This window comes from Heterodontus francisci, chromosome 3 (assembly GCF_036365525.1).
Source record: "Heterodontus francisci isolate sHetFra1 chromosome 3, sHetFra1.hap1, whole genome shotgun sequence".
NCBI lineage: Eukaryota > Metazoa > Chordata > Chondrichthyes > Heterodontiformes > Heterodontidae > Heterodontus > Heterodontus francisci.
Genome location: NC_090373.1, coordinates 75,478,917 through 75,551,005, shown reverse-complemented (window position 1 = coordinate 75,551,005; position 72,089 = coordinate 75,478,917). Strand labels below are relative to the sequence as shown.

The following is a 72,089-nucleotide window of genomic DNA, read 5'->3' as shown; positions in this document are numbered from 1 at the left end:
AGGAACTATAGGCTGAGCTAATTGCCTAAGGAGAAAAATAGCCTTTATTTTTGAAGAGACCATTTGTATCGCTGAAGGTAGCCAAACTCCTTTTCTTTACTTCCAAGCCAGGAAGTATTTGCTTCAAGATTGAATCTCTCTTGACTGACTGTATTTTCTGGAATTCGCCGGTGGTCTTGATACCTGCTGCAGCCGAAGTGATTTGAATGCTTATCTATTGAAGGACTATTTCATCAAATCCACGTGGAGACTTCAAGTAGCATTTGGTTATTTTCGCACTAGGATACCTCACCCATCAGGAACGTAACCCACAAAGACTTACTTATTTATTTATTGTTAAGAAACAGCTAATTTTTAAAAACATCATTTTTTTTTAAAGAAACCGGTTAACTGTGATTTTTGAGTGTATGTGTGTGTATGGGGGAGTTAGGTTAAAATAAGAAGTTATAAAGTCTTTAGATGTAGGTTTATCTTAATAGTGTTTAAGATTTAGTTTTAAATAAATAGTTAATTTGTTGTTGTCTAAAGATATCTGGTTTGATTATTGACTGTTTTTTTCCCGGTTAGGTGGGAAACTTTAATAATATGCTGCGACCTGTGGAGTGATGGGTCTGAATTGACAGTGCGTTGCTCCCGCCTTGGTCGTAACATATGGTACTCATTTTTCATTTCCCTAAGCCCTCAAATAGTTTGGTGAATTCCACTCTAAAATCACTGAGCTGTCTCTCCTGTCCCTTGATCTCTTCTACCCTGCATAACGGCTTTAAGGCTCGGCACGCTTTTTTGCTAAGGAGTGAAAAGGCTTGGTTCCTAATGATATATAGGGTTTCTGGGATCATGTTGTTTCTCTGTGTTAAGGTTGTCTGTATTTCTCCCAGAACCTTCAACTGGATCCCTCCTGGTCTGTATAATTTTTTGTTGGTTTCCCTAAGCCTTTCTTTCCTCAGTCAAAGTGTTTGATCAGACAGGATAGAAACTGCTGATCCTGTACCTCCCACTAGAATTTCTGCTTCCGAGAAATCTTCATTTTTCCCCTGTATTTTTCCTAGGAAGGGAATATTAAGTATTTGACCCTCCTTTATTTCCTCCATTTTTTTCTAGTCTGTAGCATTTGTTTTCTGCTGCAACAGAGTTGCTGAAAGTGCCCCTTTCTCTTGCACCAGAAACATTTAGCTTCCCGGGCTGGGCAATATTCCCGCCGGTGCCAATCCCAGCCACACCTACTGCAATTCAGTGTTGCTGCCTGTCGGTGTCTTTCCCACCTTTCAGGCTTTCTGGCGCCATTATTCTCTGTTTTCTCAACAGACCTGACTGATTCCAGAATATTCAAGGCTGGACTCCCCCGATTCCCTGAATTAGTAGTTGATTACTCTTCCATACTTCTGCCTGCCTGCTCAATAAAATGGTTTTTTTCAAAGTCAAACCTTTTTCCGATTGAAGCTCGTCTGACAGTGCTTCATCTATAATCTCGACTACTATTCTGTCCTGAATCAGTTCCTCTCGCAGACTCCTGTAGTCGCAATCCTCTGCAACTTTATACAGATCACTAATAAACAAATCAATACTTTCACCGACTTTTTGAATGTGCCTGTTGAACTTAGATCGCTCCACAATTACATTTTTCCTGATCTGTAAGTAACCTTCTAATGCTTTGATCACTTCACCATATGGGGCTTCTTTTTCGTCAAACCACAGGATAGTCAGAATATTGTCCACACTGTCTCCCATGGCATAAAGCAAAACACTGATCTGTTCTTTGTCCAATCATGCTGTTAAACCTGATGCGGAATGGTATCTGTTGAATCTTCAAATCCATCTCGGCCTGCTTGGGCCTGACCACTCACTTTGGTAATGGAATCGATTTTCCCATGTTTTTTGAAGTCTCCGATCTCTTCTGATTTCCTATGTTGGAAAAGTCATTTTTACCACTGCTAACAATGTGCTATTAGTATTGAATGCGGCACAGTGGCGCAGTGGTTAGCACCGCAGCCTCACAGCTTCAGCGACCCGGGTTCAACTCTGGGTACTGCCTGTGTGGAGTTTGCAAGTTCTCCCTGTGTCTGCGTGGGTTTTCCCCGGGTGCTCTGGTTTCCTCCCACATGCCAAAGACTTGCAGGTTGATAGGTAAATTGGCCATTATAAATTGCCCCTAGTATAGGTAGGTGGTAGGGAAATATAGCAACAGGTGGGGATATGGTAGGAATATGGAATTAGCGTAGGATTAGTATAAATGGGCGGTTGATGGTCGGCACAGACTTGGTGGGCCGAAGGGCCTGTTTCAGTGCTGTATCTCTAAAAAAAAAGTAGACTCTGGGTCAAAGTAACAGGAATTTATTTACAGGGGACTTCTTATTAGGGTATCTACATGAACACTGTGAACAGCACGAGGTACAGACTAATGTTATCACACCCTGTGATGATGCTTAAAGTCTATTTACATATTCCACCCAGCAACGGCTTATGTACATTATACTACAGAAATAAGCCATGTTGGTGCTATATCCTCAGAAGTATCTGCTCTGTTGGAAAAATAGTTTGAAGAATTTTCTCGACAATACTGTTCTGAATGAAGCAAATAACAGTGCTTACTATAAATACAAGTTATAAGTTGCCTTGTCAGTTTCATAAATGGACAGTAATGAATTGGCCAGAAGGAAAATTGGGCCATTTCCCGAGTGCCACCATGAATGGCATGTACCTTTACACTGTATTATCATAGAACCATAGAAAGATTATGGCACAGAAGGAGGCCATTCAGCCAGTCATGTCTGTGCCGGCTGACAAAAAAACTAGCTGCCCAATCTAATCCCACCTTCCAGCGCCTGGTCCATAGCTTTGCAGGTTACAACACTTCAGTGCATATCCAGGTATCTTTTAAAAGAATTGAGGGTTTCTGCCTCCACCACCATTCCTGGCAGTGAATTCCAGACACCCACCATCCTCTGGGTGAAAAACCTTTTCCTCATGTCCCCTCTAATGCTTCTACCAATCACCTTACATCTATGCCACCTGGTAATTGACCTCTCCGCTAGGGCAAACAGGCCCTTCCTGTCTACTCTAACTAGGCCCCTCATAATTTTGTACAGCTCAATTAAGTCACCCCTCAGCCTCCTCTGTTCTAAGGAAAACAACCATAGCCTATCCAATCTTTCCTCATAGCTGCAACTTTCAAGCCCTGGCAACAGGGTCCTTTTCCTTCTGTGAGAATCCCAATGATTCCCACACTCTTCTGGAGGAGCGTGCCTGCCCCAGTGAATGGATGTATTGACAATATGGATACTCTTGTCATTCTTAAAGAGAGGTATCCATCAGTATTTACATGCATCACATTAGTTTTACAGATTGATCTCACATTTTCAATGTTTTATATAATCAAATATTATGTGATGTACATGAGGTGTTAAAGGACCATTTAAAGAATCAGGTTCACAACCTATTAATGGCAGCTGATGTGATCACACTGCTCATTTTTTACACGACAGGCACTTTTCAGACTCCAATCAAAACAACTGCAGGCATCGGCTTACAATATTTCAAGTAGTTACTTTGTATGTTACAGCTACTTTGTCAAGGGGATTGCATCACCATGTTGACTTCCCAGTGTCTGAAAAACAGTAATAGTTGACCAAGGGACAGTCTTTACCATTGCGGATTTTTCCAATATCTTGGCTTTCATTTATAACATCTACCCATTAATTCAGCACCTGAGATTGCACTAAAAGTAAAATCTGACATTCAATCAATATGGCCGATGGTATGTAATGTCAAGAATATCATCACAGATGTGTGTACAATTATTCTAGTAGCATTCATGACGCTTTTTACCCTAGTCAGTATAAAAGTAAACAGATTGAGAATTCAACAACAACAACTTATATTTATATAGCACCTTTAACATAATAATCCATCCCAAGGTGCTTCACAGGAGCATTATAAAGCAAAATATGACACCGAGCCATATAGGGAGATATTAGGTCAGATGACCAAAGGCTTGATCAAAGAGGTAGGTTTTAAGGAGTGTCTTAAAGGAGGAAAGCAGGGTAATGAGGCAGAAAGTTGTAGGGATGGAATCCCAAAGCTCAGGTCCTAGGCAACTGAAGACGCAGCCACAAATGGCAGTGACTAAAATCGGGATGCTCAACAGGCCATATTTAAATGAGCACAGATATCTCGGAGGGTTGTGAGATTGGAGTAGATTACAGATGTAGAGAGGGGTGAGGCCATGGATGGATTTGAAAACAAGGATGCAAATTTTAAAATCAAGATGTTGCTTGACTGGGAGCCAATGTAGGTCAGCGAACACAGAGGCGATAGGTGAAGAGGACTTGGTGCAAGATAAGACACAGGCAGCAGAGTTTTGGATAACCTGAATTTATGGAGGGTTGAATGTGGGAAACCAGTCAGGAGTGCATTGGAATAGTCAAGTCTAGAGGTAACAAAGGTATGATTGAGGATTTCAGCAGCAGATGTGTAGAGTCACAAGCAAAGTCAGCTGATGTCACGGAGGTAGAAATAGGCAGTCCTAGTGATGGTGCGAGTATGTGGTTAGAAGCTCATCTCAGGGTCAAATATGACACCAAGGTTGTGAACAGACTAGTTTAGACTCAGACTATTGTCAGGGAGAGGTTTGGAGTCGGTAGCGAGGGATCGAAGTTTGGAGCAGGGACCTTAAAAATGGCTTCAGTCTTCCCGATATTTAATTGGAGGAAATTTCTGCTCATCCAGTACTGGATGTTGGATAAGAGGCAGGATTTCCATTCCTGGGTCAGAACCCTGACATTGTGGTCACTTCTGGGTCCCACCCCCGCACTATGTTGGCAATACACACAGGTTTCAATTTCAATATGGAAAACAGGTAATTGACCTAGAGTTATGTTCACCACCCAATTAGCGGCGGCAGGCACAGGAAGAAGGAGGTATATAGGCAACAATTTAAAGGTCCAATTTAAAGGGTGTGCAGCAGCCATTGCTGAGGTTGCCATTTGTCCAAAGAATGGAAGAAGGAACAGAGCAGAGGTAAGTGAAAAGGGAGGCAACCCACCCCCATGCCAGGGCAGACACCTGCTTTTCTGACACCTCACTGGAGGTGCTGCTGGAGGCAGTGACAGAGAAGAAATATCCTGTTCCCTGCAAGTGGTAAAAGAAAGCCTGCAAGACTAACCAAGAAGGCATGGTTGAAGATGGCACACTAGGTCATCAGCAGAGGAGTGATGAGGAGGAACTGGGTGCAGTGTCAGAAACATTTCAATGACCTTCGCAGGTTTCGAAAAGTGAGTCCACAGATAGACGCAGATGGCATGCCTCCTGGTCAGCAGTCACCAGAGTGCAACATCAAGGGGCATCCTGAGGGTGCATCGTGTTCTCCTGACCATGGGAGAGATGTGTGCTCAGCAGCATTGATGACCCATAGCATAGGTCAGAATCCTAGTGCTGTTGGTCACAAGGCTGGAGTGCAGACTGCAATATCTTCTGCAACTGAAAAGCTCCAAGTGGAGAGGGAGAGATGCATTGTCCTAACTGCATCTTTATTCACCCTGCAGGACAAGCAGCAGTTGAATACCAGGAAGAACGAGAGGGCACTGTAGAGTGCCACAACTCGCATCACTGATGCACTTTGAGGAGCTGTCCCTTGACGTGGCCAGAGTGTTAAGCCACAGGGGCACTGGGGACAGAGAAACAGGGGTCCACAGTAGACAAGGTGAAAATATCTCAACATCTCCATGTTCAGGGGATGTATGGCAATGCTTTCTGTGTAATAAGCTATCAAAGCATAAGCTGTCATCTCATTATTTCAAGTAGAAAAGATATTTGTTGACTGTCCCAATCTCTCATCACCATCTCCTCTAATGTCTCCCACAGGGATGCTGCAGAGGAGCAGGAGCCTACTCAGTGCTAACAAGTTCCTGAGAAACCAGAGGAGGTACTCACCTCAGAGTCTGCACCATCACATCTTTCCTGTGCATCCTCCACCAGCGAAAACACTCGCACCTCATTGGGACCTTGCGTGGTTTTAGAAATGGCAGCACAGGGTGAAGCACATGTTACGTCAGAGCAGGAGCATAGAGGGGAGGCAGAGTCATCTGTGGACAGTCCTCCTTGGAGCATGGAGGACAGGGGCAGCCCTGCTCACCAGGGCAGAGATGCAGATCCTAGGGAGTCACAAAACAAGTGACTCAACCTGGAGGACCAGCATGAGATGTCTGCCCACATATTAGAGTTACCTGAGGCTCTGCGGAGTTATGGGATGAGAATGGAGGAGTCCATTCATCTCAAGTGCTCCACAATATCTCAGTGCTTTGAATGCATGAGCTCCTCCATTGACAGAGTGACCAACCTCATGGAGAGCTGTGTGTGACATCACTCAGAGTGGATGAGGGAATAGAGCACTGGCATGTATGGAATGAATGCCGCAGTCTGTAGCATTGCATGGTCAGTGGCACAAATGGCGTAATGAAGTGTGGAATGGGTGCCAGCTGCACCCCAGTTGGAGGTTCCCTCTAGCAAACAAGGCAAGAAAGGACTGAGGTGGTGACAGATGATGAGGGGGCCACCTTTTACAGGGCTCCGTCATCATCATCCATGTCGATGGCCCCTCTGATGGGTAAAGCAGCCACAGAGTCACTCCTTTGAGCAGAGGCTGGTGCAGCAACCTTTGGAGATGCCCCTGGTATCTTCCCACCGAGGTTCACTGCCATAGGCACCTCAGTCCCAGATAGGCACTAGTGAGCAGTCTGCCTCCAACTCATCCTCAGTCATGGGAGGAGTAACTTGTAGGAGTGGCTGTGAGCGTGGGCCATTGCATCAGTAATGTCACTTAGTGGGTGACTAGGGTGTGTCTCTTGTAAATAATATCACACTGTATTTTGATGAAGTACTGACCATGTTGTTGCATTAAGGCAGACTTGTGTATTTTTATTTCATGACGGCGATGGTGCCGTGAACACTCTGATGACCTTCAACAAGGGCATACGTGTCGTCAGGGACCATCTGCCTGGACAGACACAGCTTTCTGCGGCACTGAAACCCTGACATGTCCAGGTAGCTTCTCCTTTGGTGGAGGGTCTCTGCTGAGGGTCTTACCTTTGTTGCCTTCCTGCCCATTGTATCTGACTCCTGTGTCCCTCTTGCCTCTGCTGTTGGAGATGCAGCTCTTCATCACTAGTTGACCCCATCTCAGAGTAGCTTAATCACATTTCTTTTTATGTACTTCCTTCCTTCCTTTTTATTGGAATGTGCAGTCTTCCTGAGCCCCCCTCTCATGAACCCAAGGCTGATAATCAGAGGGACCCATCCAACACCCATCCCCCCACCAAAGCCACCATCCCCAAATGCTCTTGTCAAGAGTGAGGAGATATGGCAGATAATTCTCCTGATTCTGTATGACTGGTTGCCTGTGACTGAAAGCCTTTTCTGAGCTGTCTCTTCTTGTAGGAGCCTCTTGCTGCTCTCCCGCTGTTCTGACCGGCTCCTCACTTTGTTTGCGCCTCCTCCTCCCTGTCGTGGTTCGGACACTGTGAGGCTTCTGTGCCTCCAAAAGAAAATTCAAAAGTAGCCCTTAACAAGCTGACAATAAGCTCGTTAAGTGGCTTAACTGGCCATTTAGTGATGTTGGGCGGGTTGGCTCTTCCGGCTTTCGGCAGAACCTTTTAAACTTGGAGGTGCTGGTTTTGCGTCGGGAAACTTGCACTCCGACTGGAGGAGTGGGTTTAAGCGACAACCTGCCCCCGATCCCGCTCTCTCAAACAAACAGAAATCTGAGTCTCTGCCATGAGCACTCTCTGGATTTATGTTTTGTCTTTTACTACAGCTATTTAGCACTCCATTTACATTCTGTTCCATGATATCTCTGTCATTTAATCTCTCCTGCCCTCATCCAATTACAGACTTTTTGTTCTTCTTCTCCCCCACCCCCTTTTCACTCGTTCAAAGACTATTACATTTCTAACCTTTGCTAGTTATGATGAAAAGTCACAAATCTTTACAGGAGAAGCTATTTGTGCAAATAACTGCATTTTGTATTCAGCACGCTTTCCAGCTCCATTGACTTCTGTTTTTCCAGGTCAGTATAATCTCGACTGGATCACTGAACCCAGGGATTTAATGTTTCCTTGCAGAGCATTTTAATTTGTTAAATATTGACTATGTTCACTATAGTATTTTCTCTAAAGGGAAAATGCTGTTAATACTTGACAGGCAATCACAGGAAGATATAATTTGCTTTTTGACAATTCTGTAACTGTCCTTTCAAATATTTTTGTTCTATTTAGGATTATGTTTGAAGAAAATAGCAACTGATGATTTATACACCAAATGTCTTTATTTAAGAGTTTGTCTTTTGATTTATGAGATGATGGAGTTGGTGTTACTGAATAGCACATATTCAAACTATAGATTAAAAATATCGCAGGAAGGCTCAATTATAACACTGAGAATCTTTTTTTTCATTTCCAAAATATACTTTATTCATAAAAATCTGTAAAAATTACATTACCGGTTTCCAACAGCACCAAGTCAAAAAATACAAACAGTGCAAAGGAGGTCCGTTTCCTTCAATACAATTATGAGTTGCCTCACAACCCTTCCATTTCATTTGTCATGCCATTAACATTTTTACATTTTACAGCAAATGAAAATTTTCCCGATTCAGTTCGAGGGGTTTCCCATGGATCCAGCCCCTCCGTTCAGCTTGGTGGGGGGAACCTTACACTGTGGTCTTTCCCCATTGAGCCTTTGCTGCGGCTGCGCCAAGCTTTAGTGCGTCCCTCAGCACGTAGTCCTTCCTGGACCTTGGAATGTGCCAGACTGCAACATTCGGTGGTGGACAACTCTTTGCGCTGGAAGACCAGCAAGTTTCGGGCAGACCAAAGGGCGTCTTTCACTGAGTTGATAGTCCTCCAGCAGCAGTTGATGTTTGTCTCGGTGTGTGTCCCTGGGAACAGCCCATAGAGCACAGACTCCTGTGTTACAGAGCTGCTTGGGATGAACCTTGACAAAAACCATTTTAATAATCTCTTTCCACACTTGCTTTGCAAAGACACATTCCAGGAGGAGGTGGGCAACCGTCTCTTCCCCACCACAGCCACCGCGGGGGCATTGTGCGGAGGGGGCGAGACTTCGGGCGTGCAGGAAGGATCTGACAGGGAGGGCTCTTCTCACCACCAGCCAAGCTACATCTTGGTGCTTGTTTGAAAGTTCTGGTATTGAGGCATTCCGCCAAATGACTTTGGCGGTCTGCTCGGGGAACCATCCGACAGGATCCACCGTCTCCTTTTCCCGTAGGGCCTTGAGGACATTCCGTGCAGACCACTGCCTGATGGATCGGTGGTCAAGGGTGTTTTCCCGCAGAAACTGCTCCACGAAGGATAGTTGGTATGGCACGGTCCAACTGCATGGAGCGTTCCACGGCAATGTGACCAGGCCCATCCTTCGCAACACCGGGGACAGATAGAACCTCAGCACGTAGTGACACTTGGAGTTTGCGTACTGGGGGTCTACACACTGAGAATCAGAAAGCTTACAGTCACTATTTTAAAAATGAGGAGCTGAATTCTATTTTTGCTGTGAGCATGGGTTCTGACACAATGTGCTTTACAGTAACTCAAGGCACAGTTTTTGCCTTTCTAATTAGTACCAGTGAATGAATACTAATAAGATAATTTAAATCCCATTTACTGACTGTAGAACAAACAGTAGCAAACTCACCATTTTAAGGCTAATTTCTTTACAAACATTTTGAGACAGGAGACTCCACTATTTATTGAACTAATGACTTGATAGACAGCGGTTCTTAAATGATGGGCTGGATTCTCATCCATGATCCCTCCTAAATTTGGATAGAGTAGCAAAAGAGAATGATAGACAATTTGGACCATACCACTTCTCCATGTGACCTGCAATTCTCTCCCCCACATCGAAGATGAGATCGTCATTGGTCATTACTTCACCACCTGCTGCATGCAAATGGTGGGTGGGGTGGTGGTGGTGCCTGGATTTCCCTCCTGTCCATTTCCAGGAATCGCATATGGAATGTGGTGGTAGGCCTTAGGAATCAGGGACTTCTGAGGTCTTCCCCATTGAACGAGTGGGCTTTGTAATAGCCTTCTCTTCCTCCATTAGTGACTTTACTTCGTAAGAGCCTAACCTATGCTGAAGACTGCAAAGCAACCACTATGCAGATCTTTGGGGCATTTCTGCCTCTTTAACCTCCTGACTGCCTCTTCTGGTGCTGCAGCTGCTGAGGTTTTGTGGCCCAAGTAACAGTGTACTAGTAGCAGCCATACCACTCCTCTGAGGAGAATCCAGCCCTAATTCTTTGGCTTTGCAGCATTGCAATTACATTCACGTTTACTTCTCATCTGTTCTGAGTCCTCAGATAGGAGTACAGTCCAATTTGAGCAAGGCATTCCCGGTTGCAATGGGGAGCATCGTAGCTCATCATTCACTGATGCAGGGGCTAGTGCTGATTGCTCCTTCCTGCAATGGTGCTTTTCCGTGACAAGCTGAAGATGTAACTCTTCATATTACTGTGCTCCAGTGTGGAGACGTCGGTGCCAAATGCTTTGGTCATTTTCAGACTGTTCCCAGCTATTCACCTCAATCTGGTATGAAATTATGGGCTGGATTTTATGGGCCCCCCTGAGGTGGGGTTGGAGGTAGGGAGGCCTATAGAATTGTGATGTGGAATGGCGAGCCCATCGCCAAGCAATTTTGCCAGGGGTGGGATCTAACTAGCAGCAGGGATGCCTCTGCCACGTGGAGAGGGTACCTTGTAAAATGAGGCACCCTCCCTGTTGGCTTGGGGAGGTGTGGGGGTTCCCTCCTTTGTTGGAAATCTGTAGCCCATGGAAAACCCTGCTGGCAAAACCCCCACCACTATGGACCCGTCCTCCCCTTGGACTTCACACCCACCATCTCATGCTCCCTTGCTGGGGCCTGCTGGCCTGGCCCCGGTGACGCTGCCTGGCTTACCTGAGGTCCAGGGTTCCAGCGCTGGGCCTGGGTCCGAGGCCTCTGCAGTACTGGCAGTGGCCACCGCTAGTGGTGGCGCTGCCAATACTGCTGAGCTGCCGGCCCTGTGATTGGCCAACAGGTCTCGGAGGTGGGATCCCCGTCTTTAAAGGGACGGAGATCTTGGTGCCGGAAACAACACGTGTGGTGTTCGCTACTAACAGGATGCTGCCGTCAAGCCAAAAAGACGTCCTGCTTATCACACAAATGAGTAATGTGTTATATGAATTTCAATGCCAGCTAGGTATATAGACCATACATCCCAAAGACTGGCGGATCGTATCAAACAACATGTTCCTTCTTCTGTTTGCATCGGGCAAGGTACAGTCGGAACCCAACCAGCCTGTGCTTGCAAAACTCAAAATACATTGCCCAACATTAGATATGATTACACGATTGGACAAATATTCTGCAGTGTGCTAAGAATTATGCTGACAACTAATTTAAGATTGTCAGTAGGGCTCGCAGTGTGGCACATTTGTGCGTACTGGAAGCTACATATATTAATACACAGGGCCCTGTTCTTTGCAGACAGAAAGAACATGTACAAACATTGCGCCTGTTTCAGCTAAACAAAATAAGTGACACCCATTGGCTGGTTCATTCCTCAGGGCAATGCCTTGACCAATCAGAGTCAAGCTGCCTGATTTAAATTTCATACAAAGCCTGGCTGCTAACTGTCAGTCACTGTAAACTTGTGCATTCTCCATAGCAACGTCTCTACCAATCAGAGTTCACTTGCCAACCAATCAGCACTCTCTTCTCATACAGTATAAAGTTGTTGTTTTCCCTTACATTGATATTCGTGTCTCCAACCAAGCAGACATGGATGGAAGTGGTTGAAAAAGTCAGCAGCAGGACTGTGCTCCCTTCAACCTAGAGACACTGCACCAAAAGGATCCAGGACCTCAGGAGGACAGGAAAAGTGAATGACATCACATTTTTAGGTGGCAAGCCCCACTCTGACTTGCCCAGCATTCTCTTGCAATGCATGCCTCAGGACAACACACCTTGCAGCTCCATTCATTCCTCTTCTCTCTGCAGGTATCTCACATCCCCATCTGAACAGTCAATACTCACACTCACCTTCATCCTATTGCCTTCTCTCACTCATACTTCACAGTCACCCTCCACAAATGGTGTCCTTCCCTCCTCTCCGCACAAACCATTACGAACACTCACACCTCTCTGCTTTCTCTCCTTGCAGGGAAAGAGAGTACACAACTTGGCAAGAAGCAGAGATCCGATTGGGGGGGATGGGGGGCAGGGGGTGGTTGTTATTCAAGTGACGGGCACCTTGTCAGTCAATGCTAATGCCTGTCCACATGCTGCACTGGGAAGAAGATCTTGTTCCAGGACGCTGCAGATATCAGCAACCTCCGCAAGATGTCTACCATGAAAAGTTGAGCCTCCTGAGGCACATGTGCTCAGACATGTGGAGAGAGCTGATCCTCTGCCTGTAGACCCTGTGTTAGGGGTCTCGCCTTTTGCGAGCTGGATCTGTGTCCATCCCCTCTGCCATGTGGCTGAGGAGAAGGCAGCTGGTGCTGCTGCCAGTGTTGCTCCTGCTGCTGGTGTTGCAAATGGCTTTTGCTTTTCGTCTTGCCCCTTATCAGAGGTACAAGCTGCAGCTGCATAAGCTGCTCCCATGCCATGTTGAAGGCTGGCAACAGGAAACTGCAGCTGGAGGTGAGTGAAGTCCAAGACAGGTGAAGCACCTTCCAAGAAGTTGCCAATCACCTGTCAAGCAGTAAAAGCACTCTCTGAGAAGGAGTGCTGTGAGTAGCAGCCTCTCACCTAGCCATGGCTTGAGCTCTTTAGTTTCATTGAGCAAAGCCTTCCCAGCTTATCAGTTTCACTGAAGAAGCTCTCCCTACTGTTCACTTACCTCGTTCAACCTGGCAAGCTGCTGACAGGTTGGGAAACACATGCCCTGGCTGCTAAGACACAACTGAGGGTTAAAACAGTACTTAATGACATATTATAGTATTTAAATACCTTACCTGACAGCTGCATGGGAGTTCCCCACTCGCCTTCAAACCCACCCAGGTGAAAATGATTACTTTGTGTCTGTCTTCACAGAGGAAGATCAAGAAATCTACCAGAATTAGAGATCTAAGGGATTAGGAAGAATGAGGAATTGAAGGAAATTAGTATTAGTAAGAAGGTTGCAGTGGAGAAATTAATGGGGCTGAGAAGTCCCCAGGACCTGTTTCTACATCCCAGAGTGTTGAAAGAGGTAACTATGGAGATAATGGTTGCATTAGTGATAATCTTCCAAAATTCTATAGATTCTGGAAAGGTTCCTGCAGATTGGAAGGTAGCAAATCTCACCCCACTATTTAAGAAGGGAGAGAGAATGAAAACAGGGAATTACAGACCTGTTAGCCTTACATCAGTAGTAGGGAAGATGTTAGAATCTATTCTAAAGATGTGATAAATGGGCACTTGGATAAAAATGATCTGATTGGACATAGTCAACATGGATTTATGAATGGGAAATCATGTTTGACAAACCTGTTGAGTTTTTTGTGGATGTTACTAACAGAATTGATAAAGGAGTCGGTGGATGTGGTATACTTGGATTTTCAGAAGACTTTTGATAAAGTCCCCCACAGGAGACTGGTCAGCAAAATTAAAACACATGGGATAGGAGGTAATATACTGGCACGGATTAAGGATTGGTTAACAGGCAGAAAGCAGAGAGTAGGAATAAATGGGTAATTCTTGCATTGGCAGGCTGTGACCAGTGGGGTACTGCACGGATCAGTACTTGGGCTGCAGCTGTTCACAATATATATCAATGATTTGGATGTGGGGACCAAATGTAATATTTCCAAGTTCGCAGATGACACAAAACTAGGTGGGAATGTGTGTCGTGTGGAAGATGCAAAGCGACTTCAATGGGATTTGGACAGACTTAGTGAGTGGGCAAGAACGTGGCAGATGGAATATAATGTGGAAAAATGTGAGGTTATCCATTTTGGTAGGAGGAATCGATGCGCAGAGTATTTCTTAAATGGTAAGAGATTAGAAAGTATAGATGTACAAAGGGACAAAAACAAGAAATGCTGGATTCACTCAGCAGGTCTGGCAGCATCTGTGGAAAGAGAAGCAGAGTTAACGTTTCGGGTCAGTGACCCTTCTTTGGTACAAAGGGACCTGGGTGTCCTCGTCAATAATTCACTGCAAGCTAACAAGCAGGTGCAGCAAGCAATTAAGAAGGCTAATTGTATGTTAGCCTTTATCGCAAGAGGATTTGAGTACAGGAGTAGTGAAGTCTTGCTTCAATTGTATAGAACCTTGGTTAGACCGCTCTTGGAGTACTGTGTGCAATTTTGGTCCCTTTACCTTAGGAAGGATATTATTGCCATAGAGGAAGTGCAAAGAAGTTCCCCAGACTTATTCCCAGGATGGCAGGATTGTCCTATGAAGAGAGAGTGGGGAAACTGGGCCTGTATTCTCTAGAGTTTTGAAGAATGAGAGGTGATCTCATTGAAACCTACAAAATACTTAAAGGGATAAACAAAGTCGATGAAGGTAAGATGTTTCCCCTGGTTGGGGAGTCTAGAACCAGGACACACAATTTCAAAGTAAGGGGGAAGCCACTTAGGAGAGAAATGAGGAGAAATTTCTGAACTCAGAGGGTTGTGAGTCTTTGGAATTCTCTCCCCCAGAGGGCTGTGGAAGCTCAGTCATTGAATATGTTTAAAGTAGAGATTGACAGATTTCTAAATACCAATGACATAAAGGGATATGGGGATAGTGTGGGAGAAAGGTATTGAAGTGGATGATCAGCCATGATCCTATTGAATGACAGAGCAGGCTTGATGGGCTGAATGGCCTACTTCTACTCCTGTTCCTATATCCCTAAACCCGGAAGAGGGCGGGATAATGTTGGAATGTTGATGGTTGGGGATTCAGCGATGGTAATTCCGTTGAATGTCAAAGGGTGATAGTTAGATTTTCTCTTGTTGGAGATGGTCAGAGCCTGGCACATATGGCACAAATGGTACTTGCCACTTATCAGCCCAAGCCTGGATGTTGTCCAGGTCTCCCTGCATTTCTACACAGACTGCTTCAGTATCTGACGAGTCGCGAATGGTGCAGAACATTGTGCAATCATCAGCGAACATCCCCACTTCTGACATTATGATGAAGGGAAGGTCATTAATGAAGCAGCTAAAGATGTTTGAGCCTAGGACACAGCTCTTAGGAACTCCTGCAGTGATGTCCTGGGGCTAAGATGATTGGCCTTCAACAACAACAACCATCTTCCTTTGTGCTAGATGTGACTCCAACCAGTGGAGAGTTTTCCCCTGATTCCCATTGACTCCAGTTTTTCTAGGGCTCCTTGATACAACATTCGGTCAAATGCTGCCTTGATGTCAAAGGCAGTCACTCTCACCTCACCTCTTTAATTCAGCTCTTTTGTCCATGTTTGGACCAAGGCTGTAATGGGGTCTGGAGCAGAGTGGCCCTGGTGGAAACCAAACTGACCATTGGTGAGTAGTTTACCGCTGTGTGCTTGATAGCACTGTTGACAACACTTTCCATCACTTTGCTGATAATCAAGAGTAGACTTATGGGCTGGTAATCGGCTGGATTGGATTTGACCTGCTATTTGTGGACAGGACATACCTGGACAATTTTCCATTTTGCCGGGTGAATGCCAGTATTGTAGCTGTACTGGAACACCTTGGTTAGAGACATGACTAGTTCTAGAGCACAAGTCGTCAGTACTCTGCTGGGATGTTGTCAGGGCCCGTAGCCTTTGATGTATCAAGTGCCTTCAGCTGTTGTTTGATATCAGGTGGAGTAAATCAAATTGTTTGAAAGCTGGCATCTGTAATGCTGGCGACCGCAGGAGGAGGTCTGTAATGATTTGGTATAACTGACAGGCTTGCTAGGCCATTTCAGAGGGTAGTTAGAGTCGACCACATTGCTGTCGGTCTGGAGTCACATATAGGCCAGACCAGGTAAGGATGGCAGATTTCCTTCCCTAAAGGACATTAGCGAACCAGATGTTTTTTTTTATGACAATCTGACGGTTTCATGGTCACCAGCTTTTAATTCCAAATTTATTAATCAATTGAATTAAAATTCCATGAGCTGCTAAGGTGAGATTTCAACTCATGTCGCCAGTTTCTGGGTTACTAGCCCACTAACATTACCATTAAGCCACCCTCCCCAGATGTATATATTGACGGAGTTAGATGAAGAGGGGTGGGAGGAGGCTTGTATGGTGCATAAATACTGGCATGAATTTGTTGGACTGAAAGATCTGTTTCTGTGCAGTCAATTCTTTGTATTGTAATACATTTGTTACATACAGGTGGTTTCCACTGTTCACCTCCCAACTGACTGCAATTGTGTTTTGTTCAAACGCGGAGTTAGCCCCTGAATGTCTTTAGGGTCAAATAAACAGACAAATGACAGGCTTTCTCATAGGTAAAAAAAAATTCTAAATAAATCCCAAAATAATTGCAATCTCACACATACATTCACCCACGCATATATACACAACAGATAGATAGAGAGAAAAGGGGAAGGGATAGTTTAAAGTCCCAAGTGAGGCAAATGTTCATGGCTTACAAAAGATTATTCAGTCTTCTCAGGAGGAAAAATCTTTTTTAAAAGAGTTGCAGGCCTGATTATTCAGAATCTTGAACTTGCAGAGGTGTTGTAGAGCTCTAGTGATTGTAATGCAGACCAAAGCTGGTTAATCTCAAAGTCACTTTGTGATGTCTCTGCTTTGATAGCTTTTCTTGGTTAGCAGGGTTCTTCTCTTGCCTGCTGGATCCTTCTCACAGGCTTTCTGTGATGTTGGTTTGATTGCCTCTCTCTCTCTCCAGAGAGCTACCTTTTTAAGGTCAACATTGGGGTTTCTGTTAGGAGATGCATGGCCCTCTCCTCTGTTGTGACCACACAATGGGCCACGATGGTAACCATGACCATCATTTGATGTTTGAATGGGAATCATTCTGATATGATGCTGCTGCTTCACACCTTATTGATCTTGGTTTGGCTAAGAGTCAAATGGTCTCCAGCATCCTCTGTTAGTTCATTCATGCCGATCAGAGTCATTAATATGAAATAGCTACTTTCAATTTCAAAATGGCTCTCCCCTGAGCTATTTCAGACAACCTCAACCTATAGTTATTTTGTAGACATTGATTTCAAACTAAATGTGATTGTGCTCTTATTAAGTCAAGTAATTAATCAATTATGTAATCAATGTCAATCAGTAGTAATATCATCTTTGCAGATGAGTTTGTGGATTTCTAGTACAGGAGGTGTTACATGCTGCTCCTCCATTTTGACTGTGGTTCAAGTGTCCAGGGGGAACGGTGCCATTTTAGGGAACTGTCTTGAACAGACTAATTTGGGGTTCTAGCAGCTGTGCTATAATATTGATGTCTTTCTATACTCTTTTCCTTCCTTTCTTTTTAATAAAGTTATCTTTTTTTCCTATTTTTATCGTTAATAATTGTTTAATAATTATTTAATAAAAAAATTATTGCTTTAACACATTATTTGGTATTGAGTCACTTATTCCTGTATGTCCAGAGTATGGCTCCAAACCTGAGTGAGACTCTACAAGGAACTCTCATGGGTTACAAGGGCCTTGCCAGTGACATCCACATCCCAAGAATGAAAAGATATCATAAATATAACATAAAATAAGTGCTATGCAGAGACATAGGTAGAGCAAGGGCTCTTTTCCATTGATGTGCCAGATATATTACCAACCCCAGCCTCCACAGCACATAGATTACTTTGGGTTGGGAGCATAATTATCAAAATGTGAATATCCCCAGCATAAATGTACTTGCAGACTTCTGGATGTGCCCTTACTGCACCTCAAGTGGAAATCTCCCCTAAGCATGCTATAAGTTCACTGTAATACTTATAATACCATAAACTTTAGTACAAAAGCTTTATCTTGTATCTTGCTTTGCATGTCAGCAATTTATCAAACAATTCAGGATTGGTAGTTAACAGTCCAGTTAATGTTTACAAAATACTGATCCTGAAAGGCAGACTTAGAACTTTGCATGTACTAAAAAATTACAACACAGATATTAGTATTGATAAAGGTGAGAAAAGGAAGAAAGGAACAAGCTGCATCGTTGTTAACTTTGGATATGGATGCAACGACAGAAAAACTAAGTTTAAAACGTGAAATAGGATTAATTAGTGCTGTCTGTTTAATTGTAGGGACAATGATTGGCTCTGGCATCTTCATGTCTCCGGAATGGGTGTTACGATATATTGGGAGTCCTGGAGCCAGCCTTTTGATATGGACAGCCTGTGGGCTGGTGTGCACGATAGCTGCTGTTGCATATGTGGAACTCGGGACTGTCATAAAAGAATCTGGCGGAGAGTATATCTACATCTTAAGAAATTTTGGTCCTGTCGCTGCCTTTCTGTTTTCCTGGACCTCAGTGTTTGTAGCTAGACCTGTTAGCATTGCAGCAATGTCTCTGAGCCTAGCGCAGTACATTGCAGCTCCATTTTATGAAGAATGTCCACCACCATCAGCTGTGGTAAAATGTATAGCAGCTGCTTGCATTTTAATTCTAAGTATCATCAATGGTCTTGATGTAAAAATGGCAACCCGTATTCAAAATATCTTCACTTTTGCCAAACTACTGTCCATAATTATCATTGTGATCAGTGGAATAGTGTTGATCTTCAAGGGACACACAAGCAGTTTTCGGAATGCCTTTCAAGGAACAAAGAGAGGAATTGGCTCAATAGGAATGGCGTTCCAACAGGGGATGTGGTCCTATGATGGATGGAGTAACTTAAATTCTGTGACCGAAGAAATCAAGCGCCCTGAGGTAAGTGCAAAAAACATTTTTTAAGGTAGTGTTAGATGCTTAAAAAAACTACTTCATGACAGTACTAATTACCATTAGCAACATAATTAACCAAGTCCAACCTTTTCTTTATGCTGAGTGTTGTACAGCCAGCATATAAATCCATGCAAACAATTGAATGCAACTGCTCTTTATAAAAGAAAGACAGAATGTGCATGCAATACTCAGCAGGTCTGGCAGCATCTGTGGAGAAAAAAACACAGTTCATGTTTCAGGTCTGTAACCTTTCATCAGAACTCTTTATAATCCTGGCTTCCAATGGGGTAGCAGCAAAAGTCATACTTTGGCTTTTTTTGGTTAAGCAGTTTTGGGCAGGTCCTTTCTGCTAAAAAGGCAGAAAATTTTTAACCTTTTCAAAAGTATGGGAGGGTTCAGAGATTAGAGACTAGGATTACAGGTATTAGATTAGATTAGAGATACAGCACTGAAACAGGCCCTTCGGCCCACCGAGTCTGTGCCGACCATCAGCCACCCATTTATACTAATCCTACACTAATCCCATATTCCTACCAAACATCCCCACCTGTCCCTATATTTCCCTACCACCTACCTATACTAGTGACAATTTATAATGGCCAATTTACCTATCAACCTGCAAGTCTTTTGGCTTGTGGGAGGAAACCAGTGCACCCGGAGAAAACCCATGCAGACACAGGGAGAACTTGCAAACTCCACACAGGCAGTACCCAGAATCGAACCCAGGTCCCTGGAGCTGTGAGGCTGCAGTGCTAACCACTGCGCAATGGCTCTAAATCATGAACTGCACTGAATTTCTTCTGGCACACTGCCTCCCTGGATCCCCAACCTCCGTGATCATATTTCCTCCCCTCACATATTACTTCCTGGATGCAGCTTTGGCTAGATTTCATTGCCGAATTCTGTGAGCTGTGCCTGGACGCCTGTTGATGCCCTGTGGCTTGCCTGGCAAATGTATATAAGGCAGGGCCTCAAAATTATGCAGGACATAGAGTCTGCACTGTGTGGGAAATAGTCGCTCAATGTGATTTTTCCCAGAGCGGCCAATTAATGGCCAGCGGGCAGGCTCACTGTCCAATTAAGGATGGCGGACAGGCTCTTGAAGTAATAGGGCCAATCAGAGGCCTTCCAGCTTGAAAGCAACAGCAGGATCCCTTGCAGTTAAGTGAGGGAGACGACACTTCAAAACGGAGGTGCTGTCCCTCCAACTTTTTCAAAGTTTAAATAAAAAGTGCATTTTGCAGCTGGGCAAGCACTGTGGGGTTTGTGGAGGGGGTGGGGTGGGACCCTCTACAGGGCAGACTGTGGCTACTGCTCCACCCAAGCAGGCAGGGAGGGCCTCTAAGCCTGCCTGGAGCACTGGACCCCAGGTCTGCCATCGGGAGGCTGCCTCCAGGCAGCTAAACTGGCTCCCGCCACCTCTGGGAACCTGCAGGCCAATTGGAGAATCCCTGTTGGCCTCCTTCAATTGGACTTAAGCCATTGCTAATTAGTTTAATTGGCTACCCGCCATGTGTGGCTGATAGACCTGCCACCTACCCATCCCTTCTCCACAAAAATGGCCTGGGGCGGAATGGAGCTGGGGATCTAGCACCCAGGTGGGCGTTGCTATATTTAGCACCCACCCACCTCCATTTTACGCCCATACACCTTATGCTTTCCTTATAATTGATCTTACATCAAAAACTACTGTGTGGCAACTCTGATTGGCATCCTTCCATCTACAAAAGATGATGGACATGCAGGAAACAATCCATTTAGGTGGGGTGTCTTCTCTTGGTGTACCTTTGCTGATGGCTGTGAAGACCAATCCTTGAGAGGCAGCTTCTGCCACAAGTGCCGCACCTGAAGCTGTCAAGTGACACTGTGAGTTGTTGTTTTTGACGTTAGTGCCTGTTGCCAAGCTGCTGAAGCAACTGGTCGTTGTGGTAGTGCACCAGTCCACAGGATGTGTTGCCAATTCCTCTTTCGCCAGCTAGTGAGTCCCAAGTGCAATAGTCAACATTTCAGGCCTTCATGTCATGTTTGCAAGCATCCTTGAAGCCGAGCTTTGGGCGTCCCACTGGTTGTCTGGCCCCACAACAACAGCTGAGGCAACTAAATAAGTACTGAAAACAACTAGAAATTGTTAGATTTGAAATAAAAATTATTTCAGGGACACAGTTGCAATCCAAATATAAACTGATGAATGCAAATATATTTCACTCATCTTTCTTGAAACCAAAAAAAAGAAATATGTAAAATCACAACACAATGAAGCAATTTATATTTATTTAATCATTGTATCAATATTTTTATTCTTTTATTTCATTTATATAAAGTGGAAGCGATGAATCCTAGCCTCATGGAATAGCAGTGATGCTATGGAACCAGATTGTGTTGACCACTCACACTATGTGTATCAGCACATATCTTTGCCACTCCCTTAACCAATACCTGCTTCAGTGCCAGCAAGTCAGCTTGGCCAAGCTGCCTGGGTGTAGCTGGGGTGCAGCAGTCTGCAGCTGGGCCCTCAGAAGACTGAGCACTCAGAAATCACCACAGGCATCTCAAGAATCTAACATAAGGAAGAGCAGCCTTCCACTAGCTTTGCTGAAACCACTAGGAGAGCATAAGAGTCAGTGAGCATTCTTTTAAGAACAGCACTGTGGGTTGATCACTTGCGTGAGAAATGAATGGAAGGCAATTATTATGATTGCCATTAAATTAATCACCTTTATCACATTTGACATTTTGATCTGCAGTGTCATTTAATAGCAACTTCTGATTCTGCATTGATATGGATGCTGGTTTGAATGTTCCTTAATACAAGATGAGGGAGGTAGTAAAGGATGTAAGAAAGATTTTTTAGTAGAGCAGCGCTGTGTAAGTTTTCAGGGCAGGGGAATGAGCAGGTCAACAGGAATCACTGAGCAATTGAGACATCCCTCAGATCTCTTGCTGTAAGGTTTTGAGGTGGCCCTCCTTTTTTGTTGCTTACTTATCCTCCCCCTCTTTTTTTTTGTATCTGATGAAAACTGCTGCTACTGTGCCTCCTCCAAATGCAGGCCTCTCTATATAGCAAGATTGTGCAGTACGCAGTACATTAGTACGATGCGGGAGACTCTTTGTGGGGTGTATTGTAGGGAGTCCCCAGGCCTGTCAAGACACCTAAACCTCTGCCTCAGCTTCCCTCTGGTGTGCAAGTTGTTGTTGTTGCTCAATAATAATCCTGGTCATCTCTTGACTTCGATTTAGCCTGTGTTGCTCATGGTGCAGTTGTGGAACAATGTCATGAGCCACATCTGTCCCTAAGCAACCATCCTGCCATATTCCTGTAAGGGGTGAATATTGGGGGAATGATTCAGTGTTGCAGGATAAATGCATTGTAACAGTTGCTTGGACACCTTGCCTGATTCACATTCTGTAATCGGACACTATGTGGACATAATCAGGTGTCGGTCTTTTCTATTGATGAATGCTGCTGCCTGGTGTTCTAGTACCCTGACGGCAACATTTTTGTTATCGATGATGTTAGAGATGCAATGGAAGCAGATTGTAGGTTCAAGTCCCACTCATATGACTTCGGGCTAGATTTTGTTCTCAGCCCAATATCGGGTTTCGTGGCGTGGCGGTGGGTGCTGGAGAATCGGAGCAGCAGCGGCCGCCACAGAACCCAATGCTGGGATTGCCGGGCCTGATCTTACCGGCAGCAGTGAGACTCTGTGGCGGCACCTCTGCCACTCTGCGACGGGACACTACTTTAAAAATTAAAAATACCTCTCTGCATAAATTTAAATTTAATTCACCGTGATCTTACCTTCAGTTTCCAATCTTGAGCATGTCATGCGGCACTCACGCCGAGGTGGGGAAGGGGTCAACTCTGCATGATTTGTATCGGGAAGGAGGGAAAGGGTCAACTCTGCATTATGTTGAACTGTTTGTTAGACTGGCACCCTTTGAAAAATAGCACAAGCACCAGCTCCAGCATCAGGTGATGGTGTGAATGACATCACCAATGCCTCCCCCGCCACGTGACTTGGGGGGGGGGTGGGTAGGTAGCCGCCATGATTATGCTAAGTGGCCGCCTGCCGTGTAATCGCGGCAGCACGGTTCCCGTGCAGGATGGCTGCCATTTTCTGCACCCACCACCGCTCCTGGTGGTGGGACAACAAAATCCAGCCCTCAGAGTCATAGAGTCATTTACAGCACAGAAGGAGGCCATTTGGCCCGTCGAGTCCCTGCCGGCTCTCCACGGTGCTACCCAGTCAGTTCCACTTCCCGGTTCAATCCCTGTAGTCCTACAAATTTATTTCCTTCAAGTGGTCGTCCAATTTCCTTTTGAAGTAATTGATTGTCTCCACTTCCACCACCCTCATGGGCAGCGAGTTCCTGGAAATTACCACCCGCAATGTAAAAAAGTTCTTCCTCACATTCCTCCTGCATCTCTTGCCCAAAACCTTCAATCTGTCTCCCTTAGTCCCTGTAACATTAGTTAATGGGAACAGTTTATTCTTGTCTAATTTATCTAAGCCTGTCATAATCTTGTACACCTCTATTAAATCTCCCTTCATTCTCCTTTGTTCTGAGGAGAACAACCCCAGCTTTTCCAATCTAACCTTGTAATTAAAATCCCCCATCCCTGGAACTATTCTGGTAAATCTCCTCTGCGCCCTCTCAAGGACCCTCACATCCTTCCTAAAATGTGGTGACCAGAATTAGACGCAATACTTTACCTCCTTTTACCTCCTCTCTCCTCACTATCCAAGGCCCCAAACACTCCTTTTAGGTGAAGCAGCAATTTACTTGTACTTCTTTCAATTTAGTATACTGCATTCGCTCCTCACAATGCGGCCGCCTCTACTTTAGGGAGACTAAACGTAGACTGGGTGACCGCTCAGTCTGAAAACATGACCCCGAGCTTCTGTTTGTTTGCCATTTCAACATTGCCCCCTGCTCTCATGCCAACATTTCTGTCTTTGGCCTGCTCCAGTGTCCCAGTGAACATCAACGCAAGTTCAAGTGGCAGCACCTGATCTTTCGATTAGGCACTCTCCAGCCTTGCGGACTGAACATTGAGTTCAATAACTTCAGAGCATGTTTTTCATGTAGTCGGAGCTGCTCATTATTCCACTATTAACACTCTCTCTGGACTAATGCTTTGTCTTTCACCACACACATTAACACACTCTTTGCCTTTGTCCCAGGACAGCTTTGTTATTTAATCTCTCCTGCCCTCTGCCCTATCAAACACCTTCCCCTTTGTTCTCTCCCCCACTCCCCTCACCTTTACTTGCTAAAAACCTAATTCTTTTCTAACCTTTGCCAGTTCTGATGAAAGGTCACAGATCTGAAACATTAACTTTGCTTCTGTCTCCACAGATGCTGCCAGACCTGCTGAGTATTTCCAGCACTTTTCATTTTTATTTCAGATTTCCAGCATCTGCAATATTTTGCTTTTACTTTATTTGGGGCCTAACCAGAACGATAAAGGTTCAGCATAACTTCCTGGCTTTTGTATTCTATCCCTCTACTTATGAAGCCCAAACCCCCACATACTTTACTAATCACACTCTCGGCATGCCCTGTGACCTTCAAAGATCAATGCACATGCATCATATCCTTCTGTTCCTGCACACTCTTCAGAACTGTGCCATTAAGTATATATTTCCTCTCCCTATGTGATGAAACATAGGTATAATAGGCTTAATTAGGTAGAATTTAGTTATAATTAATACATTCTACCTTTTAGAATTAAATATTGAATAAATGGTCAGTTTTCAAGACTCACTGAAATTCCCTTTTAAGATCAGAGTTAAAAATCTATAAACATCCCTGTTATAATAGAATGTGAACCAGAAACACCTTTTAAGTTAATAAAAATCCATTCCACGGTCTTCTAAGGTCGCTGCTACAATGGAATTAGAAGATGAAACACACTGGGATATCTTACATGAGGCCAGTACTGATAACTATAAACTTATTTAGTTGATAGTGTTAGTGATATAGACAGACTGACTCAAGAGGATGGTACAAGGTACCATAAAAAACAATTACAGATGGTAAATTACAAAATGAAATGGTACTTACAAAAACAGATGACAAATAAACCCAATTACAAACAAAAAGCTCACAACTTCAAGATAAGATAATTTCCAGCAAATACATTAAGTGGGAATGATAGCTAATGATATTACTATATATGGATCTCAAAAGCAGGAAAAATGCACACAGAAAGGTAACACCTACATTCTAAAAGATGAGATGATAAATTAGGAACAGTATAAACATGAGAGTTTTGAATCAAAAACCAGAAGTATTGAATTCCTCATTAATGCTTCTCAACCTATAGTACTAGGGGAATTTAAGGTAAAAGTCTACTTTAAATTTTGATGGATATTCTAAGATATTCTGCTGTAACATTATCAAGGTTGAACTTTTGGATTCTATTTTAGAAATAAGATTATGTTTTACATCTCTTAGTAATCTTTGATGTTGTAGTATACTTAGCCACTTAAAGTGGATTGCATGCACAACTCTTTAATAAATATATAAAAGTTAATAAATTGTCTCATGTAGCATTCTGTGTACAACTAGAAGAACCCCGTCTCTGTGTCTACTTAAGTGGGGAGATACTTACTGAAGAGAATTTCCCAGACCCTTATAATATCTGGGACATTTATGACTTAGCTATAATTATTTTAAAAATAGGCTATCCAAAAGATAGTAATATTCTCTGTCAGTTTTCTTTCTTTGAGGGAAGACTAGTTAAGTTCTTCAGATCCAAACAAGTGTCTATAGGAATCTGCTGGTCTGAACTTAATTAAAGGAGTCTTATAGGGATATACGCTTGATTTGGTTTAGTCCTATAAGGAGTTAAAGTCATAAATCATTTTACCAATTCTTACTGCCAAAATGCATCGCCTCTCACTTGTCAGTATTAAATTCCATCTGCCACCTCTCTGCCCACTCTGCTAGCCTATCTATGTCCTGTTGCAGGCAGTTCATATTATCCTCACTGTTTGCTGCACCTGCAACTTTGGTGTCATCTTCAAATTTTGAGATTCTACTCTGTATTCCAAGATCCAAGTCATTTAAATATAGCAAAAAAGTAATGCTCCACACTACTTTGAAGACGAGCAAGGGAGTTATCCTCATTGTCCTGGCCAAGATTTATCACTAATCAACATCACAAAAAAGTTTATCCTTTCATTATTACTGTGCTGTTTATGGGACCTTGCTGTGTGTAAATTGACTGACTACACTTCAAAAGTACTTAATTGGCTGTAAAGTGCTTTAGGATATAAAAGGCTCGATATAAATGCAAGTCCTTCTTTCCTTCCTTTCTGCTGCAAATCCTCAAGCTCTCTTGTGTTGACTTTAAAGGCCAATGGAAAAGGTGATGTTCTGCTCAGCCCTGATGAACAGGAAGTCGGTAACCTGTTTACTGAAGACTGGGAGGGTCAGCTGATGTCCCCTGTAGCATACTTACCTGGCAGGGGAGAGACCATGATCAGTGGCCTTTGATCCTGTTCCAGGTATGCTTTGAGTAAAATGGCTGTAACCAATTCTAGAGCTTCAGGCCAGGAAGTGCATAACATCGTTCGGGTGGTGGTGAAGGACAAGGAAGGAGATGCACTGGTTCATCGTACCTTCTTCATCAAGAAAATCCTCATTGATTGCTGTGGATTCCAAGATACAGACATCTTCTGCCTGCAGGACTTCCCCAGTAGTGGATATTTCGACGTGACGTTTAACAATGTGGCGGGATGCATCAAGTTCCTAAAGGTGTTCAAGGAGAAAGGGAACCAGGCGCCGCTGTCCATCCTCAAAGCGGAGCCAATCTTCACGCTTCCGCACAACGTGACCGGGTGGTGACAATTCACCTCTACAACCCCCATGTTCCTGTGGTGGATGTACTCACCTTCCTCGCCAGGTACGCCGAGGTGTACGGCAGCAGCACTGATGTCAAGGACCCATTTGGGATTTGGACCAGCAAGCGGCAGGTCAAGGTGACCTTGAAAGTCAATGCCAACAGAGCCATCATCCACCCTCCCTCTAGCTTCGCTATTTGGGGAAGTCAAGGCTTCTTGGTCTACACTGGGAAGCCCAGAGTTTGGCGCACCTGTGGCAAATATGGTCAGGTGGCAGCTAACTTCAGCACAGTCGTCTGCAAGAACTGCAAGAAGGAAGGCCATCAGATCAAGGAATGTAAGCAGAGTAAGTGTTGCAACCTGTGCGGTGAGGCAGGCCACCTCTACAAAACCTGCCCCAATCGCTGCCCCAGTTATACTCAGGCAGCAAGGTCCAAGGAAAGGCCGGGAGAAGGAACGACGATTGAGTCTGGTGCTGGGAAGGAGACAAGCAACCTTCTCCGCAGCGAGGAAAGTCTACCTGAGAAGGAGAAGAAAGGGGAGCAGCTGAAACCAACGACACAACACCTACCCTGCGCCTGGAAACCCCTCCTCCACAGACAGAATCAATGGAGGAGGAGGCAGCAGAAGGACAAACAGGCCAGTGGCAAGTGGTAAAAAGGAAAATCACAAAGAAAAAACCTCCAAAAGCGGAACAGGCCACCAGCCAAACCTGTGGCAAGAGGAGGCTACCGTCTGAGACAGACTACAGCAGCTCCTCCTCACTGGATGAGGAAGTGCTGGATATACAGCACCTGCAAAAGAAGCGGCAGAACTCAAAGGAGCTGGAAGATAAAGCCCCCCAGCTCCAGGGCACTGGAAGCTGTGATGGGCCTAGCATGCCTCAAACCCAAAGCGCCGAACCTAACAACATGTCCAGCGCATCCCAGCTCCGGGACACCGAGAGCAATGACACGTCTGGCACACTCCAGCTCCAGGAAGCCAGGAGCAATGATGTTTTCAAGGAGGAACAGAGGGGAACAGCAGAGGAATACCCAATCCTTGCTGCCTACAAGACCCCTGCATGAGAAAGCAGGAGGGGTTTCTGAGCCCAACGAATGTGAAACAGCTTGTGTACACTATGGGTATGCAGGAACATACCAAAGGACTGGGACTAGCAAGGACAAATGGTATGGGAAGCAAAAAACTAACTTAAAAAATGGGTGTCAAGATTGCTTCAATTAACGTGCGTAGCATTAAATCCACAATGTAATGTGTTTCAACCTTGGACTACCTTGCCAAGGCCAAAGCCGACCTACTGTTTCTGCAGGAGTGTGGGCCATCGATCTGGTCAGGGGGTAATGATTCCCGTTCCTCCGGCCTGGGTATTCTGCTGGGGGAAGGCAACTTCACCATCTCTGAAGTTAAGGAGGTGGTGGGCGGTAATGTGCAACAATGCTCTGCTCCGGTTGATCAACGTGTACGCCCCAGTTCAAAGCAGCGAGCAGCTGACCATCTTCCAGCAGCTCCCACTGCTGCTGGTGACGTCCAGGCCGGTCATTCTAGGCGGTGACTTCAACTGCATCATCGATGCAGCTGGACAATCCAGCAGTGACGACAGCAAACTGGACGCTACGTCCAGGTTCCTAATAGAAACAGTAAAAGATGCCAAGCTGTACGAGGTATTCAGCAAACCTGCAGGCGGAGCACAGCGCAGATACACATGGTCAAGATTGGACGGGTCTGCCCGTTCCAGGATTGACTTCCTGTTTGTGTCCCATGCTGTCACAGTCAGATCCACCAACTTCAAGCCACTGTTCTTCTCCGACCATTGCCTCTTATTGGCCGACTGTCACTTATAGGATGCCCAGCGGGTTGGCAGGGGGACATGAAAGCTCAATGCTACACTGCTAACCCCAGAGAACATGGAGGAACTCAAAAGGGATTACAAAGGTTGCAGAACCGTGAAACCCCTCTTTGAGTCTCCAGTTCACTGGTGGGAGGTGATCAAGGAGAACATCAAGAGGTTCTTTATCTTCAAAGGTGTTCAGAGCGCGAGAGAGAGACATAAGGAAATGTCCCGACTCCAGAAAAGTATGAAAATCTGCTCTGGCTGCAGTCAATGGGGGTCGAGGTCAAGGAGGACCTCCATGAGATGAAGAGTCAGCAGGCCTCACTCTTTGCCATGGAGGCCTCCAAGATCATCTTCCGGTCCAGAGTCCGCTCCATCGAGCAGGATGAGACGTGCTCGCGTTACTTCTTCCAAAAGGTACACACAGAGAACTCTGTTATCAGAAGCCTGAAGGAAGAGGATGGCTCGGTAACGTCTTCGCAGTCCAACATACTAAAGATCACCAAATCCTTTTATGCTGGGCTGTACGACGTGAAGCCCACAGACAGCAGATCCTCCCAGTCCTTCCTGTCATCCATCACAGAGGTCTTAGACGACAGCATGAGGGAGAGACTGGACAAGCTGCAAACTCTGGATGAGCTGACAAAGGCCGTCAAGTCCTTCGAGATGAGTAAAACTGCTGGAAGCGATGGCTTACCAGCTGAGTTGTATTCGGCCCTGTGGGACTGGGTCGGCCCAGACCTGCCAGAAGTGTACGAGAGTATGCTTCTGGCTGGCAGCATGTCAGAATCCATGAGGAAAGGCATCATCACCCTCATCTACAAGGGGAAAGGGGAGAGGACAGAAATCAGAAATTGGCGGCCCATCTCACTGCTTAATGTTGACTACAAGATTCTGTCCAAAGTCATAGCCACTCAAGTCAAGTCTGCTCTGGAGTTGGTGATTCACCCTGCCCAGACCTGTACTGTACGCGGCAGGAAGATCTCGTGCTACTCAGGGATATGATCGCCTATGTACGGGACAGGAGGGTGGACACCTGCCTCATCAGCCTGGACCAAGAGAAGGCTTTTGACAGGATATCACACACCTACATGATGGACATGCTCTCCAAAATGGGGTTTGGGAAGGGAATCTGCAATTGGATCAAACTGCTCTGCACAAACATTAGTAGCACAGTCTCAATCAATGGGTGGGAATCAGAAAGTTTCCCGATCCAATCTGGAGTCAGACAGGGCTGTCCTCTCTCCCCTGTCTTGTTTGTTTGCTGTATTGAACCCTTTGCTGAGTCTATTAGGAAGGATGCGAGCATAAGAGGGGTGACAATTCCAGGCAGTGGAGGCACTCTGGTAAAAACCTCCCTGTACATGGACGACATCGCCGTCTTCTGCTCTGATCCGCTGTCCGTTTGTGGACTGATGAGCATCTTCGACCAGTTTGAACTGGCTTTGGGAGCCAAAATTAACCACGGCAAGAGCAAGGCCATGTTCTTTGGGAACTGGGCTGACCGATCCTTTGTCCCCTTCAACGTCAGGCCAGACTACCTGAAGGTGCTGGGGATATGGTTCAGAAGGGCTGGGACATGCAACAAAACCTGGAGGGACCGAGTAGTCAGGGTACACCATAAACTGAGCATGTGGGAGCAGCGCTCTCTCTCCATTGTGGGTAAGAACCTGGTCATCAGGTGCGAGGCACTCACGTTGTTGCTGTATGTGGCGCAGGTCTGGCCCATACCCCACTCCTGCGCCGTGGTGGTCACCCGAGCCCTTTTCCGCTTCAAATGGGGATCCAAAGTGGACCAGGTCAGGAGGGACCTGATGTTCAAATCTCTGGATAAGGGCGGGAAAAATGTACCCAATGTCGCCCTCATCCTGATGACTACCTTCGTGTGCGGCTGCATCAAGCTGTGTGTAGATCCCCAGTACGCAAACACCAAGTGTCACTACGTGCTGAGGTTCTATCTATCCCCAGTGTTGCCAAGGGTGGGCCTGGTCATATTGCCGCGGAACGCTCCATCCAGTTGGACCGTGCCGTACCACCTATCCTTCGTGGAAAAGTTTCTGCGGAAAAATACCTTTGACCACCAATCCATCAGGCAGTGGTCTGCACGGAATGTTCTCAAGGCCCTACGGAAAAAAGAAATGGTGGATCCGGTCGGATGGTTCCCAAGCAGACTGCCAAAGTCATTTGGCAGAATGCCTCATCACCAGAACTTTCAAACAAGCACCAAGATGTAGCTTGGCTGGTGGTGAGAAGAGCCCTCTCCGTCAGATCGTTCCTGCATGCCCGGCGTCTCACCCCCTCCACACACTGCCCTCGAGGTGGCTGTGGTGGGGAAGAGACGGTGGCCCACCTCCTTCTGGAATGTGTCTTTGCAAAGCAGATGTGGAAAAAGATGCAGTGGTTTTTGTCGAGGTTCAGCCCAAGCAGCTAATCACCCAAAACCAGCTCCGCTGGGCAGGACATATCATTCATATGCCTGACACCAGACTCCCGAAGCAGCTGTTCTACTCAGAACTTGGTCATGGCTGGAGACTCCCAGGAGAACAGTGGAAACACTTTAGAAATGTCCTCAAAAAATCTCTGAATAGATCAAACATCCCCATCGACTCATGTGAGTCCCTAGCCATGACCTTCCTAGATGGAGAAAGCTCATTCAGGAAGGCATCGGACACTCGAGGTACTTCGTCGGCAACATGTGGAGGCAAAGTCAAGGCGTCGGAGGGAGCTTACAAACCTCCAAACTACTCATCTGCCTGACCCTTCAAGCACCACCTGCCCCTCATATGGCAGAGTCTCCAGATCATGCATTGGACTTATCAGTCATCTCAGAACCCATTGAACTGGAGTGGAAGCAAGTCATCCTCGATCCTGAGGGGCTGCCTAAGAAAACTTTATCACTGTTTTGTCTGCCTGTCCATTGAGCAGGCATGTTTTAAATTGGGACATGTATAAATGGAAGGAAGGTATTTTCGATGCTACCTCCTTTCTCATATGTAGAATCAGGTTGTAAAAGAATTCTGACAGAGAATAAATATACATCTATAGATATTGTGATGCTCATATAAAGTGCAGCGATTGAAACTACAAGAACTCACCCCTGAAGAGTTATAAAAATTGACTTTTTTTTTAAAACAGTAGATAATGTGTTTCAAAATGGCTGCCAAAGGTCAAAAGACCTAGTTTGTTCAAACTGTCTGCTGTCTGTCAAGGACAAAAGAATGTATTCAAAGCTATGAGGTGTCAATTACACCCATCCTAAACCCATCAAGAGACATTTTTGAACTGAATAGGTTCGGAGACAAAGAAGGTGTGAAGTAGCCACATCCTGGACTATTGTCGATCACTACAGGGTGGAAAATCTGTCTCCCGACAGAGGCAAAGGTGTGAAACCATATTTGATCTTAAAACATTGCTCTCTGGAGAGAGAGGGAGACCCAGGAAGAAGCATCACCAAAAGCTTGTCCAGCTAAGAGCTGGGAGAAAACCCAACAAGCCAAGAAGGAAGGCGTCCTGCTGTAAATTCTCCATTTTCAACTTGTGCAGCAGTGAACTGGAAGTGATCCTCTGTCTTCAAACTGAACTTTCAACCAACAGAGAAATCTACAAACACCTCTGACCTACAACCAAAACGAACATGACCTCTGCGAGAATTCAACAAGTTTACCATGAACCCTGAAACCCTACTACACTTTAAACCACTTACCCCTTTTCCTCTCTATCTGTCTCTTCTTGTGTGGCTGTATACGAGTGAATGTATGAGTGGGTGCAATTGCGACAATTTCGGGATAAGGCATATTGCTCAATAAATAATTAATCTTCTGTTTTAACCCTACAAGAAAACCTGTCGCTGTCTGTTTATTTGACAAATAAAACACAAAGAGTTTAAAACCCTAATAACAAAAACACTTGAGGAAAACACATATCTCTGACCCTGGCCTAGCACATTGCAAATCCATTTTTTGAAGACCATCCAGAATCTTCAATAGTGATAAAATATATAGCTGTCGCCAGAACCTTAGTTAGTTATCATAAACTGTCTGTCATAGTTGGGGATTCAGTGGCCATTTTTTTCATAAAATAGACTTGGTTATCAGTGATTTTGATATATATTTTGGGCAGAAGCTTGCCTGAAAATGAGTAGTTTCTCAGATAGCATTAACAAAAGTCCATTAATTCACAAGACATTCAGTGCCTCGGAGTTGACAAATTTCATTGCAAGTCTTTGAAGAAATTCACCTGGGGGAATTTTAACCCCCAAGGACAAGTGGGGTTGGGGTTGGGTGGGAAGTAAAAATTGGAGCATGACCATAACTCGGTTTCAATGCGTCCTCTTCTGGGTTTAACAAAGGTGTGTGTGTTTGACAGCTTAAGTTTCTTACTGAAGACAGTGATCATTAGGAGAGGCAGGTTGGCAATTAACACAGACTTTAACATCATAATTACAAAACAATGAGGGGATTTCCAATCGATTTAAACAGTCTTTTGAATTTAACGTCTCCAGCACAGGGGCTGTATAGAGTAGCCACTGATCAATTGTTTCCATCGGTCAAAGAACCTAAAACACGGGGGCACAGTCTCAGGATAAGGGGCTGATCATTCAGGACTGAGATGAGGAGAAATTTCTTCATTCAAAGGGTTGTGAATCTTTGGAATTCTCTACCCCAGAGGGTTGTGAATGCTCCATCGTTGAATACATTTAAGGCTGGAATAGATGGATTTTTTGTTCCTCAGGGAATCAAGGGATATGGTGAACGGACAGGAAAGTGGAATTGAAGCCTAAGATCAGCCATGATCATATTGAATGGTGGAGCGGGCTTGATGGGCCATATGGTCTACTTCTGCTCCTACTTCTTGTGTTCTTAGGTTTCCCAGAGCTCAGGAAACTTGCCAGTGAAAAGGAAGTGACATTGAGCTGCATTTCATGGAGGTATTTAAAGTTCAAATTGTCAGTTCTCAATAAAGGCACAGCGCTTACAGTTACTTTGTCAGTTTCCTCTAGCAAACGTTTAGCAGAGAGTTCTTGTCAGCAAAGAGCTTTTCGAAAAATTTGGAGGCTTCCAAGCAGACACCAGCTGGTGCAAGCCACCACGGGCATTTTCGACACTACATCAAACAAGGAAGTCAATCAGCATCCACAGCAGCGATGACGTGCTGTGGTGGGATCAGCAGGTGCACAGGACAAAGGTGCACAGGAGGGAGGGAGGTACACAGGAGGGAGGGAGGTGCACAGGAGGGAGGTGTACACAAGAGAGATGTACATGAGAGAGGTGCACAGGAGGGAGGTGTACAGGAGGGAGGTGCAGAACAGCAGAGAGAAGACCAGCAGAATGTCCAAGGCTGCAGGAGGCACTATCCATATGAGTGGGTTTACAGACAGAGGCTCAGTTTCTTTGACCTATCTGAACAGCGGTGTTTCTGCAGGCTGAGATCGATGTGCCAGGTGGTTGCCAATAACTGCAGCCTCCTTCATGAAGAGCTGCTCCCTGCTGGATCTAGTGGCCATGCATTGCCCATCACCACCACCACTCTCAATTTATTTTCCTCTGGCTCCTTCCATTGTGGCATTGACGATATATCATGTGTCTCTCAGCCGGCTATCCATAAATGTATTAAGCAGGATGAATTGTTTGCTAGGGTTGGGAGTTATGTAAACTTCTCCTGCGATGACAACATCCAGAATGAACAGGTACTCGCGTTCGCCTCTGGCTGACTTCCCACAGGCACAGGTTGCAATCGATTGCACACATGGCAATCCAAGCACCACCACAACAAGCAGACTTTTTACAAACTGAAAGGAATTTTCTTCCATTCAATGCACAGCTGGCATGCAACCACAAGAAGAGGTTCATGCAGGTATGTGGCAGACTGCAGGGAGCTGTCATGATGCTTTCATGGTGCAGCAGTCCACCATCCCAGGCTTTTTCATTATGGGAACCAGACTTAGGGCTGGCTCACTTGGAGATGGGAAACCTAGATGGAAAAATATAATGATTCAATCAAGTCAAAATTGGAGAATCTGACCTGCTAACTTTACCTCCTAGTTTCGCACACATAGGGCAGAATTTTGGCCGCAATATGGAGGCGGGAAGGGAGGCAGCAGTTTTCCGACAGTGGCCAGCATGCCAGCTTCCCACCACAATCCCCACTCCCGGCCATTTTCCTACAGGCCGGATCTGGAGAGGAACAGCTACCCACCTACAAGCAGTGGTTAGCTTGTTAACTCAATTAAACGGCCAATTAAGGCCATTGTTTAGTGGCCAACTGGAAAATTCCAGTCAGCCTGCAGGCTCCCATGGCACCGGGAGCACAACAAGTGACTGGAGGCAGTCTCCTGGTGGCAGACCACGAGGCCAGCACTCCAGGATCACTTTGAGGCCCCCCCCACTGCAGCTACCTTACCTACCTGGTCATAGCTGTGGCCATACAATGGTGTTCTGGCAGCTATGACCATTTTTAATTATAAATATGTTAAAAATGCTTGGAGGGTCCCCCAAGATGGAGGCACCCTCCATTTCCCTTGCCTGCAACGGATGGCTGCAACTCCTTCAGTGCTGGAGGACCTCCTGTTGGCCCTCCAGCTTTGAGAGCCCACTTGTTGTCCTTAGCTGGATGGTGACTGCACCCTTTGGCCACTAATTGGCCAAGCCAGCAAAATTGGTGTCGGGTTACTGTTACTGACACGCTGCCGGCCCAGTACTCACATTTGATCCTAATGTCGGAATCCTGACCCAAAACCAAACCCCTGTCCATAATCTCCACTCTACTCACCACTACCACCCTTCCCCCCCCTGCCCCCCGACCCCTGCACCCACCCAACTCACTAGCTCAGAACCTGCCTTTGAATTAATTTCAGGTTCCTGAAGTCAGTCAGGCAGCGCCTGGTTGAAGGTGGGGCATATATGCCCTCCCACTGCTCTACTTCTGATAGCGTGGACATAGGACCTGGAAGTTAAACAATAAAACTCCCAACTTACATTTATATAAATGTAAGATTTACTGTTGTTGAATTCTCTCAGTGGAGACAAAGGGCCTTGTAGAAACCTCCTATCCTTTCATTCCAACCTGCATTTACCTTCTTCCTCAGATCTCTGTATCGGTCAAGGTCTACCAGGAGGGAGACCTTCTACCCCTTTAACTGCCTGACTATCTTGTCTGATGCTGCAACAACAGTCCAATTGTAACGCCACTGGGATTCTGCGGAAGGCTGGCTTCCTCCCTGAGGTGTGAGGGGTAGGGCTGGAGGATGCTAGAGATAGGGAGGGGCAAGTTCTTAAAGGCATTTAAACATCACAATGAAAATTTTAATTTTGAGGTGTTTGGGAACCGAAGTCAATGTAGAGCAGTGAGCTCAGGGGTAATGGGTGGCACCTAGTATGTGGAAAGGATACGGATGCACTAAAGTTCACACAAGATGGGAGAATGGGATACTGGCTGAGAAACCATTGAAATAGTTGAGCCTGGAGGTGACATAGGCATGGATAAGGGTTTAAGCAGTAGATAGGCTGAGGTAGGGGTGAAAGCAGTCAATGTTACAGAGTAAGAAGTTGGCGATCTTTGTGATGGAGAAGACATGACTTCAGAAATTTAGTCAAATAGGATGGTAAGATAGCAAACAGTGTGGCTCAACTTGAGTCAGTAGTGGGGTGGAATCACTGTTGCGAATATGGAGTTCGTGGTAGGGGCCAAAGATGATGGCTTCAGTCTTCCCAATATTTAACTGGAAGAAATTTGGGCTCATGTAGGACTGGATGGCAGACAAGCAGTCCAAGGCAGTGAAGAGGTCGAAATATGTGATGGACAGGTCGAGCTGGATGACATCAGCGTATTGTGGAAGCTGATCCCATGTCTGGAGATGATGTTGCCAAAAGGCAGCTCATAGATGAGGAATAGAAGGTGCCAAATATAAGTCATTGGGGGACTTCAGAGGTAACAGTTTGGGGACAGGAAGAGAAGCTATTCTGGAAATGCTCTGGCTATGATCAGACAAGTAAAAGTGAAACTAAGTGAGAGTGGCCCCATCAAGCTGGAGAGGTGTTGGAGGCAGATAGTGTTGTTGGCTGTGTTAAATGCTGCAAAGAGGTTGAAATGGATGGGAAACATAATGTACTACAGTCACAGAGAATACTGTTTATGACTTTAATCAGGGTCGTACTGCGAGAGGAGCAGAATCTCCGTTGAAAAGATTTAAACTTGGATTTGCAACAGATATGGACACAGATTTAGGAAATGACAACGCATTCTAGGACTTTGGAGTATAAAGGGAATTGAAGATGGGGCATGTTACAGAGCAGAGGTGTTGAGTGTGTTTTTGTTCAGGAGGAGGGTAGTGTTCAATGTCCAAGGAGTGGGCACCATTTCAAATGCCAGCTAACATAGGGATTAGGAAGGAAAGTTGCATAGTCAGTAGATTTTTAGGAGTGGAGTCAAGGGAGGAGGAGATGGGACTCTTGGAAGAAATTAGCTCACCTGGGTGATGACAAAGAAAGTAAAGAGAGATGTGGTTCAGAACTAGGACAGAGAGGCCAGGGAGGGTGTGGAAGACTTGGTTTGGTGGGCAGTGGGAAGAGGGGTAAGTAGCAGATGCAGCTGAATGGATGATCTCTAGCTTGAGAGAAAGAAGTCTATGAGCTCCTGATATTCAATGTAAGTCTATGAGCTCCTGATATTCAATGTAAGGGTGGTGGGGGCAGTGGAGAGTGGAGGAGATTGGTATTTAGGAAAAGAAATCAGGCATTATCTTTGCCACCTTCAGAGATGAGAGAGAAATGGAATGGTAGGAAATGGAAAGCTAATTGGCTTGCCATACATTTGCAACAATTTCTCTCCATTTGTCACATGTGAACTGATCGATTGAGTATTCAAATATGGACGGACTTATTGCTTGAGACGTATCCTCGCCTGGAACTACATTTTCAAGATCCCTGAACCTCCAATGCGATGGACAACGTATCGAAACATCAAGATGCACTGCAGTGATTTTCCATCTATAGAAATCAATGGATAAGAAATTGTGGGAATTGAAGCCAATTATAGTGTCCCCACAGTCATGCTGGTTGAACTAACTTAGCACAGACCATGGATGGAAGCTGAAAACCCTCTTCTCGCCCGCCCACCCCACCACCCCACTACTTATCTATATGGTTTAACATCACATCACATGGTGCATTTACCAATGGGAGCTTTTGAAAATGTTGATCAAACAATCTATAATCAACAATGCACTGAATTTTCTGTTTCAGGTGAACCTGCCTCGAGCTTTATGGATTTCGCTTCCACTGGTGACATTGCTATATTTAATGGTAAATGTGAGCTACTTGGTGGCTATGAGTCCAGCTGAGATGATGACATCTGGTGCTGTGGCTGTAACATGGGGGTAAGTTACTTACACAATAAAAACTGTAATTTTATTTGTATGTTTATTCAAAGGTTTCCTTTGGCAAGTGAATTTGCCATAATGGCTATTTTTATTCAGCTGATCAGATAGATTCAAAGATGTTTGTAGCCTAGAAAGAGGCCATTACGTCCATCATGTTTGTGCTGCCTCTTTGTTGAAGTAATCCGAAACTAATCCCATACTTCGCTTACTCCCCATAGCCCTGCGTCTCCTTCTGCTTCAAATGCTTATCCATTTTTCCCTTAAAAGATTATATGATCTCTGCCTCAATTACTGCTTATTGCAAAGCACTCAATGTTCTCGTAAACCTCAGTGCAAAGAAATTCTCCTAACCTCTCTCGTCAATCTCTGAGTGATAATTGATGACCCCTTGTCGCTGACGACCAACAAGAGGAAATGATTCTTCATGATTCACCTGTACAAAATCCCCCTTTCTGCTAACCCCACACCCACAACCCCTATCCCAGGACTTACCTTAGCCCAAGTTGGTTCCACAGTGGCCAGTGAACTGCCTCTGGAGGTGTAACAGGAACAGCTTGCTGTGATTGAGGTGAGGCCCAAGGCCCAGTTTAGGCTAACCCTTGAGCCTTTGACTTCTTATGTGGGCTTGGGGTGTGGTAGCCATTTCAGGCCCGAAATCATGCTGAGACCAATTCCTATCCCACAATCTGTTTTGACAGAAAAACAGAACAAAAGATTGAGTGTTCTAAATGGGAAAATTCCATCAATTATCGGCATCACAGGGAATTACAAATATAACATGGGTATGGTTTCAATGGCTTAACAAAACTAGTGCAGACATTACTTAACATGCGGGGTTGGGAGTGGAGAGGCAGTCTGCAGGAATTGATTCTTGTGCTTGAGTAGTGAGGCCCGAGGCACACTCGATATGGGACCTCAGGCTTCATTGCCATTGAGCTGGTGAGTTGTGTACTGTAGTAGGCAGCTCATTGCAACAACAACAACTTGCATTGATATCATGATTTTAGTGTAGTAAAAGTCCCAAGGTGCTTCACAGAAGCATTACTGAATAAAATTTGACACCGAGCCACATACGGAGATATTTGGGCAAATAACCAAAAAGCTTGATCAAAGAGATAGTTTTTAGGGGTGTCTTAATGAAGGGAAAAGAGATAGAGAGACAAATAGGGGTGGTGAGTAAATTCCAGAGCTTTGGGCATCAGCAACTAAAGGCACTCCACCAATGGTAGAGTAATTAAGATCGGGGATGCGCAGGACACTAGAATTGGAGGAGTTCAGAGATCTCAGAGGGTTGGAGGGCAGGAGGAGATTACAGAGATAGGGAAGAACAAGACCATGGGGGATTTGAAAACAAGGATGAGAATTTTAAAATCAAGGTGTTGCTTAATCTGGAGCATGTAGGTCAACAAGTACAGAGGTGATTGTTGACTGGGATTTGATGTGAGTTAGGATACAGGCAGCAGAGCTTTCGGTGGTAGAATGTAGCCAGAAGTCTAGAGGTAACAAAGAGAGTTTCAGCAGCAGATAAGCTGAGGCAGGGGCGAACACAAAGATGAAAATAGGTGGTCTTACTGATGGCTCGGATATGTGATTGGGAGCTCCTCACAGGGTCAAATATAACACCAAGTTTGGATCAGACTGGATCAGCCTCAGACAGTTGCCAGGGAGAGAGATGGAGTCGGTGGCAAGGGAATATAGTTTGTGACGGGAACTGAAGATGATGGCTTTGGTCTTTACAATATTTAATGGGAGGAAATGCCAGCAGCAGCCCTCAGGTGAGTGATAAAGAGGGGCAATCAGATCAGGAAGGAACCAGTGACCGAGGGAAAGATATCGCTGGCTGGAGGAGGGGTAGTTTTGGCAATCGAGGAAGCAGTGGCAATAATCAGGGAGGGAGGTGTTGGTGTTGAACAGGGTTGGGTCGATGGGGTAGCAATGGCCCATGTGCTTTTAAATGTTGATTTGGAAGGAGCACTCCTGCTTCTCCTGACTCTATATTCAGTTAAGTATTTCAGGCAGAATGCAAAATGAGCTGTCAATGAGCTATCATCTGTCCTGTGCTACTGCTTAAGACAAATTTCACCCCTTGTGACTCCTGTTGACAAGTTGCATCACCAACATACATTCCACTCAATAGGCTGTTATAATTGCCTTGAGGCTTATCAATGTGATAAGACCTCAACTTATACAGATAAATGAGACTCCCACCTGATTCAGAAGGGTATCTGGGCTCCCAAATGGAAGGTCCCAGCAAAAATGATGGCAGAGAATTATGGCAGATTCAGAGCACTGAAAACAGCGGAGGCATTAGAGGAGTATAGAAAGTGTAGGGGGTACTTAAAAAAGTTATTAGGAGAGTGAAGAGGGGCTATGAAGAAACACTGGCGGGCAAGATAAAGGAAAATCCTAAGGCATTTTATAAGTATATTAAGGGCAAGAGGATAACCAAGGAAAGAGTAGGGCCCATTCGGGACCAAAGTGGCAATCTGTGTGTGGAGCCGGAGGACATAGTTGAGGTTTTAAATGATTACTTTTCATCTGTGTTCACAATGGAGAGAGGGATGATGTAGGTGTAGAGATCAGGGAGGGGATTGTGATATACATAAACATACCAGCATTGAAAGGGAGGAAGTATTAGTTGTTTTAGTGGGCTTAAAAGTGGATAAATCCCCTGGCCCAGATGAGATGTATCCCAGGCTGTTATGTGAGACCAGGGAGGAGATAGCAGGGGCTTTGACACAAATTTTCAAATCCTTTCTGGCCACAGGAGAGGTACCAGAGGATTGGAGGACAGTGAATGTGGTACCATTATTCAAGAAGGGTAGCAGGGATAGACCAGGTAATTACAGGCCGGTCAGTCTAACATCAGTGGTAGGGAAACTATTGGAAAAAATTCTGAGGGACAGGATTAATCTCCACTTGGAGAGGCAGGGATTAATCAGGGATAGTCAGCATGGCTTTGTCAGGGGGAGATCATGTCTAACTAACTTGATTGAATTTTTCGAGGTGGTGACTAGATGTGCAGATGAGGGTAAAGCAGTTGATGTAGTCTACATGGACTTCAGTAAGGCTTTTGATAAGGTCCCGCATGGGAGATTGGTTAAGAAGGTAAGAGCCCATGGGATACAGGGCAATTTGGCAAATTGGATCCAAAATTGGCTTGGTGGCAGGAGGCAGAGGGTAATGGTCAAGGGTTGTTTTTGCGAGTGGACACCACTGGTGCATGGCAGGGATCGGTGCTGGGACCCTTGCTGTTTGTAGTGTACATTAATGATTTAGACGTGAATATCGGAGGTATGATCAGTAAGTTCGCAGATGAGACAAAATTGGTGGTGTCGTAAATAGTGAGGAGGAAAGCCTTAGATTACAGGACGATATATATGGACTAGTAAGATGGGCGGAGCAGTGGCAAATGGAATTTAATCCTGAGAAGTGTGAGGTGATGCATTTTGGGAGGACTAAGAAGGCCAGGGAATATACAATAGATGGTAGGACCCTAGGAAGTACAGAGGGTCAGAGGAACCTTGGTGTACTTGTCCATAGATCATTGAAGGCAGCAGCACAGGTAGATAAGGTGGTTAGGAAAGCATATGGGACACTTGTCTTTATTAGCCGAGGGATAGAATATAAGAGCAGGGAGGTTATGATGGAGCTGTATAAAATGTTAGTTAGCCCACAGCTGGAGTACTGTGTACAGTTCTGGGCACCATACTATAGGAAGGATGTGATTGCACTGGAGAGGGTGCAGAGGAGATTCACCAGGATATTGCCTGGGTTGGAGCATTTCAGCTATGAAGAGAGACTGAAAAGGCTCGGGTTGTTTTCCTTCGAGCAGAGAAGGCTGAGGGGGGACATGATTGAGGTATACAAAATTATGAGGGGCATTGATAGGTTAGATAGGAAGAAACGTTTTCCCTTAGGGGAGGTGTCAATAACTAGGGGGCATAGATTTAAGGTAAGGGGCAGTAGGTTTAGAGGGGAGTTGAGGGAAAAAAAATTCACTCAGAGGGTGGTTGTAATCTGGAACGCACTGCCTGAAGAGGTGGTAGAGGCAGGAACCCTCACAACATTTAAGAAGTATTTAGATGAGCATTTGCAATGCCATAACATACAAGGCTACCGGCCAAGTGTTGGAAAATGGGACTAGAATAGTTAGGTGCTTGATGGCCGGCACAGACACGATGGGCTGAAGGACCTGTTTCTGTGCTGTATAACTCTATGACTCGATGACTGTGAGAGAGGGAATGGGACTGCAAGTTGACCACGTTGATTTTAACTCCATTAACATCCCATTTCCTGCTGAGCAGAGGGAGATAAAATATCTCTATTAACTCCTGAGTAATATTATATGAGCAATATTTTAATAACTGTCCAATTAACACTAGTCACAGTGCAGTGACAACAGTGAGTATAGTATTGTTTTTCATAACTTCCTTCTAAATTGTTTCAAATTTCAGAAACAAAGTGCTGGGCATGGATTATTCCATTGTCAGTTATATTTTCCACATTTGGGTCTGTAAATGGAAGCTTCTTCACTGGAGGTCGCAGTTGCTACGTAGCGGCTAGAGAAGGTTCAATGGTAAGGACATAGAAATGTTACTATGCTTCATACGTATATCAGTTTGATCATAAGAACCGTGTGCCTTTCAAACATTTACAAAAGAGAGTTAGGATAGGGGAAAAGTGGTACTGGCTGGAATCTGAAGGGAAAAGCCTCTGGAATGACAGGTAGAATGGGAGGTGCATTCCCACCAGAATGGTGGGAAAGTGAGCGACAGGCTTCAAACTGAATATAAAGCTGAATGTAAATATGTGTTTTTTTTTATACAGAAAGTAATGTTAACTAAGAACACATAAAAGCATGGAACAAGATGTGACCAATCATTCTATCAAAGTTTCTCCTGCCACAAACCAATTATAACCTTTTCTATTAGGAACTCTATAGAACCTATTAAAATACCCGACAAAAGGTTCTGCAAAATTTATTTATTCCACAGCCCAAGAGGATAAATGAATCAAAATTCCAGAATGTTTATTTAACCTTGAATCCTACATTATCATTTCCTAATGAGTTGAGGGACTGAAATCCTACACACAAGCTGTGCACCAAGCTTACCAGCAATCTTTCCTGTAAAGTTGCCTGGAATGTATCACGGAAGCTGCTTACAAGTTGTCTCCTTTAAATACCATGGGGCTGAATTTTATAAGCCCGCCGCCGATTTCACCCGCCCGTATGGGCCACACGCCAAAGAGCCACCACAATTCCAAGCATGGCGGCTCATTTAAATAGCCAGGGCTGGCCGACCCCTTCCCAATCATGAGGAGGGGGCGGGCTGTCCAACCCTGGCAATGGCATCAGCTGCCTGTGTGCAGGTGCTGACGCCATTTGTAAAGGGCTGTCAGCCCTACTGGGAAATTTAAATATTTAAAGTTAAATGGAATTTTTAAAAAATACATCTCTTTTGCCCCACTTCCACCCCCAATAAGAATTAAATTAATTATTTTCCCTTCCCCGCCGCCCCCCCAAACTGCACAAACTTTCACCTACAAGCCTTCCCACCATCCCCTATACCCATAACGCTAATTTGACTCCATTCCCTCCCCCACCCCACCCCACCACACTGATAAACTTACCTCCCCATGTACCCACACAAATGTTCTGCCTTGTTAACCCGGACAGGGATCCGAAGGCATGGCAGTGCCAGTTGCCGGGGTGAAGATCGCAGCAGGACATCAGGAGGTGGTGTACGTTTATTTAAATTAATTATTTTAATTGATATAAATATTCAAATTATGGTCCCGTCGCCCAGTGGCGGGGAGTCCACAACGGTACCTCGCCGCTGCTGGGAGGATCGGGCCGGGCCCAGCCAGCGTCGAAGTCTGCGGCGGGCCTCATCCAGGGCCACCTTCAGGCCATTGCCCTCCCCACCCCACCCCCCTCCCTCCCACCACAGATCCTGACATCAAGGCCTCCTTAAATTCCAGCCCTCTGTTTCGCTCTTTACAGATGCTGCCTGACTTGCTGAGTGTTTCCAGCTTTCTCTGCTTTCATTTTAGTCCAGACACAATTTATCAGTTCGTATATGGCTAATGACCTCTTGAGCAAGGTATTAAAGAGTGTCCGGCACAGACAGTAACCTACCACAGTGTGACTCCCTGTGTTCAGCAGAACAGTATTGAATTAGAAAATTAGAACAGAAAACCCAAAATAATAAATTTCAAAAATGTAACTGGAATAATATGTAATTGATCACTGAACGTAATGAATTAATGGATGTTTAAATGCTCTATTTTGCATTATGGAACTTGTAACTTGTAATTCAAAAACAGATTGTTGATGATTGTTTTATTTTTTTCTCCTAGCCAGATATTCTGTCCATGGCTCATGTGAACCATCTGACACCATTGCCTGGCCTTATCTTTACAGCATTCATGGCCTTAATAATGATAATCCTGGGGGATTTTGGGTCCTTAGTCAATTATTTCAGGTTTGTGCACTTTAGTGTATTTATTAATACATTCAATTCCTGAAATTCCCACAGGGCTCTTTCAGTCTTCCACCATGACTCGGTGGGACCCCAAAGAAAGGTTAGAGACTTGGTGCAAACTGCTTATTCTAGTCTCCTGCTGCAGTTATGGTAGAAGATCAAGAGGATCCTAGAGAAGAGTAGCACATGCGGGCATTACTTTGCAGGTGACACATTTTGTTACAGATCCAAAAAAATAATAAAATGCTGTGTCCTTCTTAACTGGAGCCTGAAACTAACAGCAACATTCTAATTGGTGAAGTTCCGCAAACAGACAATAACTGAACTCTTTTCTTATTATTCGTTCATGGGATGTGGGTGTCGCTGGCCAGGCCAACATTTATTTCCCATCCCTAATTGCCCTTGAGAAGGTGGTGGTGGGCTGCCTTCTTGAACCACTGCAGTCTATGTGGGGTAGGTACACCCACAGTGCTGTTAAGAAAGGTTTTGACCCAGCAACAGTGAAGGAACGGCTATATAGTTCCAAGTCGTGATGGTGTGTGGCTTGGAGGGAAAATTGCAGGTGGTGGTGTTCCCATGCGTCTGCTGCACTTGTCCTTCTAGGTGGTAGAGGTCGCGGGTTTAGAATGTGCTGTTGAAGGAGACGTTAGTGAGTGGCTGCAGTCACTGTGCAACAGTGGTGGAGTGAGCGAATGTTTAAGATGGTGGATGGGGTGCAGATCAAGTGGGCTGCTTTGTCCTGGATGGTGTTGAGCTTCTTGAATGTTGTTGGAACTGCACCCATCCAGGTAAGTGGAGAGTATTTCATCATACTCCTGACTTGTGCCTTGTAGATACTGGGCAGGCTTTGGGAAATCACGAGGTCAGTTGCACATCATAGAATTCCCAATCTCTGACATGCTGTTATAGCTACAGTATTTATTTGGCTGGTTCAGTTAGGTTTCTGGTCAATGGTAACCCCTAGGATGTGGACGGTGGGGGGGATTCAGCGATGGTAATGTCCTTCAACGTCATTGAATGTCAAGAGCAGATGTTTAGATTCTCTCTTGTTGGAGCTGGTCATTGTCTGGCACTTGTATGGTGCAAGTGTTACTTGCAACTTATCAGCCCAAGCCTAGATATTGTCCAGGTCTTGCTGCATGCAGACATGGACTGCTTCAGTATCTGAGGTGTTACGAATGGTACTGAACACAGTGCAATCATCAGTGAATATCCCCAGTTCTGACCTTATGATGGCAGGGAGGTCATTGATGAAGCAACTGGAGATGGTTGCGCCAAGGACACTGCCCTGAGGAACTCCTGCAGTGATGTCCTGGGACTGAGATGATTGACCTCCAACAATCACAACCATCTTCCTTTGCACTAGGTATGACTCTGACCTGTGGAGAGTTTTGCCCCGATTCCCATTTACTTCAATTTTGCTAGGGCTCCGTGATGCCATACTTGGTCAAATGCTGCCTTGATGTCAAGGGCAGTCACCCTCATCATTTTTAAAATTCGTTTATGGGATGTCGCTGGCTAGGCCTGCATTTATTGCCCATCCCTAATTGTCCTTGAGAAGGTGGTGGTGAGCTGCCTTCTTGAACCGCTGCAGTCCTTGGGGTGTAGGTGCATCAACAGTGTTGTTAGGAAGGGAGTTCCTAGATTTTGATCCAGCGACAGTGAAGGAACAGCAATATTGTTCCACGTCAGGATGCTGTGTGGCTTAGAAGGGAACTTGCAGGTGGTGGTGTTCCCATGCATCTGCTGCTCTTGTCCTTCTAGTTGGTAGAGGTCGTGGGTTTGGAAGGTGCTGTCGAAGGAACCTTGGTAAGTTGCTGCAGTGCATCTTATAGATGGTACACACTGCTGCCACTGTGCATCGATAGTGAAGAGAGTGAATGTTTGTAGATGGGGTGCCAATCAAGTGGGCTGCTTTGTCCTGGATGGTGTTGTGTTTCTTGAGTGTTGTTGGACTTGCACCCATCCAGGCAAGTGGAGAGTATTCCATCACACTCCTGACTTGTGCCTTGTAGATGGTGAACAGGCTTTGGGGAGTCAGGAGGTGAGTTACTCGCCGCAGGATCCCTCGCCTCTGACCTGCTTTTGTAGCCACGGTACTTATATGGCTACTCCAGTTCAGTTTCTGGTCAATGGTGACCCCAGGATGTTAGTGGGGGATTCAGTGATGGTAATGCCATTGAATGTCAAGGGGAGATGGTTAGATTCTCTCTTGTTGGATATGGTCATTGCCTGGCACTTGTGTGGTGTGGATGTTACTTGACACTTATCAGCCCAAGCCTGGATGTTGTCCAGGTCTTGCTGCATTTCTACACAGACTGCTTCAATATCTGAGGAGTTGTGAATGGTGCAATCATCAGCAAACATCCCCACTTCTGACCTTATGATGGAGGGAAGCTCATTGATGAAGCAGCTGAAGATGTTTGGGCCTCGGACATTGCCCTGAGGAACTCCTGCAGTGATAACCTGGGACTGAGATGATTGACCTCCAATAAGCACAACCATCTTCCTGCGTGTTAGGTATGACTCCAGCCAGTGGGGAGTTTTACCCTGATTCCCATTGACACCAGTTTTGTTAGGGCTCCTTGATGCCATTATCGGTCAAATGCTGCCTTGATGTCAAGAGCAGTCACTCTCACCTCACCTCCTGAGTTCAGCTGCTTTGTCCATGTTTGGATCAAGGCTGTAATGCGTTCAGGAGCTGAGTAGCCTGGCGGAACCCATCTGAGCGTCAGCGAGCAGGTTATTCCCGTGCAAGTGCCGCTTGATAGCAGTGTTGACAACCCCTTCCATCACTTTGCTGATGATCGGGAGTAGACTGATAGGGCAGTAATTGGCCGAGTTGGATTTGTCCTGCTTTTTGTGCTCAGGTCATACCTGGGCAATTTTCCACATTGCCGGGTTAATGCCAATGTTGTAGCTGTACTGTATAGCTTGGCTAGGGGCGCAGCCTGTTCTGGAGTACAAGTCTTCAGTAATATTGACGGAATGTTGTCAGGGCCCATAGCCTTTGCAGTATCCAGTTCCTTCAACTTTTTCTTGATACCATGTAGAGTGAATCAGATTGGCTGAAGACTGGCACCTGTGATAGTGGGGACCTCAGGAGGAGGCCGAGATGAATCTTTCACTCGGCATTTCTGGCTGAAGTTTGTTGTAAATGCTTCAGCTTTATCTTTTCCACTGATGTGCTGGGCTCCCCCATCATTGAGGATGGGGATATTTGTGGAGCCTCCCCCTCCTGTCAGTTGTTTAATTGTCCACCACCATTCATGACTGGATGTGGCAGGACTGCAGAGCTTAGATCTGATCCGTTGGTTGTGGGATCACCTAGCCCTGTCTATTGCATGGTGCTTCCACTGTTTGGCGTGCAAGTAGTCCTCTGTTGTAGCTTCACCAGGTTGACACCTCATTTTGAGGTATGCCTCGTGCTGCTCCTGGTATGCCCTACTAAATTCTTCATTGAACCAGAGTTGGTCCCCTGGCTTGATGGTAATGGTAGAGTGGGGGATATACCGGGCCATGAGGTTACAGTTTGTGGTTGAATACAATTCTGCTCCTGCTGATGGCCCACAGCGCCTCATGGATGCCCAGTTTTGAATTTCTAGATCTGTTCGAAATCTATCCCATTTAGCACGGTTGTCGTGCCACACAACATGATGGTGGGTACCCTCAATGTGAAGGCAGGACTTCGTCTCCACAAGGACTATGCGGTGGTCACTCCTACCAATACTATGATCGACAGATGCATCTGCGACAGGTAGATTGGTGAGGACAATGTCAAGTAGGTTTTTCCCACTTGTTAGTTCCCTCACCACCTGGAACAGACCCAGTCTAGCAGCTGTGTCCTTCAGGACTCTGCCAGCTAGCTCAGCAGTGGAGCTACTGAGACACTCTTGGTGATGGACATTGAAGTCCCCCACCCAGAGTACATTTTGTGCCCTTGCTACTCTCAGTGCTTCTTCCAATTGATGCTCAACATGGAGAAACACTGATTCATTAGCCAAGGGGGAATGATAGGTGGTAATCAGCAGGAGGTATCCTTGCCCATGTTTGACCTGATGCCCTGAGACTTCATGGGATCTGGAGTCAATGTTGAGGACACTCAGGGCAACTCCCTCCCAACTGTATACCACTGGGCCGCCACCTCTGCTGGGTCTGTCCTGCTGGTGGGATAGGACATACCCGTGGATGGTGATAGTGGCGTCTGGGACATTGTCTGTAAAGTATAATTCCATGAGTATGACTATGTCAGGATGTTACTTAACTGGTCTGTGGAACAGCTCTCCCAATTTTGGCACAAAGCCCCAGAGGTTAGTAAGGAGGACTTTGCAGGGTCGACAGGGCTGGGTTTGCCGTTGTCATTTCTGGTGCCTAGGTCAATGCCGAATGGTCTGTCCAGTTTCATTCCTTTTCTGAGGCTTTGTCGCAGTTTGATACAACTGAGTGGCTTGCTAGGCCATTTCAGAGGGCAGTTTAAGAGTCAACCACATTGCTGTGGATCTGGAGTCACATGTAGGCCAGACCAGGTAAGGACAGCAGATTTCCTTCCCTAAAAAGACATTAGTGAACCAGATGGGTTTTTACATCAATCGACAGTGGTTTCATGGTCAACACTAGATGAGCTTTTTTAACTCTAGATTTTTTAATTGGACCCATGACCCCAGAGCATAAACCTAGGGCTCTGGGGTTACCAGTCTAGTAACATTACCACGACACCACTGCCTCCCCACCTCTGGAGTTCCTTGAGAAGGTCAATTAGGGATGGGCAACAAATTCTGGACTTGCCAACAATGCTCACATTCCATGAAAGAATAAAAAAAAAGATTCTTTGTTTGCTTAACAATTATAATTTGTGCTCCTCAGGGGCATAGTTCCACATTATAATAATATATTGTGCATTGCATGGTTTGATCTTTATATTTCACACTTTTATCTTTATAAAACATTCAATAATCCAATTTAGCATAAGCAATGGGATGGGTGATCTCTTTATACATTTGTGCATATTTATTGCAACTGCATTCTGACCTTCAGGGAGTGACCAGGTTAAGCACATCTCTGGTTTCCTAGCAAAATAATACACCCATGTGTCTTACAGGGTATATGCTTTGGCATTATAAAATAGTATTTCATCTGATTTATTATTAGCGGCGCCGCAGAGATCATCTACGATTTTTATAAAAAAGTATGAACTTGGCAAAAGCTCTTTTTAATTTTTTTTTTTATTTCAATCTATTAATTTTGAATCTATCTTGCAGCTTTCATGCAAGGAAACATGTTCCTTACCATGCCCGTATAAATTAGTCATCGGAAGATACAAGATATTATGCTTAAGTGCAAATGCATTTAAAGGGATAGGCAGCTATTGCAGCTGTGTTTTGAATAAGATTTTTTGCTCTTCAGAAGATGTCTTACTTCTGTTTCAGTTTGTGCGCAAAGGGGGTTTGTAGAAGAGATTCTGGTGAACTCATTTACCCACCTGCCCCACTGAGTCGGATCTGAGTCAGGAGTCCTTCATGTAATTCCACCTTAGATCCCTGGCATGAACTGCCCTCCCTATATCTTCACCATTCCCTCAGCAAAAGAATTATCAACTAAACATTTGAGCACACTTTCTCAACTGCTGAACAGGCAATTTCTCCCACCTGATGATGCAATATAAAATAGCATTACAAGAATAATCTCTGGATACAGTGCAATTCCCAAAATGGGATTTGTGGGTCTAGTGGGCCAAATATCTAAAATGTGCTCCTGATGCACAAATCTCCATATCAGGAGTGCTGAAGTTGAAAATTTGAAGGATGTTAAACAACATTTAGAGTGCCGGATGCCAGTCTAAATGATCCATAAAGACTACTCAATATTTGACTGTTTTGAAAAGCCCATTGGGTCCTCGAACAGCAAGTCGACTTTCCAAATGAGTGGGCAAGGCACTGTGATACAAGCGCACATTTGGAAGATCAGTCATTGTACATTAATGTTTTAAATGGTTTCTTTTTGAAGTTGTGAGCCTCTGCTAGAAACTCTGTCCACTCACTAACTATGTCCTTTTCTTACCTCAAAGCTTTATAGCTTGGTTTTTTTATGGTCAAACTTTTGCTGCGTTGGTGTACATGAAAATTAAGAAGCCACATCTTCATCGGCCCTACAAAGTAAGATTTATTTTCACTCTATTACTTGCATGAAAGTGCCTTTGTGCATGTTCACCATTTCTAACAGCAATTATTTGTGACATCAAATAACTGTTTTTTTTACAATTTTCCATTTTTTAATAATACAAACATACTCTGTACCTTGTGGTTATTGATTCACTATTAGATAATGGACACACAGATTTAAGTAAAATATATAATGTGCTTACACAAAATCAAGCTGCAGGAATTTTGAAATTCTTAGATGTGGGAAAAGAAAAGCCTGCAGCTTTGGGCAGGATTCAATTTACTTTTAGTTTCAGTTTTGAAATCTGCCTTGTACGTTCTAAATTTACTGGGTAACCTATTGCTCTTAATTCAATGTTGGCAAATTCAAATTCGCTGTTAAAGCAATCTGAAATTGTTCGAAGAATAAGAGAATAAAATGGCAGTTGACACAAAAAGGAACACAAAAATCTTCTACCGGCATGTAAACAGTGGACATACACTTCAAGATCCTTTTGTACCTCCACCTACTCATTGATTGTGTATTCCCTTGCCTGGTTGCAGCTCCCAAATCGCCGGATTGACTGCCACTTTCTACTTTTCTGCCCAATTGACCAGACCATCTGTATCATCCTGCAGTCAGAAGCTTTCCTCTTCACTGTCAATCACAAGTCCAATTTTTGTATCATCTGCAAACTTTTTTATCATGCCCCTACATTTGAACCTGCCATTAATATAAACTACAAAAAGCAAGGGACCCTTTGGTACTAGCCTTCCAGTCGCAAAAACACTTATCCTTTATCCTTAAAAACCATTGCCCTTTGCTTCCTGCCACTAAGCCAATTTTAGATGCAATTTGCAACTCGCCCTTGGATCCCAAGGGCTATGCTCTCCTCTACTTCTTTTAAAGCCCTGGGACGGAAATCACTTGGTCTTGGGGATTTGTCACTCTTTAGAGTCATAGGTCTGGATTTTAATGAGCCCTTGACATCAGGATATGTGGCAGGGGGGCCTGAAGATGGTCCCGGATGAGGCCTGCCAAAGACCTCGGCGCTGGCAAGGTCTGGCTCGATATTACTGGCAGTGACGAGGCCTCGTGGCGGCCCTCCCCCCCACCACTCAGGCGACGGGACAGCAAATTAACTATGTAAATATATTAAAATACCTGAATTAATTACTCTCCTGTCGCCTCTATGATATTCACCCCGGCGGCTGGAACTGCCGTGCCTTCGAATCCCCGTCCATGGAAACGAGATGGAACACTTGTGGGGGCAGGGGGGAAGTAAGTTTATCAGTGCGGGGGGGGGAGGGGGAAAGGAGTCAAATTAGGCTCATGGGTGCAGGGAATAGTGGGAAGGGTTATAGTTTAAAGTTTGTGCAATTTGTGGGGGAAAGACAGATGGTAACTGTTTTTGGGGGGGAGGAAGGGTAAATAATTAATTTAATTGTTATGGGGGGGTAGGAGAGGGAAAAAGTAGATGTCTTGATTTATTTTCATTAAATGTTTCTTTAAATATTTAAATATGCCGGTATGGCTAACAACCCTTTAAAAATGACGTCAGCGCTTGCGCACAGGCAGCTGACGCCATTGCCAGGGATGGACAGCCCACTCCCTCCACACGGCCTGTCCTGGCTATTTAAGTGAGCTGCCGTGCTTGAAATCACGGTGGTTCTTTGGCATGTGGCCCATGCGGGCGGGCCACCATTTAACAGTGGCGGGCTTATAAAATTCAGCCCATAGAATCACAGAGTCATAATGGCATATAAGAAACCCATTCGGTCCATCGAGTCCATGCCAGCTCTCTGTAGAGCAATCCTATCAGTCTCATTCCCTGACTCTGTCCCCATAGCCCTGCAAGTTTATTTCCCTCAAATGCCCATCCAATTTCCTTTTTAAGTTATTTATCGCCTCCGCTTCCACCACCCCCGTGGGTAGCGAGTTCCAGGTCATTACCACTCACTGCGTAAAAAAGTTCTTCCTCACATCCCCCTTGCATTTCTTGCCCCAAACCTTCAATCTGTGTCCCTTGTACCATTAATTAATGGGAACAGCTTTTCTTTGTCTACCCTATCCAAACCTGTCATAACCTTATACACCTCTATCAAATCTCCCCTCAAACTGCTTTGCTCCAAGGAGAGCAATCCCAGCTTCCCCAACCTAACCTTGTAGCTAAAATTCTTCATCCCTGGAACCATTCTGGTAAATCTCCTCTCACTCTGCTAAGGACACTCAAATCCTTCTAAAGTTTGGTGACCAGAACTGTACACAACACTCTAGTTGTGACCTAACCAGAGCTACGCAAAGATTTAGCATAACCTCCCAGCTTTTGCGCTCAATACCTCTATTTAAGAAGCCCAAGATCCCATATGCTTTGCTAACTATCTCTCAATATGTCCTGCCACCTTCAGAGATCTATACACATGAAACCCAAGGTCCCTCTGTCCCTGTACTCACTCTTAAGAACTGTGCTATTAAGTCTATGTTGCCTATCCTTATCCCTTTTGCCAAAATACATCACCTCACATTTATTAAATTCCATCTGCCACTCGTCTGCCCATTCTGGTAGCCTATTTATGTCCTGTTGCAGTTGATTGGTACCATTCTCACTGTCTGCCACACCTCCAAGTTTGGCAAAATCGGCAAATTTTGGAACTTGACTCTGTATTCCAATATCCAAGACATTTATAAAAATTAAAAAAGCAGTGGTTCTAGCATTGAACCTTGGCAAGTGCTGCTGTCTACCATCCTCCAGTCTGAAAAATAGTCCTTTATCACAACTTTGTTATTTGTCCTGAAGCCAATATTTTTATCCAAGCTGAAGCTGACCCTCCTATTCCATGAGCCTCAATTTTGGTAACCAGCCTTTTATGTGGAACCTCATCAAGCACTTTCTTAAAAGCCTTATAAACAACATCCACCACATTCTCTTCATCAACCTTCTCCGTTACTTCATCAAAAAATTCAAAAAGATGAGTCAAGCATGATCTGTCTTATACAAATCTGTGCTGGCTTTCCCTAATTAACTTAAACCTCTCCAAGTGCTTGTTGTTTTTTTCCCCCTGATTTTTGTTTCTAACACCTTACCCACCACAGATGTTAAACTGACTGGCCTGTAGTTGCTAGGAATGTCATTACACCCTTTCTTGAATAAGGGTGTCACATTTACCACTCTCCAATCCTCTGGCACATCCCCCATAGCGAAGGAAGATTGGAAGATTATGGCAAGCCCTTCCACTGTCTCCACTCGCACTTCCTTCAGCAACCTGGGATGCAAGCCATCCAGACCAGGTGACTTATCTACTCTCAGCACAGCCAGCCTTTCCAGTACATCCTGCCTATCAACTTTCACCTCATCCATTACCTCTACTCTCTCTGCTTCTACCAATATTTTTTCAGCAACTTCTTCCTTAGTAAACACTGATACAAAGTACTCATAAACATAAGCCTTGCCGTACACCTCCAAGTATATATTATCCTCTTTGTCCCTAATAGACCCCACTCCACCTCTTACTACCCACTTACTATTTACATGCCGGTTGAAGATTTTTGGGTTTCCTGTTATGTCAAGTAAACCATTCTATTTTCATATTCTCTCTTCTCCAGTTGTACTTTGCTCTTCAACTTTGCCTCTCAACTTATTGTGTTTTGCCTGGTTCTCTCTAGAAGAATTCACCTGACATGAATCATACACCATCTTTTTTTGTTTCATCAGGTTCCCTTACCTTTTGCCCTTGTTGGAATGTATCTAACCTGTACCAGAAACATCTCCTTAAAGATCACCCATCACAGCTTTTCCTGTCAATCTTTGGTTCCAGTTTACACTGGCTAGATCCCCCTTTAGTGCCATTATTTTCTTCATTACTGTTATTTTGCTTACACAATTTTGGTGAGTGCCGATCCCCGATGCAATATCAGTTTCCTTTGGATTTCTGACATGCTGATTTCTTCCTCTGCTGTAAATACTGATGCAAAGTAATTATTCAACATGTCTGCCATATCCTTCTTTTCATTGACAATGTCATCTTTATCAGTTTTAAAGGTGCCCACATTGCTCCTGACCACCCTCTTTTTCTTAATGTGACTAAAAATATGTGTTGATTTTGATATCCCTTGCAAGTTTCTTTTCATACTCCCTTTCTGTAACTCTTTCTATCTATTTTGTCACCCTTTGCAAGGTTTTGTATCTTTCCCATTTGCCAGGATCTGTGCTTTTATTGGTTTGCATTTTTTTGTGCTTTTTCTTTTAGTTTTTTGTTGTCCCTTGCCTCTTTAGTCATCCATTTTTGGGAAGTAGAGCTCTTGCCCCTTAGGATTATAAACTGGTTTTGCATCACAGATTCTTTTTTGAACACCTCCCACTGATCATCTGTCGTTTTACCCATTACAGACTTGCCCAGTTTACTGTGGACAGTCTCTGTCTCATCACATTGAAGTCAGACTTAGCTAAATCTAGAATCTTAGCCGTTGTTTTGTGTGTCTCACTTTCAAACACTACATTGAACGCGATCATTTTATGATTGCTATTAGGTAAATGTTCAGCGAGCACTATGATGGGTGAACGGGGTTAATGTGGGATAGGATATGGCATGCAGAGTTTGGATTAGCTGAAATTTATGGAAGGTGGAGAATGGGAGGCCAGTCATAAGATGATTGGAATACTTGAGTTTGGAGATGACAAAGGGATGGATGAGGTTTTGGGAGCAGACGAACCAAGGCAGATGTGAAGACAAATGAAGATACAAAGATGGATGTAGGTGGTGGTCTTTGTGATGAAAAGGATATGGGGTTATAAAATCAGCTCGGGGTCAAATAGGATGCCGAATCTGATTCAACCTGAGACAGCGGCCAGTGAGGGTGATGGATGAAAGCAAACAGTGTGTGTAGTGGCACCCAAAGATGATAGCTTCAATCTTCCCAATGTTTAACTGGAGAAAATTACAACTCATCCAGGTCCAGGTGTTGGATAAGCAGTGGAGGGCTGAAAAATATAGTGAAGCAGTAGAGCTGAGTGTCATCGGCATACTTATAGGACCTCATGTCTTTGGTTTATGTCACCAAGGGGCAGTGTCTAGTCAGGAAGAGGAGTAAGCCAAAGATAAATCCTTGCAGTTTCAAGAGGTAACAGCGTGGGATCTGGAAGAGAAGCCTTTGCTGGAGATACTGGCCAACCACATAATAGGTTGCAGAGAGGAAGAGAAGAATGAGGATGCAATTTGTGACTTTGATTAGGACAGTTTCAGTTCTTTGGCAGGGACAGAAACTTGATTGGAGAGATTCAAACATGGAGTTGCGAGAACAAATTGTGAAATGCCAACACATTCAAAGACCTTAGAGAGGGAAGAAAGGTAGGAGATGTGGTTGGAAAGTAAAAACAACATCACAAACCTTCTTCAAGAATACCATCCTCTCAGCTAAGGAAGATGCACAGAACTGATATGACGAGGGCTGGGATGGTTGGTGGGGGGGGGGGCAGGGGGAATGGAGAATGGTTGGACGGAGAACGCTGTGCATGGTATTTGCATGCTGTTAACTGAACTGGTTGGAATAAGCACATTGTAACAATTGCAGACCAAGGTTGCTCTTGTATTACTTTTGTTATTCTTTGTTGAAATATTCTACAGGGACTGGAAATAAAAGCACCAATGTGAGTGTTTCTTAGGACAAAACAGTGACAGATTAAATAACAATAACTTCTATTGGATGGTACTGTTAATGTGGCAATTGTCCCAAGGCACTTCAGAGAGAGAAAGGACCACTGAGAACTAACAGATTTGGGAGGGGGGATGGGGGGGTTCCTGAAAGCATGGTTGAAGAGAAGGTCCTGAGGATGCTTCTGAGAAAGTTAGCAAGATGAGGAGGTTTAAGAAGGGAATTCCAGAAGATGGGGCTCGAATGGATGGTGGCCTACATAATGGTGATTCATAGCTTGTGTCTACATGGTCAATGCCTGCTCTGATATCACTGCCTTGATATTCTGGGTGACTTTCTCCTCCTGTAGAGTTGCAACACACTCTCCTTTTGTGATTATAACATCTCTATGTCCCCTGACATCTTTGCCCCACAGCTGTGATTTTGTGGTCATGGTCTCCCTCAACCAACTTTCTTATTCATCTTCATTTGGTGTCCTTTCTCAGGACAGATTGTGATCTTTGTGCATCCCTTGCACAGCCACTTGCAAGAAAGGAAGTGGGTGCTGCGTAAAGTGCCATCAATAGGTATGAAGTTGCTATTAGTGGCAGCAAAACAAAGAGTTAAAGAGGCAGCAGAACTTCCTTGGGAAGTGAGGGGAATGCAACTATGGAACAGAGGCTGCACAGGCAGAGACAGATATTTCTGCTGGTAGGTTGGAATTTTCAATCCAGGTTTGGTTGGAGTGCTGAAGTCTGTTTGTCAGAACCTTCTACAGACTATGACGGAAGTATGCAATTATATTATCTAAGAAAAGCTATGTTGTAATAATTACTGCCTCCATAAATAAATTCTACAGTTGCTAAATGTAATAAAATGGCAGTAGAACAAAAAGAAAATCAATGTCTTATACTTGCATTCATTAAAAACATTCTCCACTTATAGGTGCCGATGCTAATTCCAGTGTTCATGCTAATTATTTCAGTGATCCTGGTGGTGACGCCAATCATTGGTGATCCTCGGATTGAATACTTGTTTGTTTTCATGTTCATGCTGAGCGGTCTGCTGCTTTATTTTCCATTGATTCACTTCAAACTGTGCACAGGCTTGATGGCGCAGGTAACTGTGTTTCTGCAGTTGCTGCTGGAAGTTGCCCCAACAAAGGCAAACCTGGATTAATTGGTCAAAAAGCAAAATACTGCAGATGCTGGAAATCTCAAACAAAACAATGAACAATGGAAACACTCAGTTTTTCAGACATCATCTGTGGAGAGAATAGCCAAGACGTTGCAACATCATAATTTTTTTCTTTTTTATTATTAAGGATCCTTTCACAATCAAAAGGAGGGTTGATTTGTTGTGTGTATCATTTATAGTGAAATGTGTAATGCATTTACGAAAGACAAATTTATGATTTAGCTACAAATAGCATGGAGAGAAAATGTTCCTTAACAGTAAGCAATAAAACAAGATGAAAGCAGGTCACTAAAAAAAACACCTTGCAACCCACCTCAAGGCAGTTCATTTAAACAGTCCTGAGTGTGATTCTCCATCTATTGTTTCTTCTATCCCTGTACTATTGGGTGGCACAGTGGTTAGCACTGCAACTTCACAGCTCCAGCGACCCATGTTCGATTCTGGGTACTGTCTGTGCGGAGTTTGCAAGTTCTCCCTGTGACTGCGTGGGTTTTTGCTGGGTGCTCCGGTTTCCTCCCACTGCCAAAGACTTGCAGGTGATAGGTAAATTGGCTGTTGTAAATTGCCCCTAGTGTAGGTAGGTGGTAGGGAATATGGGATTACTGTAGGGTTAGTATAAATGGGTGGTTGTTGGTCGGCACAGACTCGGTGGGCCGAAGTACCTGTTTCAGTGCTGTATCTCCAAATAAATATTGTGCCCCTTACTAATGGCCAAGTTGAGATTGCGAATGTGCATGTTTAAGAGTAGCCTGCATCATAACATTCTATGCTATATAGAAAAACAATCATTTAATTTTAAACAAATAAAAATGTTATTTTTGAGTAACATTTTTAATACTTTTCTAAAAATATGCAGGCATATTTTTGTTGGTGAAATATTTATTATAGTAATGAAATGAAATCATAGAAATTGTCTAAAACAAAGAATAATTATGGCGATGTTGGTGCCCCCCTACCTTTACTATGCAAATGAAATCAGTGAAAATTGCCAGGAGAAACCAAAAGTGCAAACTGCAGTTTTCAGACAAGATTTCACTTTGCCATTACAGAGCTTTCATCTTCAGAACTGCAAGTTGCCAGGTGTATCAGCATTTCTTTAGACTTTGTTTTTTTAAAACTAGTATTATTTCATTAACTATTTCTGTTATTAATTACTCTTTGAAGTTACTTATTGGCACCAGATCTAATGTAAATATTTCAGAGGTGATTTTCCACAGGCTTACTGATGTCATGCCAGACCACATTTGTGGAATTTCTAACACCAACCTCATTGTGTAGGCACTGTAATCTCCCAGTCCAAATTCTTGTGGTGGGAGCTCTCTTGTCAGTTAGAGAAGACAGGACATATGAGCAGCTGCAGCTCTTAAAGGCTGCATTTACTATTTAAAGGACTGCTTCATTGTTGCTGGGCAGAAAACTCAAAATCAGAAGATGCAGTTCACTTTAATTTTCAGATACAGCCTTGGAGGTATTCTGAAAGAAATTAACAGTTGCCCTGTTGGGATCCCAGGGCAATGCCCCGGGCATTGCTGTTAGAGTTTCCTTTTGTATATGCTCCAAATAAACTGATCTCCCTTTAAGACCCTGCCTGACTCTGATCAGCCGTTATAAATGGGTGATTTGAGCACGCTGCACCTTAACCCCTGAAAAAAAATCAGGGAATCACACCTGTGCTAATTTCTATATTATTGCAGTTGATTTTCATATAGAGTTATTTTTACAAGAACACTTTTCAATGTCCAGCATATCATGCAAGACACACAATGGATGAAAATCTGGTAACAGCTACTCTCTCAATTTCCTATCCCTTGATTTCCCATTGCACTCAGACACCACTGATAGTTTTATCTCTATATATATATACACACATCTATAAAATTGGTTTATACCACTTTTTATCTGTAGATGGCGGTCTTGTCCAGCCTGAAGTTTTTCTCGGAGCAGATTTAAGTATGTGCATTTGCTGAATTAGAGGCAGGAAGAATTGTACTAATTTCACTTGTTACAAAATTAGTACTCATATTAAGAAACAAAGCTATGGCAAACAGAAGTGCTGTCACATGATGAGGTTATTAAAAAAAAGATCTCCTGTCAAAATGAGACAGATTGACTGCCACTTTTGTAACGAGAACTGCATGACTATAGTTGTTGGCCTGTTATACTCCATAGATTGGATACAAAGTGATTTTAGTCTTGCAAGCTTGAGGAGGTAGTCTCACAACACTTTTGCTTTACAACGGCTAGTGTACAATGACACAGAGGGAATTTTAATAGTAAGTTCCTAGACAGCAAACACATGTCACTGTATCAAATAACTCAAACATATGCTATACTTACTGGAGTACAATTACCTTATGTGGCTGACATTGCAAAGACTGCTTTTACCTTGCTCATTGTTACATGCAAATAACATTAGATACATATATATATTAAAAATGTTGCACTTCCTGTATGTAGAACTTTGTTTTCCATTGTCACATTTTGGCAGCTTGTTACCATTATAAATTCCTATATCCATATTTATAATGGGTTTTGCCTATGTAAACTCTTTACTGTCATTGCATAATCAGGCCAATGGGTTCAGAACAAAATGTTTTCTAAGATTTTTTTCAACTGCCAATTTTTTTTCCAAGCAACTAAAATTCTAATGCTGAAAATAATGGTCTAAACAAAGTTTTAAAAATGCAAAAAATATATATTTCACAATAACATGTACCTACTGAATGTCTTTTAATGCCTTCATTAAAGTTTTTAACTCTTTAACAATCTCTCCCAAAAGCTGTGACTTGGACTTGATATTTTTTCCCAGAATTGTGATTTTGTGAGCTGAATTTGGATTGTGCAGGGTATCTAATTTTCTGGGATGCACCAGTACCATTCAGTAAGTTGTACAGATCCTTGGGGATCTAACACGCTCTGCTCAGCAGCTTTACTTCAAATAATTTTGAAACACAAGAGAACATTTTTCAAGAGCTTTATTGAGATAAAATTAAATTGAATATTTTCTTTTAAACAGAAAGACTGTGAAAGCCTGTGTGTGAGAAACAATTTGATAGTGTACTAATCAAATATCTGTTGTGGCTTTGGTTGATTATAGTGGTGAAAGGGTTAGCCTATATCTTACCTTCTATACATCTTTTATTAAGGGGTCTTTCAATTAGCAGATCAACAGGAATTGTTTCCAACAGATGTGTCCTGTTCTTTTTCTTTGACAATTTAACTGATGTATCCTGTCACAGACACTGGAATCAGAAATAAATATGAAGTATTTTTAATGTGCTGCATTTTGAATGCCAGTTGATTTTAAGAGATTTTAGTTGAGAAAGATGTTTTGGTTTTAAACCACTGCAACTTTAATTGTTTACTGACCAAAACAAACATGACCAACAAAATTGTCTGACTCTTCTTCGTGGCATTTCTTCACGGACGAAGATTTTGAGACAGTTGTAGTCATCAGTTGTAGGCCTGTTGGTGGCTAGTCAGGCCTATCCGTGATCGGCGGATTCTCCCACACTGGGTACAAGTGAAGGTATAGTTGCTGCTGGGGTAATTGATTCTGTCCTTCTCCTCCTTTTCTCTTTCATGCTGGTTCTTCGCTCAGTCTCAAAGGTGTCTGTAGCCCTCCTGATGTAGCATCTCCAGGCATCACGATCAATGACCTGCGCTTCCCCCGGCGATGATCAATGTGGCACACAGAGAGGGACTTCTTCAGGGAGTCCTTGAAACGTTTGTATGGGGCCCCTCTGCTCCTTTAACCCATGGTCATCTCTCCATACAACACTATCTTGGGCAGGCGACTGTCGTCCATCTGGGCAACGTGACCCGCCCAACGCAGTTGGCTTTGCAGGAGGATGACCTCGATGCTGGCGATTTTGGCTGTTTCCAGGACTTCAATGTTTGAGATGCAGTCCTGCCAGTGGATCTTGAGGATGCTGTGGAGGCAGCGCTAATGGAAGTGCTCTACAAGGCGTACATGACGGTGGTATAGGACCCATGACTCAGCGCCATACAGAAGGGTGGTGAGGACTATGGCTTTGTACACTTTTAGTTTGGTCTGTGCTCTGAGACTGTGGTTGCTCCACACACATTTGTAAAGTCTGCCGAATGTACTGTTTGCTTTTGAGAGCCTATTGTTTATTTCCTTGTCTATGGTGGCATCAAACGAGATGACGCTCCCCAAATAAGTAAATTGCTTGATGGCATTCAGTTCGGTTCCCTTGATGACAATGCTTGGTGGTCTATATTCTTCTTGGGTTGCAGGACTTCAGTTTTCTTTAAACTGATTTTTAGCCTGAAGAGTTGTGCCTCCTCGGAAAAACATGTTATACGTTGCAGGTCTGACTGACTGTGGGCCAGGGGAGCGCAGTCATCGGTGAAAAGAAGCTCACGGATGAGTTTTTCTTGTGTCTTTGTGTGAGCCTGAAGACGTCTGAGGTTGACAGGCCTCCATCAGTCTGGAGGCATACATAAACTCCATCCTCAAGGTCTATCAAAGGCTTTATCAAACAGGTGATATGAATTTCGGATATGCCTTCGGAGAATACTTGGCATCAGGTGGCAGGACTATATCCCCAACACAGAAGTCCTTGAAGCGGCCAACACCCCCAGCTTATACACACTACTGAGTCAGCGGCGCTTGAGATGGCTTGGCCATGTGAGCCGCATGGAAGATGGCAGGATCCCCAAAGACACATTGTACAGCGAGCTCGCCACTGGTATCAGACCCACCGGCCGTCCATGTCTCCGCTATAAAGACGTCTGCAAACGCGACATGAAATCGTGTGACATTGATCACAAGTCGTGGGAGTCAGTTGCCAGCATTCGCCAGAGCTGGCGGGCAGCCATAAAGACAGGGCTAAATTGTGGCGAGTCGAAGAGACTTAGTAGTTGGCAGGAAAAAAGACAGAGGCGCAAGGGGAGAGCCAACTGTGCAACAGCCCCGACAAACAAATTTCTCTGCAGCAGCTGTGGAAGAGCCTGTCACTCCAGAATTGGCCTTTACAGCCACTCCAGGCGTCTCTCTAGAGATAAGGAGGCCCAAAAGAAAAGAAGATATGAATTATACAATATCACCAGGGAGCTAACTGTGTTTTGAAATTCTCACATTGGAATCCTTGGAGATAATCAAGAGAGGACAATTACACTGCCTTCCCAAAACACAGGCACTCACACTCAGGACCCTATAACTCGTAATTTAACAATCCGAATGTTTGTCTCTCGTCCCTATTTTCAAAATCCTGGCTCCACCTCCAACATTTACTGACATCTTGGATAAACAGCAATAAAAAAAACATTTCACACAGGTGTAAGCAGCCAGAAATGATTTCAGTTTAGGCTGGATCAACTGAAGTTGTAGCACTATTTGAAGAATAATTGCTGCCATCCAGTGTAATCTGGTGACACTTCCACCACACCCCCTCTCCCATGACTCATTTATAATGAAGACTCTCACATGGCTTCCCCAACACTAGCAGCTCTGGACAGGCTTTGCAGCTGGGCGACTTAATGTCGTTTACAAAATGCAGGAACGAAACTGAAAAGCAAACATGTGGGCGTTGCAGAAACCATTAAAAAAAAAACTAACAATCGCCTATTTCTGCTTTGGTTGTGTTAGCATTCACAGACTAACATCCGTATTCCGCCATCATGTGAAAGTGCAGGGCTTGGATTTCTGCTGTAAAAGTTTCCTATTGGGGGCGGGGGAAATAAAAGGGTGTTTTAACTGAGCTCTCCTCCAGTCTGGGAGCTGACTAATCGATTGCACTTCCCAGGCAGCACGGATCCAATCAGCGAGCGCCTACAGCCGATGAGCTCAACCAGGAGCCTCCCATTGGATTGCTATATTTAGGAGAAAGAGTTGTCCCTTTAAATAGCAGTGGAGGAACTGCAATTGGTATACTGTATGGGTGAATGAGAGGTGGTTGTTACTTATTGCACAGCTCGTAAGTCTCTAGTTGGTGAATAGAAATTAATTTGGAGAACTGGCCGGAGCCATGGCTGCTATTAGGAAGAAGCTGGTGGTGGTGGGAGATGGTGCCTGCGGGAAGACCTGTTTGCTCATCGTCTTCAGCAAGGACGAGTTCCCCGAGGTCTATGTCCCCACGGTGTTTGAGAATTACGTGGCGGATATCGAGGTGGACGGGAAGCAGGTGGAACTGGCTCTGTGGGACACGGCGGGTCAAGAAGATTACGACCGCCTGCGGCCCCTGTCTTACCCGGACACGGATGTCATCCTGATGTGCTTCTCAGTGGACAGCCCGGATTCGCTGGAGAACATCCCGGAGAAGTGGGTGCCCGAGGTCAAGCACTTCTGCCCCAACGTGCCCATCATCCTGGTGGCCAACAAGAAGGACCTGCGGAACGACGAGAATGTCAGGAACGAGCTGGCTCGCATGAAGCAGGAGCCGGTGAAGACCGAGGACGGCCGGGCCATGGCTGTCCGCATTGGAGCCTATGATTACCTGGAGTGCTCGGCCAAGACCAAGGAGGGGGTGCGGGAGGTGTTCGAGACTGCTACCCGGGCAGCCCTGCAGAAGAGAGCCCGACCCAGCAGAGGCTGTACTAACTGCTGCTCCGTCTTATGATTCCGCTCGTCTATTTATTGCTACACTCAAAGCTGAGCTCTCTCCCTTTTTTGTAAAAGAAGCGGACAGGTTTTCTTCAAGGAAAAAAATGGGGATCACTGGGGAGGGGGGGATGTTTTTAATCTTCTAGGAACCGATGCTCACCTAGAGATCTATGACTTTAAAGGAAGATGAGCTTTTTTCACATCGCATCACATGGGCTGCGGACGGGACTTGGACCAGTGAACCCGAGAGGGGTTTGTGCAGAGTTTGAAGTGTTTGTATTGTTCTGCGGCAGACGTGGACTGGTTTAGAAAGGAGTATTCCCATGTTTGGTTGGGTTTTTTTTTTTGTAAATGGACAATTTCTTTTCTTTCTTTCTCTCTCTCTCTCTCTCTCTCTCTCTCTCTCAACTGCGAGAAGCGATCAGGGTCTTTGTCCTTCACCCCGCCCCTTTCACTTCCCCCCCAGTTTGCTTCTACCTGGTACACGGGAGGAAGCTGAATGGGACGACGCTTTGTACAGGTGATTTACTCGGGGCTGCCTCTCCTCTGACTTCACCCGGGAAAGTCGTGCTCGAGACTACTGCAAGAACACGTTAGGCACTTGTCAGTCAGACACGCTCATGGCCATATCTCCAACTGTTCTTCCAACCTCCGTCTACCTACACGAATGACCGCTCCTTCTGAGGGCAATCGTTCGACGTGACTTTTTAAACCAATACTGTTCTAGCATCACTGACAAAAAAAAACTTTTGGGACATGCAAAAGAAGTGTTTTTTGGGGTCAGTAAGAGGATTTGGAAAATACAGTATTTTCAGTGTGCTGATTTTTTTTGTTCTTTGTCTGAAATCTGTGATGAGGCTTAAAAGTACATTGATATTTTTGATACGTCTCCCAAGTGGTACTGAGGTTGGTCATTGTCTCAGTTTTAAAACCAACAAGAAAATGGCGAAGCTTGGAACTGAAGCCAAGACGTACGCTTGTTTACAAGATTATATACTGAATTGTAAGCTGTGTAAACTAGTTTTCACGAAAGGTATTAAATATAATCAAATTGGATCATGTTTTGTTTTTTTTTTGTTAATTTCCTGAAATGCAAAACCTGGAGGGATTTTTTTTCAAAGAAACTTACACCGGGTGATTGAGTCTGCGCGGTGTTCCTGGATTTTATCTCTGGTGAAGTGGCTCAATCTTTCGCTGTAATGAAACAGACTTGCATGGTTGCATGCAAATGTGTTATTTTAAACGCCCATACCCAGAACTGTAGCAATTAGGTTTTTTTTTGTTAACTGAGTCGGCCTTTGAAGGAATGGGTGCGGTCAATTTTCTGCAGACCCAAGTACTCCTTTTGGGTCCTAACGCCAGCCATTTTCACGGAACAGTATATTGATGAGTTATTTTGTGTTGTCATTACTGTTAATCTTCCCCTTTCCAATGAATCTGTGTTCATTGGTGCATTGAAACATGGTGATAAACATTTGCAGCACTAGTTCACTTGCTCCAACTACAGGAATTTGACTGACAACGCTGCCAAAAATATCTGAAGTAACAACTTGCAACAAACGTATTGAAAAGATTAAAATCCGTAGCCTTGAGGAAACCAATTCTATTCATTAACTTTAACGACCAGTTGGATTGCACACTGCAAAATGATCGCGTGAACACTGGTATTATCCTGACAGCATTTTCATAAAGGCTGTACAAAGCAAGGGCTTCCTAGCTCCTGTTACTGCTGTCATTGGTATATCCATGTTGGGAAGAAATGAGGGCTGCTGATCTATCATTGCTGCAAAGTTCAGGTAATTAGGTAGGATTGAGGACTGCATTGTATCTTTTGAGTTGCCCTTTTGTGGTTGAATAGTCTGTCTCATCTTAAACCTGGTTTATGGTAACTTGACTTAACCATCAGAAGGTGCTGCCCAATTCAGCCACATCCTTCAGCACAAGAAATGTGGACAGTATTTTTGATTCCAATTAGATATAGTGGAGGTGCTTTTTTCTTTACATGAGGGTTCTCTATCATCTGCTGTGACTTGAGCAGAACAACACAAATGGTGCTTGTCACTACTTTTTCTGGGGTTTCAATGGCTGTTCTACCAATGTTACAACAGCTGACTGGAACCTTTACAAAAATGCTCCCACACAGTTTAAACAATACAACTGTACATCTATTCTGACTCTCCCATTCATGATTTGTTGAACAAAAGTGCAGGAATAACCAGAGTAATTGTGTAGTGTTTTTGATGTGGGAGCTGTTGTATTGCCATTAAATAAAGAAATGGTGAAGTAATATTCTAAATTATTTCCATTTATGTTATGTTATGCCACTATTCTTTAGAGATTCATTAATATTTATTCCACATGAAAATTGAGACTTTCTGCAAGTTGAATCCTTGCTGTCACAAAAGAGGAAAATGGCACTTAGAAAATTTTGGCTTGCAGGTTTGTTGAAGCACCTTCATACAGTTTCTTTAAAGGTACTGACTCAAATATTGAATGTATCTTTTGTTTTCTTGGCTGCATTTACTTTGATCTCTATCTCCATATAACCAACAGGTCTGTTTTAAACTGACCTTTGATGAAGAGTAACCAATAGGATCATGGGAAATAGGAGCAGAAGTAGGCCATTCGCCTATCGAGCCTGCTCTGCCATTCAAACCGATCATAGCTGATCATCTACCTCTGCCATTTCTTCCCCCCCACTATCCCCACATCTCTTGATGTCATTAGTCTTTAGAAATCTATTGATTTTCCATCTTGAACATGCTCAATGAGCTGCCACAGCCCTCTTGGGTAGAGAATTCAACAGATTCACCAACCTCCTGAGTAAAGAAACTCTTCCTCCTGTCAGTCTTAAATAGCTGCCCCTTATTCTGAGACTGTCCCTTTTTTGTTCTAAACTCACCAGCCAGAGGAAACATCCTATCCGCACCTACCCTGTCATACCCTGTAAGAATTTTGTAAGTTTCAATGAGATCACCTCCCTCAATCTTTAACTTGAGAGAATACAGGCCCAGTTTCTGCAATCTTTCATAAGACAATCCCATCACCCCAGGGATTAGTCTGGTGAAGCTGCGTTGCCCTCACTCTATGGCAAGTATATTCTTCCTTTTTAGATAAGGAGACAAAACTGTACACAATACTCCAGGTGCAATCTCACTAAAGCTCTATACAATTGCAGCAAGATATCTTTACTCTAGTACTCTAATCCCCTTGTGATGAAGGCCAACATACCATTTGCTGCCTTAATTGCTTGCTGCACCTGCATACTAGCTTTTTAGTGACTCACGAACAAGGACACCCAGGTCTCTTTTTAGACAGCAATGGTCCCGACCCCTCCATTTAAGAAATACTCTGCCTTTCTGGGGGGTTTTCTACCAAAGTGGATCAATTCACATTTATATTCCATCTGCCCTGTTCTTCCCCATTCACTTAACCTGTCCAAATCCCCTTGAAGCCTCCTTGCATGTTCCTCACAACTTGCATTCCCCCCTAGTTTTGGAAACATTTACAATTGGTCCCCATATCCAAAACATTTACATAGCATATAAACAGCAGTGGCCCAAGCACTGATCCTTGTGGTACACCACGAGTAACAGCCTGCCATCCTGAAAATGACCCATTTATTCCTACTCTCTGCTTTCTGTCTGTTAACTAATTCTCAATCCATTGCAGTATATTACCCCCAATTCCATGTGCTCTAATTTTGTTCACTAACTTGTGTGGAACCTCATCAAAAGCCTTCCGAAAATTCAAATACACCACATCCACTGGTTCTCAATCTATGTAACAAATAACATCCTCAAAAAAAAAAACTGTCAGATTTGTCATATGATTTTACTGTTCACAAATCTGTACTGATTCTGCCCAATCATATTTTCCAAGTGTCCAGTTATATATTTTTTTTTTTATATAATCGATTCTAACATTTTCCCTACTATTGACATCAAACTAACAGGGCTGTAGTTCTGTTTTCTCTCTCGCTCCTTTCTTAAGTAGTGGGATTACATTTGCTACTTTCTGGTCTGTAGGACCATTTCCAGAATCTATAGAATTTTGAAAGATAACTACCAATGCATCCACTATCTCTATATAGCCACCTCCTTCAATACTGTGGCATGTAGTTCATCTGCTCCAGGGGATTTATCAACTTTCAATTCCGGTGTACTGCAGGGATCGGTGCTGGGACCCTTGCTGTTTGTAGTGTACATTAATGATTTAGATGTGAATATAGGAGGTATGATCAGTAGGTTCACAGATGACATGAAAATTGGTGTCGTAAATAGTGAGGAACAAAGAACAAGAACAAAGATAATTACAGCACAGGAACAGGCCCTTCGGCCCTCCAAGCCTGCGCCGATCCAGATCCTCTCTCTAAACATGTCGCCTATTTTCTAAGGTTCTGTATCTCTTTTCTTCCTGCCCATTCATGTATCTGTCTAGATACATCTTAAAAGACTCCATCGTGCCCGCATCTACCACCTCTGCTGGCAATGCGTTCCAGGTGCCCACCACCCTCTGCGTAAAGAACTTTCCACGCATATCCCCCCTAAACTTTTCCCCTTTCACTTTGAACTCGTGTCCTCTAGTAATTGAAACCCCCACTCTGGGGAAAAAGCCTCTTGCTGTCCACCCTGTCTATACCTCTCATGATTTTGTACACCTCAATCAGGTCCCCCCTCAACCTCCGTCTTTCTAATGAAAATAATCCTAATCTGCTCAACCTCTCTTCATAGCTAGCGCCCTCCATACCAGGCAACATCCTGGTGAACCTCCTCTGCACCCTCTCCAAAGCATCCACATCCTTTTGATAATGTGGCAACCAGAACTGTACGCAGTATTCCAAATGTGGCCGAACCAAAGTCCTATACAACTGTAACATGACCTGCCAACTCTTGTACTCAATGCCCCGTCCGATGAAGGAAAGCATGCCGTATGCCTTCTTGACCACTCTATTGACCTGCGTTGCCACCTTCAGGGAACAGTGGACCTGAACACCCAAATCTCTCTGGACATCAATTTTCCCCAGGACTTTTCCGTTTACTGTAGGAGGAAAGCCTTAGGTTACAGCATGATATAGATGGGCTAGTAAGATGGGCAGAGCAGTGGCAAATGGAATTTACACTGAGAAGTGTGAGGTGATGCATTTTGTGAGGACTAACGAGGCAAGGGAATATATAATGGATGGTAGGGAAGTACAGAGGGTCAGGGGACCTTGGTGTACTTGTCCATTGATCACTGAAGGCAGCAGCACAGGTAGATAAGGTGGTTAGGAAGGCATATGGTATACTTGCCTTTATTAGCTGAAGCATAGAATATGAGCAGGGAGGTTATGATGGAGTTGTATAAAATGCTAGTTAAGCGACAGCTGGAATATTGTGTACAGTTCTGGGCACCACACTATCGGAAGGATGTGATTGCACTGGAGAGGGTGCAGAGGAATTTGACTGGGACGTTGCCTGGCCTGGAGCATTTCAGCTATGAAGAGAGTTTGGCTAGGCTTGGGTGGTTTTCCTTAGAGCAGAGAAGGATGAGGGGAGACCTGACTGAAGTATACAAAATTGAGAGGCATAGATAGGGTAGATCGGAAGATACTTTTTCCCTTAGCGGAAGTGTCAATAACCAGGGGGCATAGATTTAAGATAAGGGGTAGGAGGTTTAGAGGGGATTTGAGGAAAAAAAATTCACCGAGGGTGGTTGTAATCTGCAACACGCTACCTGAAGGGGTGGTAGGGGCAAGAACCCTCACGACCTTCAAGTATCCAGATGAGCACTTGAAATGTCACAGCATCCAAGGCTACGGGCCGAATGCTGGAAAATGGGATTCGAATAGATCGGTGCTTGATGGACACAATGGGCTGAAGGGCCTGTTTTCTGTGCTGTGTAACTCTGACTCTAATTTTTTGAGTACTACCTCTTTATTGATACTAATTTCTTTCAGTCCTCATTTTTTTCCAAGTCCCTTGGTTCCCTAGTATTTCTGGGAGATTTTCTGTCTTCTCCATGAAGACAAACACAAAGTAATTGTTTAGTGTCTCCACCATTTCCTCATTCTCCATCACAAACTCTCCTGTATCTGTCTGCAGTGGACCCACATTTGTCCTTGCTAATAGTTTTCTTTTCACATACCTAAAGAAGCTTTTACAGTCTGCCTTGTCTAGCTAGCTTGCATTCATAATCTTATTTCCTTTTCTTTGTTAGTTTCTTGGTCCTCCTTTGTTGGACTCTTAAGTTGCTCCCAATCCTTGGGCTTGCCATTTTTTTCTGGTGACCTTTTATAAGTCATTTCCTTTGATCTAATGTGATCTTTAACCTCTTTTGTTAGCCACAGTTGAGTCACCTTTCCTGTTGGGTTTTTGTGTCTTAGAGGAATATATATTTGTTGCAAATTGTATAATACTACTTTAAATATTAGCCATTGCCTGTCTACTGTCAAATCTTTTAAAGTTTTTTCCCAATCCACTATAGCCAGCCTTGCCCTTCATGCCTTCATAGTTTCCCTTTAAGATTTAAGTCCCTAGTTTCAGAATGAACTTTATCGCTTTCAAACCTAATGTAGAATTCTACATCATATTGTGGTCACTATTTACTAATGGCTCTTTTTACAGCAAGGTTATTACTTAGCCCTTTCTCATTGCATAATACTAAATAGCCTGATCCCCTAGTTGGTTTTTTAACATACTGCTCCAGAAATTCATCACATACGCATGCCAGGAATTAATCCTCATTAGCATTAGTGCTAATTAGGTTTACCCAATCTGTATGTGCATTGAAGCTGCCCATTATTACTGTATTGCCCATGCTACATACAGCTCTAATTTAGAGTCAGAGTTTTACAACACAAACAGGCCCTTCGGCCCAATGAGCCTATGCAGACCATCAAGCACCTGTCCTAACTAATCCCATTTCCCCACACTTGGCCTGTAGCCTTGTATGTTATGGCATTTCAAGTGCTCATCTAAATATTTCTTGAATGTCGTAAGTGTTTCTGCCTCTACCACTCCTATAGGCAGTGTTCCAGATTCCAACAACCCTCTGGGTGAAAAAATTCCTCCTCAACTCCCCTCTAAACCTACTGCCCGTTACCTTAAATCTATGCCCCCTAGTTATTGACCTCTCCACTAAGGGAAAAAGTTTTTCTTTCTATCTATCCTATCAATGCGCCTCATAATTTTGGATACCTCAATCAGGTCCCCCCTCTTCCTTCTCCGCTCCAAGGAAAACAACCCCAGTATATCTAATTGGTCTTCATAACTGAAATGCTCCAGCCCAGGCAACATTCTGGTGAATCTCCTCTGCACCCTCCATTGCAATCACATCCTTCCTAGAGTGTGGCAACCAGAACTGTACACAGTACTCCAACTGTAGCCCAAGCAGCGTTTTATACAGCTCCGTCGTAACCTCCCCACTCTTATATTCTATGCCTCGGCTAATAAAGGCAAGTATCCCGTAAGTCTTCCTAATCACCTTTATCTACCTTTGCTACTGCCTTCAGCAATCTATGGACAAGCACCCCAAGGTCCCTCTGTACTCCCTAGGGTCCTACCATCCATTGTATAATCCATTGCTTTGTTAGACCTCCCAAAGTGCATCCCCTCACATTTCTCAGGATTAAATTCCATTTGCCACAGCCCATCTTACCAGCCCATTTTTTTTTTTATTCATTCATGGGATGTGGGCAAAGCTGGCCAGGCCAGCATTTATTGCCCATCCCTAATTGCCCTTGAGAAGGCGGTGGTGAGCTGCCTTCTTGAACCGCTGCAGTCCATTTGGGGTAGGTATACCCCAAATATATATCGTCCTGTAATCTAAGGTTATCCTCCTCACTATTTACAACACCACCAATTTTCATGTCATCTGCAAACTTACTGATCATACCTCTTATATTCATGTCTAAATCATTAATGTACACTACAAACAGTAAGGGTCCCAGCACTGATCCCTGTGGTACACCACTGGTCACAGGCTTCCACTTGTAGAAATAACCCTTAACCATCACCCTCTGCCTCCTGCCACAAAGCCAATTTTGAATCCAATTTGCCAAATTACCCTGGATCCCATGGGCCTTTACTTTCTTAACCAATCTCCCATGCGGGACCTTATCAAAAGCCTTACTGAAGTCCATGTAGACTACATCAGCTGCT

At 44.3% G+C, this 72,089-nt stretch overlaps 2 protein-coding genes across 2 annotated transcripts; both read left to right on the top strand.

Moving 5' to 3' along the window:
• Positions 1-18,155: 18,155 nt before the first annotated feature.
• Positions 18,156-57,362, top strand: zmp:0000001267 (b(0,+)-type amino acid transporter 1). The gene is given in 7 exon segments (XM_068023385.1): positions 18,156-18,854; positions 37,793-37,930; positions 41,447-41,458; positions 42,395-42,508; positions 44,293-44,417; positions 50,482-50,569; positions 57,129-57,362. Coding segments are annotated over 7 exon segments (1,410 nt in total).
• Positions 57,363-63,254: 5,892 nt separating this feature from the next.
• Positions 63,255-65,004, top strand: LOC137357229 (rho-related GTP-binding protein RhoB). Its single transcript, XM_068023398.1, has one exon. The coding sequence runs from the start codon at positions 63,374-63,376 to the stop codon at positions 63,962-63,964; it is 591 nt and encodes a 196-aa protein (XP_067879499.1). The 5' UTR covers positions 63,255-63,373; the 3' UTR covers positions 63,965-65,004.
• Positions 65,005-72,089: the final 7,085 nt, after the last annotated feature.

What these genes read in the sequence shown, in the direction of transcription:
- LOC137357229 (XM_068023398.1), top strand. Translation starts at nt 63,374, where the DNA reads ATGGCTGCTATTAGGAAGAAGCTGGTGGTGGTGGGAGATGGTGCCTGC.